The sequence below is a fragment of the Apium graveolens genome, chromosome 7 (genome assembly GCF_009905375.1).
Source record: "Apium graveolens cultivar Ventura chromosome 7, ASM990537v1, whole genome shotgun sequence".
Taxonomy (NCBI): domain Eukaryota; kingdom Viridiplantae; phylum Streptophyta; class Magnoliopsida; order Apiales; family Apiaceae; genus Apium; species Apium graveolens.
Window position 1 is genome coordinate 271,796,007 of NC_133653.1, and position 72,089 is coordinate 271,868,095.

General features: G+C 36.6%; 4 protein-coding genes across 5 annotated transcripts; 2 read left to right on the top strand and 2 right to left on the bottom strand.

Moving 5' to 3' along the window:
• The first annotated feature begins 10,381 nt into the window (after positions 1-10,381).
• On the top strand, positions 10,382-12,438 carry LOC141674979 (uncharacterized). The gene is made up of 4 exons (XM_074481683.1): positions 10,382-10,491; positions 11,020-11,137; positions 11,209-11,364; positions 12,076-12,438. Exons 1-4 carry the CDS (start codon positions 10,382-10,384, stop codon positions 12,436-12,438), a joined length of 747 nt encoding a protein of 248 aa, XP_074337784.1.
• A 6,634-nt stretch (positions 12,439-19,072) lies between these two features.
• Positions 19,073-21,377, bottom strand: LOC141674980 (uncharacterized). Its single transcript, XM_074481684.1, has 3 exons — positions 20,524-21,377; positions 19,987-20,427; positions 19,073-19,517 (listed from the first exon to the last, which is right to left on the bottom strand). The coding sequence occupies exons 1-3, from the start codon at positions 21,375-21,377 to the stop codon at positions 19,073-19,075; spliced, it is 1,740 nt and encodes a 579-aa protein (XP_074337785.1).
• A 13,754-nt stretch (positions 21,378-35,131) lies between these two features.
• Positions 35,132-42,392, top strand: LOC141671109 (protein argonaute 1-like). The gene is made up of 22 exons (XM_074477230.1): positions 35,132-35,289; positions 35,917-36,701; positions 36,936-37,144; positions 37,236-37,385; positions 37,506-37,639; positions 37,768-37,877; positions 38,401-38,507; positions 38,606-38,744; positions 38,819-38,935; positions 39,231-39,338; positions 39,414-39,485; positions 39,744-39,866; positions 39,957-40,110; positions 40,240-40,499; positions 40,639-40,787; positions 40,898-40,960; positions 41,058-41,121; positions 41,240-41,375; positions 41,469-41,542; positions 41,642-41,736; positions 41,841-41,872; positions 41,985-42,392. The coding sequence occupies exons 2-22, from the start codon at positions 35,925-35,927 to the stop codon at positions 42,182-42,184; spliced, it is 3,273 nt and encodes a 1,090-aa protein (XP_074333331.1). The 5' UTR covers positions 35,132-35,289; positions 35,917-35,924; the 3' UTR covers positions 42,185-42,392.
• A 697-nt stretch (positions 42,393-43,089) lies between these two features.
• LOC141671110 (protein REVEILLE 1-like) lies at positions 43,090-46,477 on the bottom strand. 2 transcript variants are annotated; one of them, XM_074477231.1, is made up of 5 exons: positions 46,305-46,477; positions 45,218-45,331; positions 44,998-45,109; positions 44,794-44,855; positions 43,090-44,673 (listed from the first exon to the last, which is right to left on the bottom strand). In XM_074477231.1, the coding sequence occupies exons 1-5, from the start codon at positions 46,323-46,325 to the stop codon at positions 43,654-43,656; spliced, it is 1,329 nt and encodes a 442-aa protein (XP_074333332.1). In that variant the 5' UTR covers positions 46,326-46,477; the 3' UTR covers positions 43,090-43,653. The 2 variants fall into 2 exon arrangements, with proteins under 2 accessions (XP_074333332.1, XP_074333333.1); XM_074477232.1 differs by having other exon boundaries at positions 45,218-45,311; positions 46,305-46,470.
• Positions 46,478-72,089: the final 25,612 nt, after the last annotated feature.

A 72,089-nucleotide genomic window follows, 5' to 3' on the forward strand; every position in this document is an offset into this window, starting at 1 on the left:
GATGTACCCGAAACCATAGCTTTCAACAGTGACTGAAATAAAGGTTTACAGATACAAAATGCCAAGAAAATAATCACAGCTGAGTCACCAGGCCTTGCTCGAAGTCCTGGCTGCTCTTGAAGAGATTATTGCCCCCTACCTGCTGCGTTTGGGATGTGCGCAATATCTCCACCAGGATAAAACAGCTCAGAGTTTATGTTAACAGCAGCAACAAAACCTCCACCTCGACCAGCACCTCAGTCGCCGGAAAATATCAGCACTTCAGGACTTATGGGAGAGAAATGCAGAGAGGTTGAAGAGAAGAGATGAGAATGTAGTGTGTAGTATATTATTCATTCAATTTAGCCTCTATTTATAGGAGAGGAAAAATGAAACTGTCCACACACTTAATGTCTGAATTAAACTGCTCCATTAATGAAAAAATCAAAACTGATCAGATTTTGAATTCATAAATGAAAAAATCAAAACTGAACAGCTTTTGAATTTAAATTATTTGTAACAGCTTTTCACATTAACACCCACATTATTATCAGAACTTAAGTTAAGTTCTGATTCGAGTCATCAGTACTTAAGTTCTGATTCGACTCATCAGTACTTAAGTTCTGATTCTGATATCAGAACTTGTTAAGTTCTGATTTTATTCATCAGTTCTTAAGTTCTGATTCTTATATCAGAACTTGTTACAGATCAGATTATTTGCAGGTTCAATATATTTAGACTACTTAGCCTATTTCAGAACCCAGCCCAATAATCCAATCACCGATAAATAAATTCGAATTAAAATAATTCTCAAATAAATAAAATCCTCGCCCAGGTCGCCTCGCGTACGCGAGACGCCGAGACATTCGCCCAAATCGCCCTTCGACCCGACCCGACCCGGTGCGGTGCGTGGCGGGGCGGGGCGCGCGTGTGTGTGTGCGCGCGTGAAGCACACAACAACACAATGGACCATCACACACCTTAGTAGTTGTATACTACTCATGTGGGTAATACCATATAAAGCACACAACCCCCTTTATTTATTTCAATGTGGGACAAACATTCTCAAATTTTCCAAGCTTTTCCAAGCTACTTTCATCTCTCATTTCATATGGATTTCATTAAGAAAATTCTTAAAACCATACATGAAAATTTAAGTTCAAATATCATTGAACAATTTCCAATCATTAGATTTTAGGATTAACATCAAGAACATAATTAAATTAAGCTCTAAAATCCTAATTTTCTAACATTTCCTTCTCGAAAAACTTGAATCCAATATTTTAGAGGTCTTCAACTTGATTAATCTTTTATTTATGAATTTATCGCAGCAAACAAACAATGAAGAAATTGCTCCAGAAAAGATCGAGTTAGAAAAGATCGAGTTGTCCTTGAAAAAGCTTGCTTTTGTGGGTAATTTTTCTTTTACATTTAAAAAAGTTAAATGTTCAATGTGTTTTTTTCTTTTTAAGTCTAGTTAATTTTTGGTTTAGCGGTTTCGTCATAAATTATTTTATACATGTTCTCTTGTTTAATGAAGATATTTGGATACATTAAAAAATAAAAAGATGCTCGGAAGTTTTGGGTAGTGACTTTGATTTTACTTTAGAGCGGGTTGTGCTTTTCCTAGACGTTTTTGTAAAACTTGGCTTCAAATCTTTCTAGTCACCTTTTGTCTATTGAAAAATATACTAGTTACCATAAACAAAAAAAAATTAAACTTAAATAATTTTTTTTAAAGGCAAACTCACATAACCCCAGATAAATTTTTTAATCATTGTTGCTGTTGTTAATCCCAATTTTTAGAGCAAGCGGCCTTCCAAATTCATGTGTAGTCTATTCATTAATTCTCCGGTCTGACATTAAAGAATAATTAATATTTTTTGATTTTGGACTTTCCTGAAAAACTCTTCAAAGAAATTCTCAATAGACTACTAGTAAAATCTAACTTCAATTTCATGTTTATTCAAAAATCATGGTGTTTTAAAACTTTTTCACCCTTGCAATAAAACCGAGTTGTTTAATGCTCAAATTAAAATATTAGACTTTTATGATTTTTTGAAGTATTCTTTTATAGATATTTCGTGGGGTCTTAATAAATTTATAAAAAAGAATTGCCAAACATTCAATCAGACAATTATATTTGTTAGCCTGCACCATATATATTACACTACTACTATGACAACATATTTTACTTGCTCTTGATTTGTTTAGTGGATACATATTCATGGAGGATACCAGGGAAGTGGGCGGTAGCTCGGGCGGAGATGGCTTTGAAAGTCCCGGGAGAAGGCGTCATTGTCAACATCACACAACTCAACAAATTGAAAGACTTGAAGGCACTACACCGTAAATGATCTTCAACAACATCCAAAACAAATGTTAAAAATGCTTAAAAATGTAGCCATAAGGCCTAAAACAATATTTTTTTATCAATTTGAGTGTCTTGAAAATTTGACTGAAATGAATTAGCTTCTCTGCATTCAAGTTCTCTTTTAAGCAAATTTTTTCGGAACGTACGATTTTTATCAATTTCATTTAAAAATATTGAATTGATGTTGAGAATTCCTTAAGTTGGTACCATACGAATCTCCTGGGGAAGACACCTGAATTACAGTTGTCTTAATAGCAACCCCTGCTAAGAAACATAAGGTTTCGAGTTTATTTTTTCTGTATGTTTTTATTTTTTTAGTTGGTCTCTGAATATATTTATATTGGGTATATAGTTGTATTTTATTTTTAACTTTTGGTTTTTTGTTATGATTCTGTATTTCATGGGTTTTTGTAAAAATATACATTTAATTAATTTTGACTTATATTGGAAATTATTGTTTAACCTTGGTTAAAATATAGGAGACTAAATTATATTAGGAATCATAATTAGATTTAATTTGGTTGGTGTATAATTTATCAATGATATCGGATTGTTCTAAAATAATTCATAATTTTCTTATTGGTTAAGTGGGTATTATAATATAATGGGATTGGTCTAGAATACTCTCTGATTGGGATAAAATAATATAAAAGTATGTCATTCATTAACTGCTTATTATTATACATATAACTAACTTTACTAATAACTAAATTATTGTATAAAAAGTATTTAGAATAATATAGATAGACTAAGAAAAATATAATTTTTCAGAAAAATCAATATAACTTGCATTTAAGATTTGAATTTCTTGTTGATTATCGATATAATGAATATATAAAATATATGTGTTATATTATAGTAGACAAAACATTGAAATTTTGGTACGATACCTTTTTTTGGTACACGCTAATTTTATCGAATTCCTCGTACTTTACTTAAAGGTTTTATTACCTTACTAATAAAATAATAATAGGAAAATGAATCAAAATATTTTTCAACTAAAACACTTTATCTTCTTTTTTTATCCTTATATAGATAAGGGAGGCAAGAGACAAGGAGCCACACAAGGGAGAAGGAGAAAGGAGAAGAAGCCATCAACGGAGAAGAATTCAACCATTGAAGACATTCGATTTGGCTTTGTTTTTTCTTATCTTTCATATATCTCTTCTAATGAATATGTGTTGGTTATCTTGGGATTATTTTGATACGTTGATTATGAACTGAACATATATGAGTTGGGATATTTATGGAACACTAGTATGGGATTGTTGGTATTTTGATAAGAAGTACTATATGCAGTTGTAATTTATTCATTCAAGTGGATATCATGATATATATTTGCTATTGTGTGATCAGCTCTAGTAAATTAATGAGTTAATTATAATACTGACATGGTTATAGTTAATTGACATAAAGCTTGAATGGTGCATGTTTATATCTTCTGATTATAATATTGTTACGGTATAGACATATATTGTGACCATGCATAACTTTGTGAATCGGTGATTAAATAAATTCTGAAGAGTAATTTGGCATAGACATATGTTAGTTTATTTTACAGAAAGTATATCGTAGTGATTCCGAGAGGAACCTGTGACAATTGAATTCTAACAAGTGAACTGTGATCTTGTTGTAGTATTACACTGCTTTATCAGTGACATGAACATATTAGGGAAAATAATATCCTGACTCAGCTTTTCGAATCTGAAATCATCCGCTCTCTTTGCTAGTATAGTATAAGTTAGTTATTTAGTTATTTAGTTTGTAAATATCTTCAATCAATTCTTGTGATCTACAACCCAATTGTTGAATATTATTTGTGATTTACTTAAACATACAGTCCTTGAGAAATGATATCTGATATTTACTACTGTCTTGTTTGCGATTGTGTACACTTGCATATCAATATTTTACGCAATAAAAGCTCACAACCTAGTAGCCTCGGTTCTTATAAAGAAACAATCACATTCAACTATATTGGCGGAAAAAATAATAAACAATAATGCCTTTTTGATGATGAATTAATATTCTTTTTGCAATTAATGTTTACTTGTGATTGTTAAATTCTAAAACCATTTTTCCTTTCTGCTTGGAAAAACACTAAAGTCCTGAAAGCCGAGAGCATCTTAGAATACCAAGTTGTCGTCGTGTTCTTGACTTTTTTTTAATAAATAAAATGGATCACTAGTGTATTATTAATATAATTCTCATAACCAAAAAATATAATGTATGATTAAAAAAATTGTTTAATTATGTAACATTACTTTTTAGCTAAATAATGAAATTTCTTAAAAGTCGCTTTAAAATTATCATCCAACTAAATACATGAATAGGAGAACACTAGTCGGGTTTGAGGTAAAAAACAATATAACCTAATTTAATTAGTTTACAAAAAATATAACACGTTAACCCAACAATATTCATCACACCCGTCCTTTTCTATTTATATGTCAGGTAGGGTTGAATTAGTTGATTTTCATTTTTATGTTAAAATTTCAACTAAAATAAACAAAAATTTTAAATACATTACAAATCAAACAAATAGTTTGAGTATTTATTATCCTGCTTTTGATTAAATTATATTATTTTTATTCAAATATTGATATATACGCACTAGTTGAATATATGAACATAATTTAAATAAATAGATATATATTAGTTTAAATCCTAAAACATAAAAAAAAATTAGTAAAAATAAATAAATTGGATTAAATAAATTGGAAAATTTATTTGTAATAAATATATAGAGAATTATTCATTAACTTCTATGTTATAAGTGTGTATTTATAACATGTTTATGAACATATATAACTACTAATTTATATACTCATTCACGAAATATATCAACAAATATATTCACGTATAATACTCATGGACCTGTTCACGAACTTGTACTTCATTAACAGTATAATCGAACTTGTTCACGAATTTTAGGCCGAACTATATCATGTTCAAGTTCGGCTGATTTACAAACTGAACCTTAAAAGTGGGTTCATGTTCGACTCGTTTATAATTTGAACCAATCTCGAGTCGAACTTTTTTCAATTCCAGCACCGAACTGTTTGTGAGCGTATCGACTCATTTACGAGCCTACTTCTAGGATTCCAAAAAAGCTTGGGTGAATTTTTTTATGCCAAATTGAAATAATTATTCAGTAGTAATGATTTTTTTTATATGTACTTAGATATCATATATAAATGATTTTGGATAGGATTTTATGTTAGAACTATTTTACATAAAAATTGAAAAAATAATGGTATAATTTGTTTCCCTACAAACAATTTTTACAATTTTTTTAGTCAAAAGTTCTCTTGACAAATACCATTTCCAAAATTTCCAAAATACTTTTAATATACTTTTCAAAAAAAAGTTGTTTTTATAAAAAATTTCAAAAAAAAAAACTTAATTCACTCATAAAATTTAAAATTGGTGTATAATTTTTTATCCTTGTCAAAAAAAATTGAAGGAACTCTTTTCATAAATTCTAAAATATATTTGTCTTAAAATAAATACTACTAGCTACACTAAAAAAATAATAATGAAGAAGGCTAAAGGCGTGTGTGTATAGTTGTGAGTTGTGACTATACATGTTGTATTATATATGTACTAACTTCAAATTCGTGCATTTATTTATCCAGTTATAATATATATATATATATATCTGTATATATATATAACAAAAAAGTTATACGCAAACATGTTCACGGACATCTCACAAACTATGATTCAACGAACAACACACATATATATTGTTCACGAACTCTAGATCACAACAACTCAGTTTACAAACTTGTTCTCACAATTGTCGAATTCTTGCATGAGTTTTACTTGTTTTTATAAAAAACATATATCAAACAAAGTTTTTTTAATACATTACAAATCAAAAAATAATTTGAGTGTATTTATTCTGATTTTCATTAAATTGTGTTATTTCTATTCAAATAATGATATATACGCACTAGTTAAATACATGAACATAATTTAAATAAATAGACACACTCACACACACACATATATATATATATATTAGTTTAATTCCTAAAATATAAAAAATAATAAATTCAATAAATATAAATAAAGTTAAATAAATTGGTAAAATTATTTGTAAAAAATCTTTTTTATATATAATAGGAGAACAGGGTGATAATATTCATGAGATTAAAAAATCTCATTGAAAAGACTAAACTATCTCTGTATATAATAGGAGAACAAGGTGATAATATTCATGAGATTAAAAAGTCTCATTGAAAAGACACTAAACTACCTCTGCATATAATATGTATATAATAGGAGAACAAAGTGATAATATTCATGAGATTAAAAAGTCTCATTGAAAAGAATAAACTACCTCTGTTTTTAATAATTATATGAAAGATGTGGTTTATGAAAATCAAACTCGAAATATTTCATTCACCTATACAACCACATACCACTACACCATATTGTCACATGTGCTTTTTATCATACACATAATACGTAAGTGTGCTAAATGAATATTTTATTTAACTTTAAAGATAGTAACTTGAATTTCGTAGAAAAAAAAAGATAATTACTTAAATATTTGTAAAGTTAATTTTAAAGAATTGAATTTCAGATATAAAGTTAGGCATAATACAAAAATAGATTATTATCTTATTTATTAATCATTTTTTAGTTTGAAAATATATCTCATATATTTTTAACATATTTTTTATTATAAAAAGTATTTTAAATGTATATATATATATATTTTTTAAAAAAATATTGAAAATAGAATAGCTTATATATAAATAATCTATATTGGTAATACATATTTAGATAAATTCGAATTATAATGATTTAATGTATTTTAGTTTATTTCGAATTTGAAATCAGAACTTGGCCCATTGTTCAAAAAATACTCGAAATTTGACTACATGACCCGGGCGAAAAATATTATCACATTCTACGATCAGTAAATTTAAATTACAAGTTCGGCGAGAATATTTTACCAATAATGTGAATTTTTTAATATCTTATGTTAATATAAATTAATGGGTTTAAGGATTTTATTGGATCAAGTCGATTGATTATTTATATTAAAATTACTAACTTCACTAGTAACACATTAATATTTTTGGGATTTGTCCCGATTTTAAGAATATTCGAAATTTGATATGAGATCTCACGAGATTTATTATAACAACGATGATACATTAAAGGGAATTTGTCAAATATACCAAATTTTGGAAATTTATTTGCAACTCTACTACCTTACTTAAAATATTGCAAATTTACTATCTTTTTAAACATAAAAACAATTAAATTACAAAAATATTATCTTCATCTTCCCACTCCTTTTTTTAACTTCTCTACCCTCTCTCACTGCATCTCTCTCCTCCTCATTACACAACCTCATCCTCCACAATTTCATCAATAACTGTCTCGTCCACTCATCCGCCACCACTCACCTCCGATAACCACCTCCTCCACTCATCCGCCTCCGTAACCACCATCACCTCCCTCTCTTCTTCCACCATAACCACCACCACCGCCTCCATATCCACCGCCACCGCCTTCGCGACGACCTCCATATCCACCTCCACCGCTTTCATGACGGGCTCCTCCGTATCCACCGTCACCTCCATAACCTCCGCCGCCTTCACGACGTCCACCGCCGCCTAGCTCCGTTGATGGTGATGTTACGGCCGTCTAGCTCCTGGTCGTTCATTCCTTCAATCGCATCACGCATCGACTTCTCGTCCTTAAATATAAGGAATCCAAAGCCTCTTGATCTCCCTGTTTCACGATCGTTGATGATCTGCACATTCAGAATGAATATTTGTTAGAAAATTGTGGGTATTATACTTTTTAGGTGGGGTTGTTTTCAGTTGATTTCATGGTTTGCTTTTGTGGTATTAGTATTGACCCCGCAGTGGCATTCATTTTTCGCCATTTGCAACCACCTGAACAACTTATTTTGCAACTAAATGTAATTTTCAACATATTTTTTCAAATTTGCATTTGTGGTTGCATATATGGTTGCTAGCAGTTGCAGATATGGTTGCAAATGCAACCTCCGTATTTTTGCAAATATTTTTTGAAAGGTAGTATTTTTTGCAATTTATTTTAAAAACTGAAAATATTTTTACAAAAAACTTATAAAATTTAGGTATTTATGAGAAAAGCCCTATATTAAATCGATTTATTTTTTATTTTTTTACTTAAAAAAAACTAGCTTTTTAAAAAGAATTCTTTTAGATAAGCAATATTCATTGATCAAGATATTATTATACAAGTATTTTGAATTATTTTAATATTTTGAATTATTCAAATAAAAGTTATATCTATACTATATTGTAGCATTTGATTCAATGCATTTTATATTATTTAAAGAAAAATAAATTATTGTTCAATAATTTAAGGAATTAACCAGTTCAACTGATATTTATAAAATTTTATCGAATTAAAAAATATTTAATATTAGGAGAATAGTATATAATGTTATCAAATTATTATAAATATAAGAGTCGTAATGAAAGAAACTTAAAAACGGTTTAAATAACGATATAATTACAATATTTCCTTCGAATTCTTGAAAAAAATCATGAATATCAATAATAAGTCTTAAAAATATATAATTTATTTTTATGTTACAACCATGATTGATACTCGGTTGCGTTAAAAATAGATATGGATTGTTTGTTAGTGATAATGTGAATACCATATCTAAATTATAGCAATTTATTTATTACATAATTTTAATTTTTGAATAATTATAAATGCATGTTATTTAAGTAATCAATTATCTCATTAGATGTTAATAATGCTCAGATATTTAGAATATAAATAATTGAAACCATCATAATTTACTAAGAAATGTAATATACAATAATTTACATATATGCTAACACACAAATACATATCACATACATATAACTTAATCTTACTTTGTTAACAATAGTGTATATAAAAAACTAATATTTTCCCATACATACATGTGTTGAATTTCAAAAACTAATATTTTTTATTAAAATCAACTTTAATATTAACAGTAATTTTTACATTATTGTATATTATGATTGCAAGTCATTCTGACTTCAGTTATTCATTTTTTATCTTTTTAAATTGAGTAATTTAATTGTAAGTTAGTAGTGAACTCACTAATAATATGGAACAGTACATATAGTTTATTTAAATAAAATTTAAAATTTTTGGTCAACTCGGTATTCAACATATATGTTAATTTTTAGCTTTTAATTTGTAAACATACTAACGACATTCTACAGATTAAATTTAATCGTTTCGTTTTAAACGTACACTCACTACACTGTTTATATTCATTTATTAAATAAAAATTATACAGCACAAACAAGAATATATATATATATATATATATTTTATCCTAGTCAATAAAAATGGAAGAAATTTTTTCATAAATTCTAAAATATATTTACCTTAAAATAAATACTAAAAAACAATAATATAAATAGCTACACTAAAAAAATAATAAAGAAGACAAAAGCCATGTATGCATAGTTGTGATTTATTAGTATATGTGTTGTATCTTATAATTGTATTCGCGTCTAACCACATAATTGCCTTATGGATATATAAAATGATGACATTTTAGTTGTAATATAATCTTTAGATAATGGATGTTATAACAAAATCTTCGCGATTATTGCTCAATTTAATTTGTAATATGATATATTAGATTTTTAATGGATTTCTTTTTAAAAAGGTTCTCTTTTTATCAATAATTTATGGGATATTAAGAAATTATATGAGCCGGTCATATTTGAATAATTGGATATTATAATAAAATCTGGATGTTATAATAAAATCTGGATGTTGATGATCCGTTTGTTGCTCAATTTAATTGCTCAATTTAATTTCATACTAATGTAATTTAATTTACTAATAATTTGTGGGACCTTAATAAATTATATATTTCAAGTATTGTCAAAAGATTCTTCTAGACAATTACTTTTACTAGTCCTGAGTACTATATATTTTACACTCTACAACAACTACATGTATTCTGATATATTTTGGCATAACATATCTATGGCTGATACTGGTGACAGGGGTGGTGGTTCTGCTGGAGATGGCTCTCAAAATGACCAGAGAAGGAGAGGTTTACGGTATACTGCTCAACAAATACAAAGGCTTGAAGGGTATGATTTATCACTAGTATTTCATTCATTTTAATGTTTCCAGAATTTAAATTTTATGGAATAATTTTTTGATGAGAAATTTATGTGAATCTAACTTATGTTAGGAAGATTTGAGGAAATGTTAAGTTTTAGCATTCAATGTTTGTTTTTTCTTGAAATAAAATGTGTGTTCATAGTTACCTCTTATAATTTACATTTTTTTTTATATACAGACAAGTATAGTTACCTCTTATGTGCATATATTTTATGTTCCATTTAGAGGTAAAGCAGTGTTACATCTTATTTCATGTGTGCATCTAATGTGTGATCTAGATAGATATAAAGCATGGTTACATCTTATATTTTAATTTTTTTTTGTATTATGAGTGTATATACTTGATTATGTTTGGGTTGGTCGTAAGGTAACGAGTCTATATGATGTGCTAATACTTTTTTCATTTGTTTGATTGAATTGAAGAGCATTCAATGAATGTAACGAGTCTATATGTATGTGCTAATACTTTTTTCATTTGTTTGATTGAATTGAAGGGCATTCAATGAATGTCGTCATCCAGATGGAAACACGAGAATGGAGCTAAGTCGGGAGTTGGGATTGTCTCTTGAGCAAATAAAAATCTGGTATGAGAATAGGAGGGCAAAATTACAGGTTTGTTGACTTTCATCTATTAACTCTTTGTTCCTTCTTGTTTTTGTTTGATGCTGATTGAAATGTTTTAGGCACAACTAGAAAGAGCTGAAAACTTGGCTCTTCGCACCGAGAATGAGAAGATTCGATCTGAAAACATAGCCATCATAGAGACGCTTAAGAATGCTGTGTGCCAATCTTGTAGAGAACAAAAGTTGCGGGAAGAGAATGCTCAGTTGAGAGAACAGGTTTGTAACATTGGAACTGTAATCTTTACTTCAATTTATGAAATAAGATTCTGCATTTAAATTTGTAACATTCTCAATAATTAAGTAGTAATTTAGTTATATGCAGTAATGTTAAAATTCTTTATTCATCATATGGCGAGCTTTGATTGAGATTAATTGTGAACTGCAGCTTAAAAGATATGAGAGGATAGCTGCCAAGTACCCAAGGAGGCCTCTTTCACAACTACGTCTAGAGCAACCAGGCCCTAAGAATTTTCATAAAATTCTTTTTTCTTGATTAGTGGGATGTTCTATCTTATCATAATCCTGTGCAAGAGGTTGGCCATATCAGGTGTGGATATCATCCAGGAAATCGTATCTCTGTTCTAAGGGTATGGTCCTTAGCTTATGATCTCTACTTATATTAAAGACAAGAATTTTGTAGGGATGTCCTTATCTCGAACCCTGATCCTCACACGAAAGCTGTGACTACGTTTATTTAAGTAAATGTAATTTAGCCGCCTTAAAAATATTGTTTAGCCCTTCCTACCTTTTATGAACTCAGATCATTAAGAAAGTGACTCTCATTTTAATAGGAGTTGCACTAGTCGTTAAGTAGTTTACTAGCACTTCCTGCTTGAACAGGACTTCTGACAACGTCAACACTACTTCAATCATGTTCTTGATCTATATTTCTTAAAGCATCAGTAATTAATATCTCATAATGGACAGGCCATCAATAACAGCCAGAGCAACGTAATTCTTCAAGAAAGCTGCTTTGACTCATCAGGTGCCCTTGTTGTGTACTGTCCTTTAGACCTTCCTACCATTAACTCGGCTATGAGTAGGGAAGACCCCTCATTCATCCCTGTCTTATCCTCGGGATTTGCAATATCACCTGATGCTGGAGAAAATCCGGGTGCCCGAGAAATGTCAGCTGGATCACTTGTTACAATAGTGGTAAAATTAGTAGTGAGCAACATGACACCAGGTGATGAGATGAGCCAGGAGTCGGTGGATACAGTTAATAACCTGGTGGGAAACACTATAAAGCAAATCAAAGCTGCCTTGAGTTGCTCTACTTCGGAAGATTAGTGTCTGATCTTTACTACCAATGTGAATGGATCTTTTCTGAATATGTTTATTATCAATATTGCAGAACAAACTTATTTCTACATGATTCTTCTGCAACTCATTTTTGTTTTTCTCCTACCAAACTTCAGTACCAATTTCAAGTTTCAGCTACTTTTGTTTAGTTTTATCATTTCTCCTTTACTGCATTATTTTTAGAAGAAAATGTCAATAATCTTGTTTTGGTTTGTTTACGAGTCAAGAAAGCACCTTGTTTGTTAATCTAGCATAATTCACACAATTGAACTATCAATATAAAATATCAAGGTCATGTATATGAGGTCGGTTCCATAGTAATGTAATGTTTGGGTACGTGATAGCTGATAGCTGATTAGACTTTGGAAAAACAGTTGATATTAGGAAGGTCTAACTTAACTTAATCAACATTTACGGGCAAAACGGTAATGTGGCTAAAGATAAATTCGCCTTCTCAAATTTCGACCATTTATCCCATTGTTGATGGATGTTTAGTAGACAGTGCTATGTGTTTTACTCGATATTAAGTTTGTATAAGACTCTGGCGGGTAAACAATGGAAAATACTAGAGATACAAAATGAGTTACTAAAATAGTTACAAATACCACATTTCACATATTTGTTGGTTAAATATAAATAGATCCCCCTGTAGTTACATTAATAGCACCAATTGAATTATTTTATTCTGGCATATCAGTCATGCCATTTCATTTTATAACAATTTTTTGTAACTTTTTTTGTGCCTTTAGCATTACTCGTAAACAATTTCCTCCGCATAAAAGAGTTGAATAGTGAACATGTCTACTGTGTCTCCTAGCAAACATATTAACCTTTGGGGCTCGCTAGTCTGTTATGGCTTTGCTTTGTTTGCGAATAATGTAAGCCATCCCAGCTAGTGATGCTTTTGGTGTAACTTTTATTCTCTCATTCCAGTATAATTGTATACATTTTTTGTTTGGAATCCCTTTATATACCATTCCAAAAATAGTGAAGTTTTATAGTATAAAAAATAATTATACTCATTTATATTCACCACTTTTCCTACTGCACTCAATTTGATAATTCCGGTGAGCGGGCGGCTCCGTCCGATGCCGTTCTTGGACCTTCTGGGTAAAAGCGAGGTGTAGCTGCTGGTTGGGCGCCTGCAAAACAACACCGGAAGGGGGATTTGGCTCCCACGGCCCCTCCGGTGTAAGAATAAGAACAGGATTTTGGAGAAGATGAAGATGTATGTATGTGAATAGAGAGGCTGCTGTGTGTGTATGGATATGAGAGAGTGAGTATGAAAGAGTGTGAATATTTTTCTACCCCTAAACCCTTTAGCCTTGGGGGTATATATAGCCCCAAGGTAGGGTTTAGGGGTAGTTACCTCTAAATCTGGGCGTTGAATCTTGGGAGCGGAGGACGCCTGGCTTGGGTGGATTACTTACACGTGTCCAGCGGATGACCACCTCCAGAGTATCATAACGGTCTTCTGACATGCGTCATGCTTGTCTGGTGTGTTGGTTGTTGATAGCTGTCATAGTCACGTGCCCACGTACCCTTCCTTGGCGGGTTGTGGGATGTGCATGCGTTTGCTGGGTCCCCCCTCATGGTGGTCCTAGCCCTGATCCGGATCCGGGTATGCAGATGGATCCGGATCCGGGTAATAGGATAGACCCGGGCCTGGGCTCCTATGCTTGATTGGCCTGGGAGAGGGGGGTCTTAGTAGGCTAGTTGAGCCTGTATTCCTTTAGTCCAGGTCGACGCCTATCCGGGTCTCTTATACCCTATCATTTGCCCCCCACTCCCTTATGCAGATTCTCTGGATGAGGGAGTAGAGTAGGATTGCATATTTGCCTAAGGGGAAAAATTTATGCTCCTGGTTGCCCCCCAATCCGGATCTGGTGTAGTAGATGCCAATCCGGATTAAGGTAGAGTAGTTGCTTCAGAAAAATTTCTGCTCCTGGTTGCCCCCCAATCCGGATCTGGTGTAGTAGATGCCAATCCGGATTAAGGTTGAATAGTTGCTTCAGAAAAATTTCTGCTCCTGGTTGCCCCCCAATCCGGATCTGGTGTGGTAGATGTCAGTCCGGATTAAGGTAGAATAGTAGCTTCAGAAAAATTTCTGCTCCTGGTTGCCCCCCAATCCGGAACTGGTGTGGTAGATGCCAATCCGGATTAAGGTAGAATAATTGCTTCAGAAAAATTTCTGCTCCTGGTTGCCCCCCAATCCGGATCTGGTGTGGTAGATGCCCGGATTGACCTTGGGTAATTTTCTCTTCCAAATCTGTACCCGGGTTACAATAACCCGGATTAAAGCTCTTGATCCGGGCAGTGGGCCGTGGAATTTGAAGAGTCGTGGAGTTGTAACGTCTTTCAGTTTATTCCCTCCTACGAATTTGAATTTTTAGGCAGTTATTTCCTAAAAACTCGGCCCCTAATCATTATGGGTTTAATTTGCGTTTATATGTGTGTACTTTTTTTTGTAACTACTCCTGGAACCAGTAGGATCCTGCCACGTGGAAGGAGCGGTTTCTCTTTCCTGGGCCTATAAAAGGCTGCCTCCACTCTTCCATTTCATTTTTTATTCACACCCAAAAACAAAAAGTCTCTTCGCCTTCTTTTAATTCCCTCAGAGTTCTTCGAAGTCTTGGAATTTCTTCGGCTTTTCCACCACCGTTCTACTTGCACTCGTGTTCGACAAATCTGTAAGCCTTTTTCTTCTTGCTTTTACTTTTTTGGTTTCTCGTGATTTTTCTTTAGATTGTTGCATACTCGAGTTTCGTCTCCTATTCGCGAATTGAAAATTCAAATCGGACTTTGTAGTTTGTTTTGCTTTGTTTTGTGGTTTATTTTGCTTAGATCTGTATGTGTTTGGGTTTTTGGCGGTGTTTTTGCTCAAAAAGTTGGGTTTTGGGTTAGATTTTTCTGGGTTTAGTATATTTTTTCTCTGTGGTTGTTCTTCGTGTTCTTGAGAAGAATATATGTATGTATATGTTTGCTTTGCATTTTTGCTTTTTGATTCTCGAAGTTGCTGTTTGTGGGTTAGGGTTTTTGCTTTGGATCCGGGTAGGGGGTATGAGAGTCGGGTCCGGTTTAGTATATTTGGGTAGGATTGCATGCCTTAGGATTTGTAATTTGTTTTTGGTTGCTATGGATCCAGGTCTGGGTGTTTGCCATGAGGATCCGGGTGCATGGGGGTGTTTTTAAGCTTTTGGCTGCTATGGATCCAGATCTGGATATTTGTCATCAAGATCCGGGTCCATGGTTGTTTGGTTTTTTATTTATAGTTAACATGATCCGGATCGTTGATGTTTTTCCGGGTTGGACTGGCATTAGGGGTCCGGATCATTAGGTTATGGAAAGCTAACATAACGTACATGATCCGGACTGATTAGCAAAACAAATAAAATCTGTAGGGCCCAGGCTAACTGACCTTCATTTTAATAGGTATATGGTCCGGACCAAGGAGCGAGCTAGGAAAGTCTATAACTGCTACCCCAACTTTTCCGAAAAAGAGAGCGACCCGGATTCGTGTGGCAGGGAACAGATCCGGGGCGAGATGGTGAAGAAAGGGTCCGGATCTGTGGGAACAGTCACGAGTTTCCGGTTCAAGAGGCTTCCAGAGAATTCGGTTATCTTTACACCAGAGGGCCGATGGTCCGATATTAAGTATCATTTTGTCAGAAAGCCACTCGGGTTCGAAGATAGCATTTACTATGCCCAGATCAGATACGAGAGGCACGAGGACGGGCACCCGGGTGTGTACGACCAAGGTGCTTTGGAGGCAGCTTTTGCTTCGTTTGGGATCAGTCGGGATCATTACCAGTTGAAGGATTTCTATGCTAAAGCCAACCCGGATGACATGGACAAGGCAATCCGGGCTGCCTTTCAGTTAACTCCTGATATCACTTGGAGGTGGCCCGAGCCTCATGAGAGGATTTTCCATCGCCCTTCGGACGGTTTCGTTCCGGTCTGGATGGAGCACCTAAGGTCCGGGTAGGGTCCTCGTTGCCACATGTTTATCAAGCACTTGTGCAAGTACGTCTACAGGATATCCCCAATGCAAATAACCCCAAACGGGATTAAGTCTATGACCTGGTTCATAGCTTGCTGCAACAAGGCTGGGCTCCTGCCCACCTTCAAGTTGTTCCACCAGATTTTTTATCTCTCTAGATCTAGCCAGAAACCGTTTTATGAGCTCAGGTTCCGGGGCAGAGTGCGGTTTTGGTCCGGGTAGGTCCAAACCGGTTATGCATCAGACCTCTTTGAAATACTGGAACGGGGAGATTTTGATGTTGAAGGGCTTCGACCTGGAGTTTCTCCCATATTTTACAACCGGGGAAGTTAGGACAAAGTTCAACCCTGAGATCTTAGAGGGGGAGGCTGTAGATCAGATTAGGAAATTTTGTGGTAGTCTCGGGTTCCAGCCGACCCGGGATACCTTTATAAACCATAAACTGCTATTCCAACTCGGATGTAAGTTTTTCTTTAAAATATTCTGCTTGTGATCCGGGTCCTCATCCCTGCTTGGTGATCCGGATTACGGTTCCTTTTTCTTTTAACTTGTAATTATTATTGTGGAGTCTTTGTTTGGCCTTTGATCCAGGTCCTTCATTTTTCTGATGACCCGGATCAACGTCCATTCTGCTTTCTTATTTGTAGCTTTTTTGAATCGAATATTTTGCCATGGTCCGGATCACGGTACATTTAGCTTTGTTCTCCCTTGACCCGGGTTTACTGTAGTATTTTCTTTCCGGATTTGGTCGTCTTTGCATATATATTAATCCTGTGTTGATAGTTTTCTTTTCCAATCTTTCAGGTTTGCCGCATTACAACCCTGCATCCAGAGCGATAATGTCTTCTTCGGCTTATGCAGCAGCTTTCAACTCTCTTGGCCTGGCCTATAAGACAACTAAGGGGGCTCCTGGGACTGGGTCTGGATCTACGGATGCAGAGGGTGGAGCCGAGTCTTCTGCCCCCCGGAATGTGACTGATCCGGTCATGCGCCTTTGGCCGAGGATCCGGATGTCCAGGAAATCTCTGATGAGGTCCCTCCTTCGAAGAAGAGGAAGTCCGCCCCGGGAAAGCCTCCCCGCGGAAAGGCTGTTGTTGCTGACCGGGTCATTTGTGTTTCGGAAGGGAAGGGCCCGGACGGGGGTCTCATCAAGATAGGGACAAAGAGCCTGGTTGACTTAGCCGGGTTCATGTCTAGCATTCCCTCCGAGGAAGACTGGGAAGAAGTTGAAGGCTACAATATGGCCGCTTCCTTGAAGAGGGTAACCGGTCAGTGGGGGCAGGTATTAAACTTTTCATGGTTTTAGTTCCGGGTTGTGTCCCCCAACTTATTATGTACTTAAATTTTTTTTTGTCTTTTCTCAGCTCGGGAGTGCCATTTCTATCTGTTCGGATGTTGCTTTCACGGAGATCCGGAGGCAAATAATCGGACTAGGGCTGAGAAGTTGCGGGCTGATAATTTGAAGGATGAGCTGGATGAGGCCCGGGAGAGCTTCCAGGCGGTGGAATCCGGGTTGAATGAGAAGCTAAAGGATGCAGAGGACCGGGCTGAGGGACTTTCCAAGGAGGTAGAGAGGCTCAAGGCCGAAATCGCTGCCAAGGAGAACTTGAACAAGGAGGCTATAATTGCCGAATTCAAGGCCAGCGATGTTTATGATTTTGAGGTTGCTGAGGCCGGGGTTCTTGAAGCCCGCAGATCCTGGGTCGTTGCTGAGCGCCACATTAAGACCGACCCCTTGGCATCCTGGGAAAGCTTCATCTAGGAGTTCCTTGCTGCAAAGGCCGTAGTGGAGCAGGGTCAGGGGGAACCGGAACCCTATGATGGTCCGAGCCCCAGCTTCATCTAGATCCGGACCAGAACTGATAGGCTTCCCGGGGCCAGCCCTGTAATTTTATTTCTACTAGGATTTGCTATTCTCGTACTTTTGTTTGAACGATTTGTAATGAATAGATTTGTTCCGGGTTGGTGGAAATCCAGATTATGTTTTTAGTTTTGCTTTCATCCCCTTGACCTTCTCTTAAATTGCAAAAAGTTCTTGCTTTAGTTTCCATCTGCAGTTTTTGTTTTTATTAGCTTCCCGGATCCTTACGCAAATGCTCTTGATCCGGGCTGTAGCTGAGGCCTCCAATCCGGGTTGATTTTATTTTTGTTGTAATATATCAATCCGGTTTCGAATGCTTTATCATTTTATATATTTGCTTTTGAAGTTGCTTTCAATCCGGGTATGATACCTACCTGGGTTGATGTTTGCTTATTTGCTTTATGTACTTAGAAAATAATCTGAGTACATAATTATTATTTTCAACCCGGATTCGAATGCTTATCCGGATTGATTTTTGCTTTTGAATTTGCTCTCAATCCGGGCATGATGACCACCCGGGTTGATGATTGCTCTATTTACTTAGAAACTTTCCAAGCAAATAGTGGTTGCTTTTGTTTTTTGCTTTGAATCCGGATATTAGGCTATATCCGGATTGTTTTTTGCTTTGTTTTGAAATAATAACTTTTCAGGAAAGGAAAATTCTTTTCATTGAATTCGAAATTTTCTTAATACAAAATATAGGACCATAAATTGGTTGCTTGCCATAGGCTACAAGTTTTGGCTGCTTTTGGTTGCTTCTTTTACTGGTAAAATTTTCTGAGCCTGAGTCCATGCCATGTGTTTGGTATCTCAGATTCATCCATGTTCATGAGCTTGTATGTTCCTGGCCTTAGAACTTCCTTGACTTTATATGGGCCTTCCCACCTTGGCATTAGCTTCCCAGTGTTGGTGGGATCTGAAGCTTCCTTGTCTCGAAGGACCAAGTCTCCAACTTGAAAGTTTTTGACCCGGGACTTCTTGTTGAAGTGCTCTTTGGTTTTCTCTTTGTACTTTTCCATTCTTGCCACTGCCTGGTCTCTGACTTCATCAATTAGCTCAATGTTTGTCCTGAGCCCCTCTTCATTTGTTATCTCATCAAAGTTGATTGCTCGATGGGAGGGGGATCCCACTTCAATTGGTAGCATAGCTTCAGTTCCATAAGCCAGTTTGAAGGGGGTTTCTCCCGTGCTTGTCCGGGGGCTTGTTCTGTATGCCCAGAGTACGTTAGGCAATTCTTCTGGCCATTTGGTTTTGCTTTCCCTGAGCCTCTTCTCTATCCCCCTGAGAAGTATTCGATTTGTTACTTCAACTTGGCCATTCTCTTGAGGGTAGGCTACAGATGACTTCTTGTGCCGGATACCCCTTTCTTGAAGGTAGGATTCGAATTCTGAGCCAACAAACTGCGGACCATTATCTGAGACCAGTACTCTCGGGATCCCGAACCTCATCAGAATGTTATCCATGAACTTGATGCAATCTTGCTGGTTTATTATTCTCATTGCCTTTGCTTCTACCCACTTTGTCATATAATCAATTGAGACTAGTAAGTACCTGAGGTCTCCTCTGGCCCTGGGTATCAATGCCCCATACAGCAAATGGGATTGGTGACAAGACTGAGGAGGGTAGGACTGGGCTCATCCTGGTGACATTGCTGAATAACTGACATTCCTTGCACTTTTTCACAAATTTTATTGCATCTTGGTGTATAGTAGGCCAGTAGTATCCTTGTCTTATGATTTTGTGAGCTAAGGCCTTTGCGGACATATGATCCCCGCATATTCCTTCATGAACTTCCATAAGATAGTACTGTGCCTCTCCTGGGCCTATGCACTTCATGGTCGGGGAGGAGAAGGTTCGGCGATAGAGTATACCCTCTTCGATGAAGAATTTTGAAGCTTTTGCTTTTAACCTTTGAGCTTTCCCTTTATCCTCCGGGAGCTCTCCCTTCTCCAGGTAGTTAATAAATAGAGTCATCCAATTCAGACTGTTGCCTATTTCCATGACCACTTCAGCTTCTATGCTTGGTTTCTGCAATTCTTCGAAGTAGACGGAGCAATCCAGATCTGATGAATTTTGAACAAGTTTAGACAATGTATCAGCTTCTGAATTCTCCTCTCTGCAGATTTTGATGATTTGGGTTTTTGGTATCAAGACGAGGTAGCTTTGGACCAGAGCCTGGTACTTGGCTAGAACTGGATCCTTGGCTATGTACTCGCCATTTGTTTGCTTTACCACGATCTGGGAGTCACTGTAGATTTTGAGATCCTGGATCTTGAGTGTTTTTGCTAGCTTCAACCCTGCAATCAAGGCCTCGTACTCTGCCTGGTTGTTTGTTGCTGAGAAGCCAAAGGAGATTGCTGTTTGGATTGTGAATCCTTCTGGGCTTTTTAGGATGAGTCCGGCTCCTGATCTTTCATTTGTTGAAGAACCATCAACTTTGAGAGCCCAGGCTCCTATGTCTTGATCATTGTTTCTTCCAGGCTCAATGCTCATGGGAATAGGTTCTTCTTCCGGGAAATTGCACTCTATGATGAAATCAGCTAGAGCCTGGGCTTTGATTGCGGTTCTTGGAATGAAACTCAAGTTGAACTGACTCAGCTCAACTGCCCAATTTACCAGTCTTCCTGAGATATCTGGCTTGTGTATTATCTTCCTTAAGGGTTGGTTGGTTACAACCCATATCTCCCTTCCCTGGAAGTAGTGTCTGGGCTTTCTGGATGTTGTGACCAAGGCAAAAGCAAACTTTTCGAGCCTCGGGTATCGGGTCTCCGCATCTTTTAGCACTTGGCTCACATAATAAACTGGTTGTTGTTTGCCGTTTTCTTCCCTGATTAAGGCTGCTCCAACTGCCAGGGCCCCTGCTGATAGGTAAAAGGATAGGGGCTCCCCGGGCTTGGCTTTGGTGAGCAAGGAGGGTTGAGAAAGGTACCTTTTGATTTCTTCAAATGCGTTTTGGCATTCTGGGCTCCAATTAACTTCTCTCTTATTAGTTGCTCCTTTTAACAGGTCAAAGAAGGGTAGGAATCTTTCAGCTAACTTTGAGATGAATCTTCTGGGAGGCTTCATCTCTTGGATTGCCTTTATCTTTTCTGGGTTAGCTTCAATTCCCCGGTTGCTTATCATGAATCCAAGAAATTTTCCTGCCCCTACTCTGAATGTGCACTTTTCTGGATTGAGCCTGAGTGAGTATTTTCTCAAGTTGTCGAAACATTCTCTTAGGTCTCCTATGTGACCGGGGATGCTTGTGGACTTTGTGTTGGATTTTAATCGCAGCGGAGGCATGGAAAAACACTTTTTACACATATAAAATCCAAATAAAAGCATATAAATCGTGATTAAAACGTAGGGATCGATTACTAACCTTTAATATGCGATCCAAGAGCAACGATCGGAGATCCTTAGCAGCTGCTCCTCAAACGTGAGGCACTCCACCGGTATCCACCAAGAAAACGACGTTAAGGAGGAGGAGGAGGTGGAGAGAATTAGGTTTTCTAAAACTTTTGGGTTTTTGGGTTAGAATAAAAATAGGGTTAATAATAGTATATTTATAGGCAAAATTTTCAGCTGAAATTTTCCCATAAATATTATTATTATTATTATCCCATTTATTATTCTCATTAATAATTAAAACACCTTTTAATTATTAATTCTTTTTCTAAACACTTTAGAAATAATTCTCTCTCTTGATTTAATTTCCAAAAATTAAATCCTTTAATTAATAATATTAAGAACTTTTCTTAATTAATTTATAATCAATTAAATCTCATTTAATCAATTATTAAATTTTCCAATTAATTATTTATTTCATAAATAAATAATTATTAGTCATTATTAATTAATTCCTCCACCATTAAATCATTCTCTTTTTATGGTGTGACCCTGTAGGTTCAATATTAAGCCGGTAGTAGAAATAAATAATAATAAAACTATTTTATTATTATTTATATAAATTCTCTAATTTATTAAATATGATTAATTAATTTAATCATATTTATTCTACATCGTGAGGGATACTTCTCAGCATATCGCGATTATCCGGATAATACGAATTCACTGTTTAGAATACCAAGAACCTATTCAGTGAATAGTTACCGTACAATAAACTCATTCTACCCTACAATGTCCCGATTAAATACAAGGCATGGATCTCGTGTCAAGCCTATCTAATTTAATCAATTGCTTACCATTTACTATGCGTAGTTCTATGCAAATTAGAAACTCCTTTCTAATTTCATTCACTCTGGCCAGAGATTCCTGAACTAGCATAAGTGGATCAGCCTTGAACATTCGCTTCCTTCACTGGAAGGGGTAGATCCTTTATTGATCATACACTATCTTCGTGTATAAATTCCTATACCCAGTAGAGCCCTAATAATTGTCCCTGGAGACTAAGAACTAAACCAAAGCATAGTTCAGAGTACACAAGATGACTATGATGACCTCAAGTCTAAGGATACTTGTACAACTATCACTATGTGAACAACTGCTGATACGTGAGTGAACTCCATCAGTTGTTCAGCTGGGCGAGTCATGTTCAGTGAACTTATTCTATAATAAGCACCTACATACTAGCTATAGTGTCACCACACAAATGTCTATGAGAACAGACATCCTTCATTATGAAGCAAGCATAGTATGTACCGATCTCTGCGGATTATTAATTACCAGTTAGTAATCCTACGACCAGGAACTATTTAAGTTTAGAGTTATTATCTTTTAGGTCTCACTATTATGATCTCATCATAATCCATAAAAAGCTTTACTCTAAACTATGGTATATCTTATTTAAACACTTAAATTGATAGAGCCCGTAATAAAAACAAAACAAGTCTTTTATTAATATCAATGAAATCAAAACAGATTACATAAAAGAGTTATTCCTAAATCCTAATACATGATTGGACTTAGGACATATTCCTTTCAATCTCCCACTTGTACTAAAGCCAATCACTCTGGTATCTAATACCCATCTTGTCTTTATGACGATCAAAGTGACTTTCAGAAAGTAGCTTTGTGAGTGGGTCTGCTATGTTTTTATGTGTGTCAACTTTATTTCAATACAACACAGGAAATGTTATCACGCTCACACTAACCCTTTTGTAGACACATGGTTCATCTACGTTTTTCATAAAACCAAACTCTTTGATTGTCTCATCAAAACGGATGTTCCATCTACGAGAAGCTTGCTTTAAACCACATATGGTTCGCAGCAGCTTACACACTAGGTTTTCATTCCCTTGGAAAGAAAACCATCTGGCTATTTGCCAGATCTCATAGTCGTAGTAAGCGGCAATCGCAAGCAAAATCCGAACTGATTTTAACAGGGCTACAGGTAAAAGGTTTCATCAAAGTCAATCCATTGCCTTTGTTTGAATCCTTTTGCCACAAGCCTGGCCTTATAGGTCTCCACCTGGCCATCTTCTATAATCTATCTTTTGTATACCGTATACATAGATTCCATTCTGGATTTCATGGCACTATGGCATTTCTCTGAGTCAACACTACTCATAGCCTCATTATAGGTCACAGAGTCGTCATCATCAATGATCGACAACTCAATGTCATTCTCAATGACAAGGCCATATTACCTCTCAGGTTGGCGAGACACTCTCCCTGACCTATGAATGGGCTGTTCCATAAAAGGTTGTTCAGTCAGAACAGGTGTTTCCACTTGATCCGTAGCAGTTTGTGCTTCTTGAACTTCATCAAGTTCAATTTTGCTCCCACTGTTTCCTTCAAGGATAAACTCCTTTTCCAAGAAGGTAGCATGTCTGGACACAAACACCCGATGATTGGTGTAAAAATAATACCCTAAAGTCTCTTTAGGATATCCCACAAAACTACATTTTACAGATCGAGATTCCAGCTTATCTGGGTCAACTTTCTTGACATAAGCTGGACATCACCAAATCTTAACGTGTTTAAGACTCGGTTTCCTTTCTTTCCATATCTCATATGGAGTTTGAGGAACAGATTTGGAAGGTACTTTATTCAGTAAATATGTTGAGGTTTTCGATGCGTAACCCCATAGGAATACTGGAAGATTTGCATAGCTCATCATGGACCGAACCATGTCTAACAGAGTTCGATTTCTCCTTTCAAATACCCCATTCAACTGTGGAGTATATGGAGGAGTCCACTGGGAGACTATACCATTTTCTTTGAGATAATCTAGAAACTCTCCATTCAAGTATTCACCACCTCGATCTGATCGAAGAGTTATAATACTGTGTTTGGTTTGTTTCTCCACTTCATGTTTATATTCCTTGAACTTTTCAAAGGCTTTAGACTTGTGTTTCATCAAGTACACATATCCGAATCTAGATCTATCAGCTATGAAAGTAATGAAGTACGAAAATCCTCCCATGGCTTGCGTAGACATTGGTCCACATACATCTGTGTGTACCAATCCTAGCAAATCTGCAGCCCTCTCTCCATGTCCACTAAATGGAGATTTGGTCATTTTACCCAATAGACAAGACTCGCGCGTAGGATATGATTCAAAATCAAAGGGGTCTAGTAACCCTTCCTTATGCAATGTCCGAAGTCTATTTTCACTAATATGACCTAGCCTACAGTGCCATAAATAGGTCAGATTTTCATCATCTCATTTTCTTTTATTAGTTTGTTCAATCTGAAGTAAATCATGCTTTACGTCACATACATACAAACCATTATTTAAAATTCCACATCCATAAAAAACATCATCTCTAAGGATAGAACATTCATTATTCTTAATAATAAATGAAAAACCATCCAAACCCAACATAGGGATAGAAACAATATTCCTCACAATAGAGGGAATGTAATAACAATTATTCAAAATATTAGTCTTGCCCGTAGGCATATGTAAACTAAATGATCCTACAGCTATGGCCGCAACCCTTGCTCCATTGCCCATACGTAGAATCACCTCATCTTTTTCAAGATTCCTACTTCCCTTTAGTCCTCGCAACGAATTGCAAATATGAGAACCACAGGCGGTATCTAATACCCAAGTAGAAATTTGATTTAATGACATATTCACTTCTATCATGAACATACCTGAATCAGAAGCGATAGTCTCACTACCCTTCTTCTTCTTCAATTCTGCAAGGTAAACCTTGCAGTTCCTCTTCCAGTGCCCCACCTTGTTACAGTGAAAGCAAACAACTTTGCTCTTGGGGTCTTCAGCTTTTGGTGGAACCGGCATTTTCTCACCTACTTTCTTCTTCTTGGAAGGGTTCCTCTTCCTTTTCTTAGGATTGGAACCTTCACCAATTAGAAGAACAGAACTCTTCTTAGGGGGGAAATTCGATTCCGCAGTCTTCAACATATTGTGGAGTTCAGGCAGGATGACATCCAACTTATTCATGTGAAAGTTCACAACAAACTGCGAGAACGAACTCGGAAGCGATTGCAAGACCAAGTCTTGGCTCAGCTCCCCATCCATGGCAAAACCAAGTTGTCCAAGACATTCAATCAAATTGATCATCTTAAGTACATGGTCATTCACAGATGATTCCTCAGACATCCTACAACCGAACAGCTCCTTCGATATCTCATATCGAGTTGTCCTCTCTGCCACATCATACAACTCTTGTAGATGCATGAGGATAGTGTGAGCATCCATATGCTCATGTTGCTTCTGTAGCTCAATGTTCATGGAAGCTAGCATGATGCATTGAGCAACATTTGCATCATCTATCCACCTACGATACACAACATGTTCATCATTATGTTCATCACTAGCAGGTTCAGTAGGCTTAGGTGAGTCAATCACGTATTCCAGCTTCTCAATCCTGAGAACAATTCTCAAGTTTCGAAGCCAGTCAGCATAATTAGGACCAGTCAATTTGTGAGCATCCAGTATGCTCCTGAGTGATAGTGCAGAAGGCATAATGTATATTGTAAATCTGTAAATAATAAACACATAACAACACTTAGCAAATATTCAATTTCATTTTAAAACACTATATGAATCGAGTCTTTATTCATAAGTGGCTCCCACTAGTTTATCTAATTTATTCAACCCCCTACGTGAAAAAATTAAGCATTCATAATGCTAGTGGGAATAGGGATCCTACATTCCATTACACAACCCCGGCTGTAGCACGAACCGCCATGTAATGTTCAATAGGCAGACAACTCTTGTCAATTACATCTAATGTTATTCCCTAATCAAACTTTAGCCTCTTGAATAATTGAGTCACGGCTGTGGCACGACAAACTCAATATTCTAAGTCAAGTCTAACCCAACATTCCGTACAATTGAATCAGTCCCCAAAGGCCCACAGCTGTGGCACGTAACGACCTTTAGATTCTTATTCAATGTACACATCTCTATGTAATAGACAAGTATTTCTTATTTCGAAATCAAAGCCCTCGGCTGTAGCACGAAACGACAATGATTCAAAAATAAGAACTACTTTTCTATCATGTTGGAAGGCTATGACCGACACAAGCCCGTTGTGTCATTGGCCAATTTCTACTTTATATTATTTAATTTTAGAGGGATTATATTACGTTACAATCATAATCATATTATAAAGAGATTATTCCTTTTAAATTAAATATTTCAAATCAATAATCAGATGATTCCCAGATCGGGTGGAGCATTGTCAAGAGGCGTCACTTAATAACATTTTCTTACAGATAGAAATCTGTTGTTGACAGAATCATCCTTTCTCTCATATCGAAAATTCATATTCAATTACGTGTTTCATAAACACAAGAATCTCATATTGGTATTCATAATATTATTATTAAGGTTATGAAACAATTTCACTATACTAGGTTGTCTAACAAACGCCTTATGTTCATTTAAGTTCACCTAAATCTATCATCGCATGATAAACTAAGCATATATCACATATATAAACATGAATAAACATCAAGGTAGGCATGTTATATCATCTAGCACATTAGTCTAAGCATTATACATCTCTATGTATCACATGAAGCATTTAAAATCAATTCAAACGATCAAAAACAGCTTTAAAACACTTCTATTAGCTATAAACAGTTCAAAACAATTTCATAAAATATCATATAATATACCATTAGAAGCGTCTCGAAAAGACGAATCCAACGGCACCAAAATCGCCCAATTCTGAGCTGCCACGCGCCCGCACGCGCCTAAACAAGTTCCCTCAAGCGCGGCCACGCGCACACGCCTCTGACAGCGCGTGTCTGACAACCAACCACGCGCTTCACGCGCCCTAACACCTATGATGACGTCATCAGCGCGTGTCTACCACGCGCCGCGCGTGGCACGCCAGCGCGTGAGCCCCACACGCGCGTGGTCGACGCGCGGTCCTCCCTCCTTTTTCAGTCAGTCGCCGTTTTTTCTCTCCTCGATTGTTGTGCCGTCGTACTGTGCTCTGTCTTCTTTCTCCGTGCATTCAACACAGCACGCAGACAATACAAACATATATGTATACTATATATACATATATTTATACTTATTAAATTACGAATTTAATTATAAAAACTTCAAAAAATTCATAATAAAAAATCTATACATCATAAAATTATAAAAAAAATATCCAGACGATCTACAACACTTGTAGAACCCAGATCAACATTCAAAATTATTCTGAAAAACGATTTCTCATCAGACAAAATTAATCCATGATATAACTTGTAAAAATCATAATTAATTCATACAAGCACATAAAATTCTGAAATTTTTACCACAGATCTATATGCATACAACCTATGTTCTGATACCATTATTGGATTTTAATCGCAGCGGAGGCATGGTAAAACACTTTTACACATATAAAATTCAAATAAAAGCATATAAATCGTGATTAAAATGTAGGGATCGATTACTAACCTTTAATATGCGATCCAAGAGCAACGATCGGAGATCCTTAGCAGCTGCTCCTCAAACGTGAGGCACTACACCGGTATCCACGAAGAAAACGACGTTAAGGTGGAGGTGGAGAGAATTAGGTTTTCTAAAACTTTTGGGTTTTTGGGTTAGAATAAAAATAGAGTTTATAATAGTATATTTATAGGCAAAATTTTCAGATGAAATTTTCCCATAAATATTATTATTATTATCCCATTTATTATTCTCATTAATAATTAAAACACCTTTTAATTATTAATTCTTTTTCTAAACACTTTAGAAATAATTCTCTCTCTTGATTTAATTTCCAAAAATTAAATCCTTTAATTAATAATATTAAGAACTTTTCTTAATTAATTTATAATCAATTAAATCTCATTTAATCAATTATTAAATTTGCCAATTAATTATTTATTTCATAAATTAATAATTATTAGCCATTATTAATTAATTCCTCCACCATTAAATCATTCTCTTTTTATGGTGTGACCCTGTAGGTTCAATATTAAGCCGGTAGTAGAAATAAATAATAATATAACTATTTTATCATTATTTACATAAATTCTCTAATTTATTAAATATGATTAATTAATTAATCATATTTATTCTACATCGTGAGGGATACTTCTCAGCATATCGCGACTATCCGGATAATACGAATTCACTGCTTAGAATACCAAGAACCTATTCAGTGAATAGTTACCGTACAATAAACTCCTTCTACCCTACAATGTCCCGATTAAATACAAGGCATGGATCTCGTGTCAAGCCTATCTAATTTAATCACTTGCTTACCATTTACTATGTGTAGTTCTATGCAAATTAGAAACTCCTTTCTAATTTCATTCACTCTGGCCAGAGATTCCTGAACTAGCATAAGTGGATCAGCCTTGAACATTCGCTTCCTTCACTGGAAGGGGTAGATCCTTTATTGATCATACACTATCTTCGTGTACAAATTCCTATACCCAGTAGAGCCCTAATAATTATCCCCGGAGACTAAGAACTAAACCAAAGCATAGTTCAGTGTACAGAAGATGACTATGATGACCTCAAGTCTAAGGATACTTGTACAACTATCACTATGTGAACAACTGCTGACACGTGAGTGAACTCCATCAGTTGTTCAGCTGGGCGAGTCATGTTCAGTGAACTTATTATATAATAAGCACCTACATACTAGCTATAGTGTCACCACACAAATGTCTATGAGAACAGACATCCTTCATTATGAAGCAAGCATAGTATGTACCGATCTCTGCGGATTATTAATTACCAGTTAGTAATCCTACGACCAGGAACTATTTAAGTTTAGAGTTATCATCTTTTAGGTCTCACTATTATGATCTCATCATAATCCATAAAAAGCTTTACTCTAAATTATGGTATATCTTATTTAAACACTTAAATAGATAGAGCCCGCAATAAAAACAAAACAAGTCTTTTATTAATATCAATGAAATCAAAACAGATTACATAAAGAGTTATTCCTAAATCCTAATACATGATTGGACTTAGACATATTCCTTTCACTTTGCAATCATGTCGTCAACATAGGATTCCAGGTTCCTTCCAATCTGGTCTTTGAAGATTTTATTCATTGCTCATTGATATGTTGTTCCCGCATTAGTCAATCCGAAGGGCAGCATCACATAGACATAGACCGCCCTGTGGGTGATGAAGGCTGTCTTTAGGATATCATTGGGATTCATCTTAATCTGGTTGTACCCCGAGTAGGCGTCCATGAAACTTAGCATTACGTGCCCAGAAGTTGCGTCGATCAATTGATCAATATTTGGCAAGGGGTAGGGGTCTTTGGGGCATGCACTGTTCAAGTCTATGTAATCGATACACATTCTCCATTTTCCGTTTGCTTTTTTCACCATCATTACATTTGCCAGCCATTCCGGGTACTTGACTTCGCATATTATTCCAGCTTTGAGTAGTTTCTCAATTTCTTCATCGATTGCTTTCTGCCTTTCTGGGGCAAATTTTCTTCTCTTTTGCTTGACTGGCTTCCTCTCTGGGTTGACGTCCAAGCTATGCATCGATATGGATTCATCCAACCCGGGCATGTCTCTTGGGGTCCAAGCGAATATATCAGAGTACCCTTGGAGTAGTGATACCAGGTCTTTTCTGAAATTGGCCTCGAGCCCGGACCCTATCTTTATCCTCTTAGAAGGATCGCTTGTGCTGATCAGAATAGTTTCCGTTTCTACAACGGCCTCTATCTTGGATTGATCCATATTTGATACCAATTGCTGGATCCGGGCCTCTGTATTCTTCTTCATATAGATTTGACCCTGGGTTGTCATCTCTTTTTGGTTGCTTTCCCCTACTTCAATTGTTTCAGGGTTGGTTGCTTGCACAGTAGGGTTGGTTTGGCCAAGGCCTAGGCTCAATTCAATCTCTTCTGTGACTTGGTTGCTTTTTTGCTCTTCTGAGCTTGGTTTGGTTGCTTTTGGATCTGAGAGGGACTCTATGATATGAACCTCTTTTTTCGCATCATCCCTTGAGTGGGGGCGAGGTTTCTTAATACTTTGTTATTTCCGGAGTACCACAGCCTTTCTCTTGTTGTCTTGATGAGTTTCAGCCATTACCAGAGCCTGGCTATAGCATCTTTCAGCTACCTCATAGTCTCCCTTGATTTCTCCTACCCCGGTTGGAGTTGGGATTTTGATTTTCAAGTGTGATATGGAGGTGATTGCTTGGATCCTGGTCAGGGCTGAGCGCCCGATTATGCCGTTGTAGGATGAGGGAATATTGATTACGTAGAACTTTATCACATGGGTAACTTGGTTTGGGGCCGATCCAAATATGACTGGCAAGTATAAGGTTCCCTGGATCGGGACCAAGTTGTTTCCGAACCCATACAGAGGGTCCTCTTGGCATTCATTGGAGCGTACGCTCCCAAGCTTCATCCTATCCACAGTATGCTTGAAGAGTATGTTTACTGAAGATCCATTATCAATCAGCATCCTTCTTACTTCGTTGTCAAAGATATCAAGTGTTACAACCAAGGCTTCGTTATGATTCGGGTTGACTCCTTCATAATCCTTGCTGCTGAATGAGATCATCATCTCCGGGTAGGATTGGACGGAGAACACCTCATCTCCTGAGCCCGGGCTCCTAGGGGGAGAGTGTGACCCTCCTAGGACCACATTTACTACATTCTTACCCTTCATTTGCCTTTCTTCTCTCTGATTTGTCTCCCTTGAGATGTATTGATTCAGGTTGCCTTTCTTGATTTGATCTTCAATGAAGTATTTTAAAGAGAGACAATTTTCAGTCTTGTGCCCATGGGTTTCATGATAGTCGCACTGCCTGTTGTAAGGCCTGCTCTCTGGGGGAGTCTGCATTGGCTTTGGAGGATAATAGAATGGTTTTCCCTTGATCTCTTTCAGTATTTCTTCCCGGGTCCTGTTTAGTGGTGTCCACTCTGGCTCTTGCCTAGGCTCCCTCGCCTGCCTAGGTGGACCGGGATCGCTTTTGGATTCTGTCTTCGGACCCAATCTTTGAAATATTGGAGTGTTTTGTACAATATTTGTCTGCTGGGTTTGGTTGCTTTGTTTGAACTTTTTCTCCTGACGGTAACCCCCTTTCGGTCGGTCATCAGAAGATTTGTTCATGTTTCCTCCATTCCGAGTCATTCTCATCGCCTGGAGAACGTTTGTTTCTTTTATGAACCGGGCTGCCATAGAATAAGCAGCGGTCAGGCTTTGCGGCTCTTTGTTTATCAACTCCACAATATACCTCTCATTGTGTTCTGGATCCAGGTTCCTTCGAAATATGCTTAGAGCCTCCCTTTCATCGAGATTCGAAACCTTGTTGATGGCTTCCTGGAATCTCCGCATATAAGTTGAGAGTGCTTCGTTATCATACTGGCGGATTGTCTCCAGGTGGCACATATTCATTTCATGTGTTTTATTGGCTCTGAATCTTCTAAGGAAGGCTCCTCTGAATTCTTTCCAGGAGTGAATGCTTCTTGATGGGATCCTGCTGAACCATCTTTGAGCCCCCCTTTTAGTGTCGAGGCGAAGAATCTGGATTTGGTTAAGTCATTGTAATAGTATATCTGAGCTATCTGTTCGAAGTAGTTGAGGTGCTCTTCCGGATCCCCCAGTCCATCGAAAGAGTCGATGTTGTAGTGTTTGAGATTTTTCTAGTCGAGGGATGGCTTCTAGGGAGTGGCTGAAGGGCATGAGGGTCTCCCCAACTTCCAACCCGGAATCTTTCTCCATTTTCCTCTGGAGCTCATAAATCATGTCTTTAAGATCTTTCTGGCCCTCCTCTTCGTCGTCAGAAATGAGCTCGGGGGGTAGGGTCCCTCCGAGTTCTTTTGCCTCTTGTTTTAGCTAGGAGCCTCTCCTCCTCCAGCTGCATTCTTTTCTGAATTTTTTGCTCCAGTTTTGCCTCTTCTTCCTTTCTTATCTGTTCCCTGATTTCTTCTAACTTTTTCTTTCTGGTTGCTTCTGTCTCCTTCTTACTAGGCTCTTTTTGATTCTTTTTTTCCTTAGTTCCGATTCGGTCGAAGACAGATCTCTTGGATTGCTGGGAATCTCCGGACTCTTCTTGCTCATCATCTTGTTCAAATTCTATTTGAGTCCGGGCTTGTTCGTCTCTGTAGAGCTTGATTGCTTCAGCAAGTTCATGGCTTGTTAAGTTAGTCATATGCTCCTCTGCAACTGGAACATTGGTGTACTTGTACTGATTGAGCTCTATGACATTTCTGGCGTCCCTGACCGGGGTATGCTGCGTCAGTGGTTGCTACTGGAGGGTCTCTCGGTCTCCCCCAGGTTCATGAGCCTAAGAGTGGTCCTGATCCTGGACCTGGGTACTGGCGGAGGGCCTACCGGCCGTACTTTTTCCTGCTCTTACCATTACCACAATTGTACAAACAACTGACCAAGATTTGAGGCTACAAATGTGGATCTGAGGTTGTTTTTTTGAAGATTACATAAAAAATTCCAGAATAACAGCAAACAAACTTTATGGGTTTTGCTAACAATAATACTTAACAAGAACAGCAGGCTCTTGAACACAAAAGAAAATATGCAAGGTAAAACAGTTCTGGGTTTTAAAATTATCAAGACTATTAAACCCCAGGCTTCAAGACTATCAAGATTATCAAACCCTAAATAACCAAAATTTAACAAACAAGAGCGGGCTCACACAAACGTGGCCTAAAGCAATGAGCTCACACAAACGTGGCTAAAATGAACATTCATATTCAAGAAGGGTTATGGTTGCTTGTGTTCTTACAGGCTTAAAAGTGGACTCTTTTAAGAGTTTGCTGATGAAGATGAATCCAGGGGAACCGAGACCCAAGGATGGAGCCCCCTCCTTCTAGCGCCAAATGATAACTCCGGTGAGCGGGCGGCTCCGTCCGACGCCGTTCCTGGACCTTCTGGGTAAAAGCGAGGTGTAGCTGCTGGTTGGGCGCCTGCAAAACAACACCGGAAGGCGGGTTTGGCTCACACGGCGCCTCCGGTGTAAGAATAAGAACAGGGTTTTGGAGAAGATGAAGATGTATGTATGTGAATAGAGAGGCTGTTGTGTGTGTGTGTATGGATATGAGAGAGTGAGTATGAAAGAGTGTGAATATTTTTCTACCCCTAAACCCTTTAGCCTTGGGGGTATATATAGCCTCAAGGTAGGGTTTAGGGGTAGTTACCTCTAAATCTGGGTCGTTGGATCTTGGGAGTGGAGGACGCCTGACTTGGGTGGATTGCTTACACGTGTTCAGGGGAGGACCACCTCCAGAGTGTCCTAACGGCCCTCTGACACGCGTCGTGCTTGTCTAGTGTGTTGGTTGTTGATAGCTATCATAGTCACGTGCCCACGTACCCTTCCTTGACGGGTTGTGGGATGTGCATGCGTTTGCTGGGTCCCCCTCATGGTGGTCCTAGCCCTGATCCGGATCCGGGTATGCAGGTGGATCCGGATCCGGGTAATAGGATAGACCCGGGTCTGAGCTCCTACGCTTGATTGGCCTGGGAGAGGGGTCTTAGTAGGCTAGTTGAGCCTGTATTCCTTTAGTTCAGGTCGACGCCTATCCGAGTCTCTTATACCCTATCACAATTTATATATTAAATATTAATCGACCCTTTGCCTGTTTTTCTTACTTTACTTTATAACTACTACTTTTACTAATCATATAAGAATTTTTGGAGGTTTTTTTAACCTTTTTTAAGTTTTTATTTACAAAATATGATTTTTCAAATTTTTTTAAAAAATATGATTTTACAAACCGATGTAATCTTAAATGCAACAAAAAAATTCACTCATTTTTCAGAAAATTTAAAAGAAGTTGCAGACTTGATTTTGGTAGCGATTTTGATTGTAAGTCATATTTTTCAAAAGTTTCAAAAAATTGTAAAATTATATATAATTTTATAAAATATAGTATTTTTAGTTGTATCATAAAATATCTAGAAATTTTTGAATAACTTTTTAATTTTTTTTTAATTTTCTATTTTGAATGCAAAATAGTTTGATAATGTATAATATATGTTAAAAAAAATAACTGCACCTCTCTCTCCTCTTTTTTTACACTACTATCCCCGAGAATAACATGTAAAAGAGAAATTTCCAAAATATAATAAAACATTTTCGAATAAACCAAGAAAAATTTGGAATTGTAATTATTACTTTTCTATGTAAATCTAAATAAAAACATGAGTTGCAATTTCAAACTGTCCATAAATATTTTAAAAAAAAACACCACCTTGCTTGCCACCTTCCTATCACTGGCTCTGCCACGTGGCACTTCCACGTCACCCACCAACATCCGGGCCCCCCACACCCACAATATTCTTGACACGTCTACGTCACCTCCGAGTCAACTCGGTCCCAAACTCGAGCGTCACAAACAATATGTAGGGGGCAAAACCGTCAACTCACCCCCAAACTGTAGCCGCACCCGCACTAACAATAGATAAGGGCAAAATCGTCATTTCCTTATATACAGTTTCCTCACAATACATAAACAACAAAAAGCTCTTCAAATAATTTCATATCACAGAGCAAACAACCAGTCTCATATATACACACAAGATACATACAGATATACAAAGAGGCGGTTTGATCGGTGAAAGGTGGTTTTCGATCAATTAGCGGTTTCACAGAGGCGGTTTTGAGGTAATTGTAAGCGGTATTGTGTTTATTTTACTGTTTTTAAGATTTTTTTTGGTTAATTTGGTGCTTTTTTGCGTATTTTGTGTTTATAATTGTTGAATCTAGCTTGTTTTAGGTTAATCATACTTGTTTTGTTTGGATCTGTGGTTGTTTTGTTGATTTTGGTTAATTTTTGTGTTATGTATGTTTATGTGTGTTTTTTGGCGTTTTAGTGTGTGTTTTTTCGCGTTTTAGTGTGTGTTTTTAACGTTTATGTGGGATTTTATGGGATTATGTTGATTAAATGAAGTGATTGGTGTCTATAGTGAGAGATGTTTGTTTATTGTTCGTGTGTGTGTGTGCGTGTGTTGCGGTGAAGTGTTTCTGTATGTGTTTGTTGTTATGATCAGGGAGAGAGAGAGAGAGAGTCACGCGCCTGCGCGTGTGTTTGTGTTGCTGTTAAGTGCTTATGTATATGCTTGACAGTAGATGAGAGTGAGAGAGAGAGAGAGATGCACGCGTTTTTGTGTGTGTGTGTGTTTGTGTTGCTGTTAAGTGCTTATGTATATGCTTGATATATGATGAGAGAGAGAGATGCACGCTTTTTTATCTAATTATTACATGCTGCTGGTTTGTATAATCTGGATATAGTTGTAAGCATGGTGAGAAAGAGGAGAACTGCACTTCCCGGTGGAGGTGAGAGCTCGGAGCCTCGGGATTCTAGTGCAGGACGGGGGGCACCCCAGCAGCCCCCACAGCAGCAGCAACAGCAAGGACAGGGTGCAACTCAACGCCCTTTTCAGCAGCAGCAGCAGCAGCAGCAGCAGCCGTTACAGCAGCAAGGAAGGGGTGCACCTCAACGGCCTCCACAGCAGCTGCAGCAGCAAGGAGGTAGAGGCCAGGCCCCACAGAGATTGGGAGGATATGATGGTGGACGCGGTGGCCCGCGGGGTGGAATGGCTCCTCAGCAGTATTCTGGTGGACCTCCTGAGTTTTATCAACAAACTCGTGGACCACTGCCCCAGAGCCATGGTGGTGGTGTAGCCAGTAGTGTGCGTGAAGGATTTGTACCATCTGTTGGTGGACCTTCTAGGCCTTCAATTCCCGAGTTGCACCAAGCTACCCTGGCTCCACATCAAGTAGGGGTAATGAGTCAGCCCATGTCTCATGCCATACCAGCAGAAGTCACTCACTCTGTAGCCAGTCCTTCAGTCAAAGCAGCTGAGTCGTCGTCTTTGCAATTGACACAGCAGTTTCAGCAAGTCTCTCTGAAGCCGGAATCCTCTTCCTCTGAAGCTGTTCAGCAAATTCCTGTCTCAAGCAAATCTCTTAAATTTCCACTTCGTCCAGGAAGAGGAAGCACCGGTGCCCGTGTTTTTGTTAAGGCTAACCATTTCTTTGCCGAACTGCCTGATAAGGATTTACACCAATATGATGTAAGTTCTCATGACTGCTATTGCAATTTGAAATCCGTCGATTAGATTAGGAGCATGTTATAGTCGATTAAGCACGCTTGTTTATCATTATTATAGATTTAATAATGCAAGTCAAATCCATTGATTAAAGTCATATCTACAAACACTGGCTCTTTTTTGTTCTATTTGTTCTCTAGGATGTAAATATGTTGTACTATGATCCTTTAATTTAATAGGTTTGTTCATGCTGCCTAGGTTTCAATCTCTCCAGAAGTTAGTTCTCGTGGTGTGAATCGTGCTGTGATGGAACAGCTAGTGAAATTGTACAAAGAAACTCATCTTGGGAAGCGCCTTCCGGCTTATGATGGCAGAAAGAGTTTATATACAGCAGGGCCTCTTCCTTTTATCTCCAAAGAGTTTAAAATTGTTCTCACTGATGAAGACGATGGCTCCGGTAGTGCAAGGTATATATTGGATATACTATATATAATTTATCTTTTTGAATATGCAAGTAGGTATTGTTGTGGCTATTTGATTTATCTTCCTTAAATGCAGGAGGGAGAGGGAATTCAAAGTTGTTATAAAATTAGCTTCAAGAGCAGATCTTCACCACCTAGAAATGTTTTTAACTGGAAGGCAAGCTGATGCACCACAAGAAGCTCTGCAGGTTTTAGATATTGTTTTAAGGGAACTGCCTACTGCTAGGTAAATGTTATATGTACTTAACATTGCTACTTTCTGTTTTTATGGAAAACTAGACATGTTTAAGTAGGTACATGAAATATAAGCAATTGGGGTTGATTTGACATGTCCGTTATGCCATAGGTTTTCTCCTGTGGGACGCTCATTCTATTCGCCTGATCTTGGACGAAGGCAGCCATTGGGTGAGGGTCTAGAAAGTTGGAGAGGTTTTTACCAGAGCATACGGCCAACGCAAATGGGATTATCGTTAAACATCGGTCTGTAGATTGTTTGTGGTTATACTGATGTTATAGGATTGGTGGCATGATTAGTTGTATATAGTTTTAAGATTCTTTTTGCATCACGTCTTTCTGTGTTATTGACACAGCTATCTTTAATAATGCAGATATGTCTTCCACAGCCTTTATTGAGCCTCTTCCCGTTATTGACTTTGTCTCGCAACTCTTGAACCGGGATGTTTTGGGCAGACCATTGTCAGATGCTGACCGCGTGAAGGTTTGAAATTTTGAATTCGATTATTATTAACTACTTAGATTTAGTTTTGGTGCGCATCAAGATAATATGTAGATTTCTTTTGGATTTAGTAATTTTAGCTACGTGCAATCCATTTTTAATACATCTTTCATGTTGAATGATGCTATGATGTATTTTTTAATTTGGTAATAAATGCTTAGTGCTGTATAAGACTATAACTTTTCTTGTTAGAACCCCGGGGTCATGATGTCTACTAGGTTTAAAATTTCCATTCCACTTGTGTTGAAACCGTAATTTAATTGATAATGGAAGTAGAAAATATTTACTTCTGTTTTTAATTCTAGTTATGTTATTTAATTGATAATTGAAGTAGAAAACTGATGTTGTACATTTTCTTTTAAAATTGCGCCTGCAATTGATATCTCATTCTCTTCAAGTATCTCATTTATCAAGCAATGTAGCTTACTCTATCAGATATTCAGTCTGTTTGGCATTTAGGTTTGTAATAGTATCAGTATTAAACCTTGCTTAAATTGCGTGGCAGATCAAAAAGGCATTGAGGGGTGTAAAAGTTGAGGTTTTACACCGTGGAACAATGCGCAGAAAGTATCGCATTTGTGGTTTAACATCACAGGCAACAAGGGAGCTTACGTATGAATCAATGACCATACTTCAATTGTAGTAATATTTTCTGGTGTTGTGTCTTTTCTGACATGGTACACTTTGTGTGTGTGTATATATATATTCAGTTTCCCAGTTGATGAAAGAGGTACCATGAAGTCTGTCGTTGAGTATTTTCAGGAGACATATGATTTTACACTGAAACAGAATCAATGGCCTTGCTTGCAAGTTGGTAATCAACAAAGACCTAATTATCTGCCCATGGAGGTTTGTGCTTCGATCTTTGCTCTTTGCTTTCAGTGTTTCCAGGATGGAGATTTATTTGTTTAAAATCCTTTTAGGTTTGCAAGATTGTAGAGGGACAAAGATACTCGAAAAGGTTAAATGAGCGTCAAATTACTGCATTGCTGAAAGTTACTTGTCAGCGCCCTAGCGATAGGGAGTTGGACATTCTCCGGGTTTGTTTTTTCGACAGCAGTTCTTTTGCTCTTTGTTTATAAGTTTTTGTTTCTTATCTGGTGATGTCTTGTTATTGCTTGTTGGTTGTATTATTTGAGGTGTGTATTTTATGTGGGCAAAAAATATGCATTCAAGTGGGTACAATTTTAAACATCAGAATTTTTTTAATGTGACTGGATTTTAACCTGGTTTACTGTATGAGAGCGGTTGGGTTCTCTTCTCTCTCTCTCTCTCTACATGTTTTACCTTAGAATAAGATCAACATAATAATTTCCTTTCTGTCTCTATTCTCAGACTGTTCAGCATAATGCATATGCTAATGATCCTTATGCAAAGGAGTTCGGAATTAAAATTAGTGACAAGCTAGCCACTGTAGAAGCTAGAGTTCTCTCTCCTCCCTGGGTAATGCTAAATTGTAGTTCCTGACACATATCCCCGCTGGTTGCTTTGGTAATTGACTCCTGTTCTTCTGTGCAGCTAAAATACCATGATGCTGGGCGTGAGAAGGAATGTCTTCCCCAAGTTGGCCAGTGGAATATGATGAATAAGGCGAGTTTGTTGCAATTAAACTTCGCACTCTATTGAGATACATATTTTTCTTCTCGACGAATGTTGTTATGATTTGTTTCTGACAGTCAGAAGCTGTTTGGTTAAATTCTGATTGCAATTTTCTTTGAAATAATTTTTTGAGTTGGACTTCGCATCTGTATACATGAGTCATCAATAGAATCATTATATATTATCCCCGCCAAACACATTCCCATGTCCATTTAGCATATTGTTTTGATCCGTTGATTTCTTTTTCAGAAAATGGTGAACGGGGGAATTGTTAATAATTGGATCTGCTTGAACTTTGCACGTAATGTTCAAGATAGTGTGGCTAGTGGGTTTTGCTCTGAACTTGCACAAATGTGTACAATTTCAGGAATGGTACTTACTACAAGTCCACTTTTTTCTTTAATAATGTCTACATATCCTCTGCTCTGTAAACTAAATATAAACATTGTGTTCCATGTGTAGCGGTTTAATCCTGATCCTGTGCTCCCCCCCACCAGTTCACGTCCTGATCAGGTTGAGAGAGTGTTAAAAACACGATATCAGGATGTTATGAAACTCAAGAGGGAGCTTGACTTATTGATTGTCATTCTACCAGATAATAACGGCTCTCTTTATGGTATGGAATCTGTTGATCATTGATGATTATAATAGTTGCTTTTGGCGGATATTTTATATAATTGTTTTCTGTGCACACTCTCCATTTGTTGATATTTGTTTCATTGAGCTTACTTTTAATGATTTGAAGGTGATTTGAAGAGAATTTGTGAGACAGAACTTGGAATAGTTTCTCAGTGTTGCTTGACAAAACATGTCTTTAAGATGAGCAAGCAGTATATGGCAAATGTGGCCCTAAAGATCAATGTCAAGGTTGGAGGAAGAAATACTGTTCTTCGTGATGCAGTTTCAAGGAGGATTCCACTTGTGAGCGACCGGCCTACTATTATTTTTGGTGCTGATGTCACACATCCTCATCCTGGAGAAGATTCTAGTCCGTCAATAGCAGCAGTATGATATAAATTGAATTACTGTTGACTTTATTTGTGTTGGGATGTGTTTATATACTGTTGCCTATTAGACCAGTTCAATTATTCTTTGTCTATTGTTGTTGCTTTCGTTTAATACCAGGTTTGTTGCTTGAATATAGGTTGTTGCATCTCAGGATTGGCCTGAGATCACGAAGTATGCCGGATTGGTTTGTGCCCAAACCCATAGACAAGAGCTCATCCAGGATCTGTACAAGAGCTGGCCTGATCCAAACAAGGGAGGGACTGAAGTACACGGTGGCATGATAAGGTAAGATCTTTGTACTTATCTTTATATAATTGAATAACAAAGTATCAAAACCGGGGGTGTGTATTTCTGTGATTTTGTTAAAAGTTATCAATTGTTTTTGTGTTCTCTAGGGAGCTCCTCATGTCCTTCCGCAGATCAACTGGGAAAAAACCTGAGCGCATTATCTTTTACAGGTTATTAATTTTTTTCAGCTCCACTATCTCGGGACATTATTTTGGTGTTTGTCTATTTAATTTACTTTTCTGTGTCCCAACTATGCTCAACATGCAGGGATGGCGTTAGCGAGGGACAATTCTATCAAGTACTTCTTTATGAGCTTGATGCAATTCGCAAGGTGTTTTTTTCGGATGTTCACACATTATATTTTCTGTATTTTTAATTGCTTGTGAAATATAAGTTTGAACCTAATGTACTTGTTGCTGCATCTTTCATGTGTATAACTCCAATAAAAGGCATGCGCTTCATTGGAGCCCACTTATCAGCCTCCTGTAACATTTGTTGTGGTTCAGAAACGCCATCACACTAGGTTGTTTGCCAACAACCACCGTGACCGTAATCAAGTTGATAAGAGTGGAAATATTTTGCCTGGTACCCCTTTTGTTCATTTGTTTCATCTTTAGATTTTGTTTATACATTTGAGGATATTAATTAAGTTTTATATTCTCTTGTACTAAATCACAGGGACTGTTGTTGATTCCAAAATATGTCATCCCACTGAATTCGACTTCTATCTCTGCAGCCATGCGGGCATTCAAGTAAATCAAAATTTTTAAGTGTTTTAGGATCAAGTTCATTATAATAGCAGATTGAAGGAATTTGTCTGATTAATTTGTTTTGCTCCTGTGTATTAACAGGGAACCAGCCGGCCAGCACATTATCATGTTCTATGGGATGAGAACCAGTTTTCTGCAGATTGCTTGCAATCCCTCACTAATAATTTATGTTACACGTAAGTTGATTTTTGTCACCTTGGTTTAAATTGTTTAAATTATTGGCATGCTATTTATTGCATCTTGCTGGACCAAATTTATCTCCTTTTTCTGTTTTTGGCAGATATGCCAGGTGTACGCGATCAGTTTCAATTGGTGAGCTTCTTCCTCTAGTTCACTAGTTCCTTCATTATTTTCAAAAGTTTTATGTTAATTACCTACTTTCTGGTCAAGTTTTTTTACATGAATTACTTCTTTCCTATGACAGTACCTCCGGCATATTATGCTCACCTGGCAGCCTTCCGAGCTCGTTTCTATATGGAACCTGAGACTTCTGATGGTGAGTCAATGGCGAGTGGTGCTGCTGCAGGTCGTGGTGTTGGAAGGAACACTAGGGCAGCTAATGCGGCTGTTAGGCCCTTGCCTGCTCTGAAAGAGAATGTGAAAAGGGTGATGTTTTACTGCTAGAAGAAATGATGGAAACTAGTTTTTCTTTTGTGTGGAACATCTCATTTGCTTTTGGCTACTTTGTTTTTGCTTTATCTTTTGCAACATTGAATTCTGCTTTTGGCTACTTTGTTTTTTATTATCTTGTAATATCGTGAAGTACTGAGTTTTTCTGTTTGCAAGTATTGTCGTGGTCATGATTGGTATAATTCCTAAGTATCATTATATCTGTGGTTGCTTGACTTTATAGTTTAAACGCTTATGACTCCTTTATTTTGAACTTCACACAATCTATTCTTTCTACTATCTATGCAAAACAAGATAAATGGAATAAGGTAAACCCGAGTTCAATATTGTTATAACTTGCACAGGACAAATCTTTAATACAACACAACAGTCGATCTGTGAAGTTGTACCTTCTAAAAAGTGGTAAAATAAGATTGGAGTCTTCCCTGTAAATCTCCTATATCTTGTTTACAGCCAACAATAAACAAGATATAAGAGAAATTTTGAATGCACTTGTGTTTTGATATGATGAATGTAGATGACGAAATACTTTTTGATAATTTATGTATGAGAAAAAATATGCAGGATTAGCCTCTGGCCTGCAATTTGAAGCACGGGTTTAATTAAACCAAAACTAGAGTTATCTATTACAAATATGGACTAAATGACATTATAAGATCTTACAAAGGCGGCCTTATGGGGCAATTTGCTGCTTCTTTAAGGAGCGGAGTTGGGTTTTATAGATGTCCACCGGCGTTTCTCACCCACACGTTTTCACCGGAACCCTTAAATTGTGGCAGAGGGAGAGAATAAGATACAGCTAGAGCATTGCTATTTCTAATTTATAGCTTTGTGTAATGACAAGTTTTGAATTTTACATAAATTATGAGATATATGCAGACAATAAGCCACAGAAATGGTTTCCGTTTCAAATGAAGAGAATTACATTCAAGGTGTTACAGATTTTGGAAATCAGAATTATTCGGTTGAGATAACGATTTGTGGTCTATTGGGCATCGGTTAAACCAGACAAATATTTTTGACCGACTTTTGAGCGAGGTGATTTTGAAAAATCAGCCGATTTCCATAACAAAGATTCAAGACTCTAAGCAGTAGACGGCTGTAATTGAGGTATCAATTTGCGATTAATCGAAAATCGGTTAAATCGAATAAATATTTTTACCGATTTTTGAGCGATTTATCGGCGACTTTGAAAAATCGACCAATTTTTATCACAGAGATTCAAAGACTCTAATCAGCAGACGGCTGTAATCAGGACCCTTCTTCGGGTAATTAGGCCTCTGGCCATCAGCACATCTTAACAATAGTGACTGAAAAGTGAAATTCTAGTATCTTTTTGTTTCATTTGTGTTTTCGTTGTTCTCTGATCTTCAGCTTGCCCGACTTTCTGATGTAACATGATCTGTAATAGACTGCGACAGACATTCAACTCGAAGAAGCGTTAAATGCTGTACAAGGGAGAGCTAAGAACAAGCACGGATTTTTTTCGCCTCACTTTCTTCAAAAACATTTACTAGTGACATTGAGTCTATTTCTTCTGCACATCTTTTGTATGGGACAAATCCCCTGGTGTTCCTCCTCGGCTGAACGTTAGTTCGATATTGAGACCCATGAGCACCAGGATGCATTTGTATACCGTATACTTCATTAACTGATCCGCTGCTTGAACATAAGGAGCCTAAACCTCCATTTTCTTCATCTACTAACCTCGGTTCCAAAGACAAATTTACAGCAGCTCGAAGTGGTGATCTTTGGCATGACGACCACCAAGACGGAGTTCTTGAAACTGCATTTGCATAGCTCCTGTCTTCATTTAATCTCCCTTCGGTTTCAAATAGGTTTTCAGAAGTCTGTGTACTACTGCAAAGCATCTCATAGGAAACCTGAGATTCCAAATTTCCTGGTTGAGTTTCAAGTAGCTTGTTGGTTTGATCAACAAACTTTTCTTCACGGGATCTATTTGAGAAGAAGTCGTTACACTCTTCTGTTAATGTAAATGGCTTTCTCGAATCTGTTATCAGAACCATCTTTCCGAATAGCTTGATGCTTGAAGAAGCTGATAAATTGTCTGGCATACAGCCAGGAATCTTTTCGATGGATGATGGTATCATTTCTCCTGTTGCACGTGAATTGGATGTCATGCACTCGTGGTCTTTTTCCACTGTAGAAGTAGTGGTGGAAGGTGGGTTGGAAGTGCATGATAGTGGTGACGGGCAATGGCTATTCAGTTCTGGGACTGCAGGACTAAGCGGCTCTGAACCAATTGTAGGCAGGATCGAAGTTGGAGACAGGTTCTCCAAGTCATTAAGAGATGCATCCGTCGACAAAGATCTCTCTACCTGATCCAGAACAACTGCTCGGTTCAAAAGCAAATCAGCCACTTTACGAGGATATGGATGAAGTGGTTTCTTCTTAGGTCGAGGGGGAGGAATTTCAATTGAAATGTGGGAACCAGCACTCACAGAATTGGGATCTCTTGCAACCTGATGAGTAAATAGGGAAAGAGTTACGTAACAGCATTATAAACAACTTACTGTCATTTGAAGATAATTCGTAACCAAGGTAAACATGCAAAGATAGAAATTGATCACACCAGAAATTACCTTAGAGAAAAACTTCTGAGCATGGCTTCGAATCTGAACTGCTGTCTTTGTGCCTATATGTTCTGTGTAGGTAAATAAAATTAGGAGTTAAAAATTAAATTAAAAATATTACGGTACTAGAGTCTATACTAAAACAAAAAATTAAAAGATTACATAAACCAGACAAGAGTGTGATAATTTCTCTTAACGTCATACGAAGCTCACCTTCTACATGTCGCCAAGCACGACCATACAACTTCAAAGCTTCAAGAAATTTCTGATGCTCTTCCTCTGTCCATCTTTCTCTCTGCTTTGTTATTGTATAAGGTTTCCTGACCTGTTCTAGAAGGCAAGGTAAAACATGGAGGAGCGGAATAATATTAACAATTTGAACTTAATTAACACCTAAAAATACTACTAGAATGCAGCCATAAAGAGATGAGACCTTTGGCATATAATCATTGTCAATGGTACTGAGATTCTTTGGTTTGGGGTCTATTGTCTCGGACTGCATTCTGGCCCCAGTAGGAATCACATGTCTGCATATATCCGAGGTATTCTGGCATATAAATATGCATATAAATATGAAATTAATAAACGTCGAAGAAGAAAAATAATCTGAAGTATTACTTCTCATCAGAGCACCGTAGGGTCAGATACAAATAAAGGAGTTGAGAAAAGGGTGAATCTCACAAGTCATAAGATTCGATTAAAAAGTAAAAATATCATAATCTAAGAACATCACAATTTACACAAACACAAGTACTCTTCATCATATGCAAGTATAAATATACAATTATATATTTAGTAACAACGTATTTCTGTAAAATTATTGGCTTTCGTAAAACTTTAAGGTGTTGAAAGGAGACCCTAATTGGAGCATATTGTAAACTTATGGCATAAGGAAGTGCTTTAAAAGTAATCAAGTTTCATTTTATAAAAATACTTTTCACCAAAAGCTATTATCTCTTCTAAAGATCAGTGATATGCATCACTAAACCTTGGTCCAATTTTTCAATTGCTCATACATTTAGGCCTCTAGGGACAATCCTGTTTACACAATGCTACCCTCTTAAGACAATAGTTTCGAGAACCAGTCATCTAGCTTTTAATTAAGTACGTATTTCCAACCAATTCGCCAAGCACGACCTTCTAAAAATACCATTAGAAAAACCCTAAGACCTTGTCTCCAAGGAATCACATTCGACCAATACGCTAAGCACGACCTTCTAAAAATACCACTAATAAAACACTAATACCTTATCTTCAAGGAATCACATCCAACCAATACGCTAAGCAAGACCTTTTAAAAAATATAAATAGTAAAACACTAAAACCCCAGTCTCCCAAGAAATCACATCCAACCAATGCGCTAAGCACCACCTTCTAAAATAAATCAATAGTAAAAGAGACATTGTCTCCAAAAATCACATATTATGGTATAGTGCATTATCATTTCAAAATGCATGTTTACAATCAATGCAAACCAACATCATGCTTAATGAATACACATAACATAATCACAAACTCACCTTCATTTCTTGAACAACCATTGCCAGCTCCCTACACAACTCCTAGCTAGCCTCAAAAAAGAAAGATTCAAAAGTAGAAATGTCAAAGATACCAATCAAAATGCAAATGATTGTAATAGTACTAGTACTAGTAAGAAAGAAGTGAAACAAACATTCATATCGAGTCATTAAATACAATATTTTCTTGAAAAACTAAAAGAAGCCTATAGAATTTTCAAGAAGTGAAGTGGGGTAGGAGCATTTGTGGCCAAAAAAGAATAGACAAGATTGTTTGGTACACATGGCCTCATGGGCCTCTCTCTAGATTTATAAATATGTGTGTGTAGTGTACATATTTGATATCTTAACTTGTGGTTGTCAGAAATACTAGGGATAAGAACAAAGTACCAATAAACTGAAAAATGGGCCACTAAAATATATCTTCACTGTTACATATCTTATATAGGACAGATGTATACCACTAATTTGCACTTGGGATATTATAGATATTGGGATACTTCAATTTAAGGGGGTATGGGTGACCCATTTTTGTTAACTTTTATGTTAAGAATTGTCCAGATCATTGATTAATAACATCATAAAACCAAAAAAAACAAAAATAAGTTACAAGACAACCCAAATCTAATTATTTATGTTATTTTTAAATCTTTGTAAGTCCTTTTAAATGAAAAGAAAAAGTTCTTTCAAATTAAAGGTGTATGATAATTCAAAAAACAATATTGATAAGAGTAAGTCCAATGTTATATGCAAAATGATTATAATTATTGCAATAATTTAACATTAAAAAGTGTTTTTTGGTAATATAATAGAACTTGAACTTCAATTCTAGTTGCATTTTAAAATCAAATAATTCCAAATTTAACTCAGTTTTGTCTTTATCTCCTAAATCTTAATTAAAGTTTACCAATATACATGTCATTTTGAAATTTTTAGCATTTAATTTCAAATTATGTAAATGGCACAACTTATATCATAATTGGACTTGCTGTAACACCATCAAAACAACATTGAATTCGAACACCAGTAAGGACATGGTTCTGTCGATTTTGTACACCTATCTCCTAAACCATTGGAGTATTGAGTAACAACATATTTCTAGTAAAATAATTGGCTTTCCGAAACTTTAAGGTGTTGGGAAGACACCCTAATTATAGTATATTGTATATTTCAGGCACAAGTGCTTTAAAAGTAGTCAAATACCATTTTATACAATAATTTTCACCCAAAGGTAATCTTATCTTTTAAAGATCTGTGAAACTTGATTACATGGAGGAAGCAAAGAACTACTTGTGATCAAAACTATAACAAACTAGTTAATACAATCATCAAATATTGATAATATCTCAAAATTCTCACAAAACAGCTTTTGGTACAAATAATGGGCATTATGGATCCAGTGGGTTACTTTACTTGGGGCAAACTTTTCTGATAGTTGTCATTATGGGTTTATTTTTCCTCATTCAAGTAGGCACTATACATCTGACATAATTCGAAATAGAAGTCAAACTCAATTCAATATATAAGGTCGGATTTTTTATGACCATATCTGAACAAACACCGCATATATAACCCAATTGTTGTTGGAGGAATTTCGTAACAACACGAAATCGGAGGTTACTGAAATAGTAGAGCATAATTCGTATGAATGTGGCTGATTTTAGGGGTTAGGGATTATAAAAAATAGGGTGACTGGACTTGGGAGGTGTCTCGATTTGTCTCGTTGTATCGGATACCTTTGCCAAGATGCATGCGTACCAATTTATATTGGATCAAGTCTACGCAGTTCTATGAAATTGGGCTTATCCCTAAGAGACTTTACCCTAAAAGTTTCGTTAATGTGCTTGATTACCAATTTTATTTGATTTAATCTTGGCGTTGTGATATCTTTCTTGATTTCAAAAATATCGTTTCGAGATATTTTTCGTAATTAATTGATTGTGATTGATTATTCCTCGTTTCAGGGAGAGGATATTTTTGGGCAATAAGTAATCAAATATTAATCAGAATTAATAATTAATAAATATTAGAAATTTGGACTATGCCAAATTATGGCATAACAACTAGCCTCCAGTTCTTCAGTGTAGCTTGCTGCATTGGAGAACTAAACATTCTTCAAGCTTTCAAATTTCTTGAGTCGCTGAAAAAAACTGAAATTAATAGATCAGTAAATCATATGGAGCACTACAGTGCTCATAATCCGTATGCGAGTGAGAGTATGACATCATGCGAGAACCAATGTAGGATATAATTTTTGCCAAGGTTTTCAAAAGTGCGAATATAATAATATCTTTTTGAAATCCATTACGGTCTTTATTGTCAAGTTAGGACCTTGGCGTTTGTATATAGCCCGATTTGGCATACACATTGTTCAAGTATCATTGACTCCTCAAAAGGATGTATCTTCGTTCAAGCCCCCAATTTGGTTGGTGGGGCCTTCAATTAAATGAAATATCCTAAACTCCCATTTCGAGAGTAGGACCTTTGAATAATGTAAATTTTACCCTTGTTCTCATCAAGGAGTAGGGCCTTGTATAATTGAGAGGGTCACTGATTTCTTTACTTAAGTGTGTAGTATTGAGGGACTTATAGCTTGCCCGACTACCCTACTTGACAATTTCATTTCGCAAGTTTGAAATATTTTTGGACATATACGCATTATCGCGATGTTATATGAAAAATATTTTGAACGCAATTCAAATGCAAGAATAAATATGTCATTTTATAAATGTCGCGATATTTATTTTTTCTCTAAAATAATGTTTTTTTATAAAACACTTTTATTTAAAATTATGCGTCTCGCATATATAAATATTTTTCGAAAGATGCATTTCGTACGGTATTCTAAATATTCGCAATTATTCAAAATAAATATCTCGTACGATATTTTCGAAATATATGCGTCATCCAAAATTAGAATCGCGCAATAATTTTACAAGCACAAAAATATATTTACTCGCACAGTTTAAATATTTTATATAAAAAATATTTAAAAATATAAGTCCCATGCATGTATGACATGAATAAATAATCCAAATAATTTTGCAAAAAATTAAAAAATAATTTGAAAACTTATCTTTTATTTAATCCGGGTCGGACTAATTTACGGAGTCAATTGTCGGTTGCTCCGGTTGCTCCTGCTGCATCCATGTGCGCAACTCTGTGTTCTTCTTATTCTTTTTTCCCTGGTCTCGCACAAGCTTTGAACATGAGGCTATGATTGCTGCCTTGAAAATAAATCACAAGTCCTTGATTTGTATTTTTTTTATTTAATTATCATGAACATCGCAGGTTCCACAACAATAAGTGTTGCCAACATTGTGTTGGCTTCGTTTCCCTTAATTCTTCGTGCTTCTGACTTTATTTTGATCCCGCTTTTTCCGTAACATCACAAAAGTCCAAGTTAACTTCGTCACCTATTTTCTTGGTGACTTTTCACACTCTATGATTACTGGAGAAATACTCTGAAAATAGCATAAATTCTGATAAACAGTCGTGACTCACTTAAACTGAGAAGCCACTGTAAAATAGAATTACAAAAGATACATAAAATTAGCACAAAACAGTTGAGATGGACTCAAGCATGAACTCATTCATCAGTAGGTTTCAGGACAATGACAGATCTTTAGCAAAATTTTAGTTATGCCTTATTTCTCAGATGTACTGAAGTGAATCAGACTTTACTCTTTGTCTGTTTTTAGATTAATGCACACACTAATCACTCCATCTGAATGATGAAAATTTCTGTGGTGGTCTATGTTATTTTAGACAAACAGTCAGTGTGTCATTATTGCACAAATTCTGAGGACAAGTTCTAAGTTACACGTTCTGATGATTAAGTTCTGACGTCCATAACTCAGAACTTGTATGAGGATTTACTACGATGGGCATTCCTTTTTCGAGTTAAGAAATTATGTTATGATGACTGTTAAGTTTTGGTATAGGTCTAAGTTCTGATTTTTCAGTCTAATCCTTTACTTGGCTTATCTGTGAATAAAACTTGGTAACAGTCTCAGTTTAATCTAGAATATGTTGAAGTGGAAGATTAATAGTCTATGGTTAGGATTAATGGTACTAGTACTTGAACAGCTCACTCTTACTTATTACTTGTGCACATTAAACCATATGGTATTCTCCCTTTCCAATGACTGTTCTTCTTTTTCAAAGTCTAGGGAGACGAGGTAGAATTAATTCTACCTGTCAGCATTAAATATCTCTGCGTCTCCTGGCATTCTCTTGCCTATATAAACAGCCACTTCACATCAGTCTTTCCACCACATTCTTCTCACACACTTATCGTCCTACTTTTTCTTTCAAAAACACAATGGTCAGATACAACATAATTTTGAACTACCAAACATTCAATATGGAGCTAAGTTGTGCCGCGTGGTAGCAGGAATGGCATGTCACAGCCATTCCTGAGGAGATATGGGACTCTGTCCCACAGGAGGTACTAACACGCCTCCTGTTCTTCTATATGGACTACCATCGCCATCTGGGACGATTGGAGGAAGAAAGGCTGGAAGCTATCCGTCAGCAAGAGCGAATCATACGACTCGCCATCTTGTTTGTCGAAGATAGGAAGAGGAAGATGACTTGATCTTGTCTTCTTCTTGTTCTTCTTCATCCTCAGCTTTGTCAGGCTTCTTAGCTAGGACTAAAGCTGTTGATGTTAGGATTAGGAGCTTAGGGAAAATCTTGTATAAGTATTGATGTAATTCCTATTTCATAAATGTATTGTCTTGATATATTAATGAAAGTTGTTTTTACTTCAAGATTTTATCTCTGAGTTATTTCATCTTGTGTTGATAACTCCTGATTGATGTTCTGATGACCATATATATTTTGTTTTATATTAAGTTCTGATTCATTTTCAGCACTTACTCATCTAATTTATCTTGGTCATTTTCATGTGATGTATTTTCAGAATATCAATGATGCAGTGAAAAATAATTCAATCAGTACTAATGGTTTAAATTTTGAATTAAAACTGTTTCTCTTGATTAATGGAACAGTTTTTCCTTGAAACTAGGCAACTGGGTAAGTAATGATTCCTGTTTTCTCGAGCCCAGTAACTGACCGTTATTACTGCATGTCTGACAGGTGTCCAACGGTAACATTTTTTTCAGAGTATAAGTACAACAGAGAGAAGATTTCTTTAATCTTTTATTATTTTCTTTATACTTTATCTCTCTCCTTACTTTTACTCTCTTTCTCTTTCTTTCTCACGTTGTTTTTTCATACAGACATTATCTCAAACACCTATCAGGCATCCTTGAATCTCAATATTTTTTTTCACATGGCACCAAAGGATTTAATCATTGATGGAGCAAAGTTTGTTCCAAACAACTATGCTGCAATTCTTGATCATGCTGAAGCTCCATCTGAATTGCACTTTGTGCAAGATCTTCTTGCACATAGTGAGGTTGGGTACGCCCTAACTCAGCCTGAATTATTTTCAAGTCAACAAGTTCTGAGGTTCTGGAGGACTGGAGTTTTTGATGATGGTGGTAAACGAGGAACTCCCAGTATTATCTTCCACGTGGGTGATTCATCCTATGTAGTCACTCCTGGTACAGTACGCAGAGCATTACATCTTCCAGAAGATTGTATTTTCTCTATACCAGAGGAATCAGAACTTCGGGAGTTAATGACTGATTTGGGATATGAAACGAGTCTGATGAAACTAGGACAACTGAAACGGGCTCATATCCGAAGAGAATGGAGTTTCTTCTTCGATTGCATCACCAAGGCTTTTGGCAACAAGTGTTCAAACTTTGATGCTATCCCAATCATGAGTCAGCACATCGGGTATTCACTTATCAATCAAACTCACTTTGATTTTGCACCTGCTTTAATTGGTTTTATTGGGGATAGGATGACAGAATATAGAACTGTTGTTTACTTTGCTCGATTCTGTCAACTTATTTATACGTATTGTACTGATGAACCCCAGTTAGTCAGCACTCAAACCCCACCTTTTAAGGTTGCAAAAAGGTACTTTAACGACTTGATAAATGCTGACACAAAGAAATCAATGGTGAGATCATTACAGATTCCTCAGTCTGTGAAACAGATTCTGGTAAATGCTGATCCTGCTACTTACCAATCTGTTTACTCCAATGTTCAACCAACTCACCATAACCAAAATTCATCATTTTCAGTCCCTACCACTCAGGGTATATCTCAGCCTACCCTCAGAACTTATATCAAATCCTATCTCTCCACTTCACAGACTGCTCAACCTTCTTCTTCGGCACCTACTGTGAAGCCTACATCCTCTAAGCCAAAGAGAACAAAGACTGTTCCTCAAACACCTCAAAAGAGGAGGAGGATTACTTTGAGAGATGAATCAGATTCTGAGGAACAGATTCCTTCTTCAGAACCTGTGGTAGATGAAGCTGAGAAAGCAACTTCTCAGAAGGATTCTGAAATTGGGGGTTCTAGGCTTCTCAAGAGGCTTAGACGAATGATAGTTCCTGAAACTCCCAAGGAATCCAAATCAACAAGGAAGTACAAGAAACAGAGGGCACAAAGGCCAGTTTCAGATGATGAGGAGGAAGCAGCTAAGGAAGGGGATCAGGAATCTCTGATCTCACAAGACAAGGAATTTGCTCCAGTCACTTCTTCTCCATCAACTCCATCTCAGGAAGCTGTATCTGACAAGGCTAACTCACCATCTGTGTCTCTTGTTGATCCAGGCACAAGTGCTGAAATTGATATTCAGAACCTGGTTGTGCCTGAAATACTTTTCTTCGAAGCTTCAACAGCAAATAATACTTCCACAACACCTGTTACTGATGCTGTTCAAACTCCAGAGTTATCACCAACACCTTCTCTGCATCAAGATACTAATGATCAGATTTTCGGTGAGCATCAGGATATGGCTGTTGATCAGAACTTAGTCTCGGATCAGCAATTAGAGGATGCTGAAGTCTCCATTGCTACTCACACTGTTGTCTTATCAGAAGATACTGATTCTTTAAGTTCTGATGCTGCAAATGTTGGAGATACTGGTGAAGCTGCTCCAACTGTAGATGCTGATGAAGCAGGTCCTTCAGGACATACTCCTCCACCGACTCTTCCTAAGTCTGAACTGGTAAAGGAGTTTGTTATCAGGGATGCACCAGTGCCTTGGAGTGAAACTCCTGCAGGTCAGGAGTGGACTAAGGAATGGAACTCAGTTTCATGTGTTCCAAATGCTTTACATCTTGCTGAGCACTTGACTAAAGCTGATGACATGTTAAATTCTGATGATTTTAAAACCCAGCTTAGAGTCACTGCATTGCGTACTAAACATCTACAAGGTCTTCATTCAACTACTCATGCAGAGCTACACAAGATTCAGGAGAACTTTATCAAACAGGAACAAGTTTGGAAAATTGATAAGAAAAAGTTCTTTCAACCTACCATTAACAGGATTGCTTATATTGAGAAAACTCAAGAGAAACAACAAGCTCAGATTGATCAAATTCTGACAAATCAAGCTTCTCAGCAATCGCAACTTACTGAAATCCAGACCTCAGTGGAACTACTTATCTCTCTTTTACTACCTGCTGATGCCAAAAAGGGGGAGAAGGTAATTAAGTCCAAATGCAAAACCAACAAGACACGACAAGGAAAGGATGATGGAAAAGATGACCAAGGAAACTCTGGAATGGGTAGCGGTCATAGTCAAGGTAGAAGGTTTACATCAAGACAAGCTAGTCACAGAACAAGTTCTGATACTGGGAAAAGAATAAGTTCTGCTGCTGGTAAAAGGATAAGTTCTGATAAACTTCTAGATCTTGATGAGGAAATGTCAAGACAGTTATTTCTTCAAGAAAATCCAGGAATGGACTTGGAAAGTTTAAAGGAAGAAGAAGCCAGACTTATATCAGAGAAAGTCACATCTAAATCTGAAGCTTCTGGTAAAAAGTCACTTCAAAAACTTAAAGGCATTGTGATCAAAGAAAGGACACATACTGAAGCAACATTGGCTAGATCACAACCACAGATAGATCCAAGATCCAAGGGTAAAGAAAAGGTTGGTGAACCTATCAAGGTTTATGTACCTCCTGAGGAAGAAGAAATTGCTGATGAAAAAGATGATCTTGCTCTGACTTTAAGAAAAGTTCTTAAAACAACCTCTGACATGGCTCAAGTTGTTCAGAGTCAAGAAATTGTAAGTTCTGATATTCAGAAGAAGCAAGTAACCTCTGACAGAGCTCAAGTTAACTTGATATCAGAAAATAGATCAAAGACACTCCTACCAGGATTTACTAAAGCAAAACAGACTCAATCTTTGAAGACTACTGCAAGTGATTTTGAAGCAAGAGTAGTTACTGGAAAGGAAGCTAGAGATAAAACTGGATTGGGAAGTGCTGATGAAAGAAGAGTACACAACACTACCAATGATCCAACTTCCTTGAGTGAACCAGGTATTGGAGCAACTCCTGAGAGATTGAATCAACTGAAATCTGTACAGATGGTTTACCATACCTACTTGAAAGAATACATCATGTTGTATTTCATGACAGATGGTAGGGTTTATCATATAAGACAAAATGCCATTCCATTGAAGAATTTTGAAGAATTGGAGCATGTACTTTTCTTACTTCAAGTGGATGACAGAATAACAGAGACTGCTGCAAACTACTTAAAAGAACAAATTCAGAAACAGAAAAGGCTTTATTCTGTTAAGTCTGACAGCATATATGTTCCAAAGTACAGAGATCACAATGGTGATATTGTTGATATGAAGCCTAATACTACACAGATCAGAACGTATCTTGGTATTAAGGGACTTGAATTCAATCTTGAGTCTGACAAAGCTTATGTCATAAGACTAGATCAGGAGTTGAGAAAAGCAAAGATTAATGATCTCAGAGCTGCAATCTTTCAAACTGGTGAAGATACTGCAGAGCTTAAAGATGTTAAAAGGAGAATGATTGATGAACTAAGATATGCTGAGAAATGTTTGTTGAAGAACTATCTCAGAACAACTCCTGACATCAGAGAGATCAGAAAATGAAGAAGCCAAGTCGAAGATCTACAACTGCTTAAATTCTGATATTTATACAGGTTGAAGTTGTTATCAGAAGTTGAAATTGGTAAAAACTTTAAGGACTGTAAGTTGTAGTTATCTAGTCTATTTCTCATGTATTTGTACTTAATGTTTTTGACATCATCAAATATCTGTTAAACTTGTATATTTTGTTAATTTACAAGTTGGGGGAGATTGTTAGATATTTTTGATAATGTCATGGCTAATATGTTTTATATTTAGCTTTCAGAATCTTATGTGAACAGGATAAATCAGTACTTAACTGTTGATCAGTACTTATACTGGAAGTCAGGACTTAAGGATATCAGTACTTATATTATCAGGAGATAATCATCAGAAGATAGATATCAGAACTTAAGTGCTGAAGGACAATCAGATAAGGACAGTAGCTGATTAAAGGAAAGAAGATCGAGATAAACATAAGAAGAGATATGCATGAAGAAGGAATTCTGTGAAGAATGGAATACTTGGATGAAAAGATATCTGATTGATATATTTTAGGAAACAGAATTATATTCCATATCAATTAGCGATCATCTTGTAACTGTGTAGTATATAAACACAGACATAGGGTTTACACTATAAGTGTTATCATTATTAGAAAAGATTATTCATTGTAACCCTTGTAGCTCTCGTGATTTTTGTTCATCACTGAGAGATAACAGTTCCATACTGTAACAGAGTTTATTGTTTCAATAAAGTTTGTTTTCTGTTACTTAAGTTCTTAAAGTTCGATTTGAGTATACTATACACTGTATTCACCCCCTCTACAGTGTGTGTGTGTGACCTAACATGGCGTGACTCCCAAGGATTTTACTGATGTGGTGGCCACTCCTGATATTGAGAGGATAAAGCTTATGGGAGCTCAGTCTCTGGCTTCGGTATGCCTTTTTTTTTGAACTTATCTTTCTTACTTGTAGCATCTTCTTGCCTTACACTTTGTTAATTGTTTTATTTCAGTCTAACGCCTATTTTCAAGGCGCTGTGAGGCAAGCCGAGTTATGGAAGCGGGCATCTGACAAGGCCGATAACGCCCTCAGGAGGCAGCAGAAGATTCACCTCAACAACACCGAGGAGAAGCCCTCTTCACGCCCCCAATTTCCCAGACCCAACAGAGAAAGCCCTCCTGGAATAATTGACGTGTGCACAATTTGTTTCCGATTCCGTTTTTAATTTTTTCCTGATTTTTTTTAATCTTATTTTTGGTATATATATTATTATCGTAAAAATCTATTATCTTTATAATACTACAACATCAAAAATATTTTATTCGAAATTACTATTTTACATTGATAGGAATCGAACTTATGCCAACTATAGATCAACCACTTGAGCTAGAAACACTTGTGGTTAGACATTTATAACATTATTGACTTAGAACTTATACATCAAGTTTTTGGGGAAACATTTTATTCGAAATTACTGTTTTGCCCATATATTTTAATAAATATCCAAAATAGTTATTGTTGATAAGAATCGAACATATGCCAACTATTTACAAATTAAGCACGTCAACTGCTTGAGTAGATGCATAAGTTGAGTGGGGAGGAATCTCCACGGTTGACGAAATCACCTGGGTTGTCCCCGATGGTGTTCCTTCCTCTAGAGCTCTAATTGTTCTCCGTGTTCTCGCCATGGTTGTTGTTGTGCTTCCCACAGACGGCGCCAAATGTTATGGATTAAAAACTAATATATATAATTGTTGTATTTAGTACTAAGGAACGTGAGCTTCAAGGCTCGATTTGACTGCTCTTGTGTTTCGTGACTCAATCTGCCTTAACAAGATGCCTACGTACCTTCCTGATTGCCAAGGATCAAGTCAAAAAACGTAGTTCTGATTTGTGGGGTGAGGCCCCTTATATAGATGTGGGAGTCCTTGAATTGGACTTGGTATAGGAGACTTGGTGGTCAAGTCTCTGAATTAGGATGAACTTAGGAGTCCTAGGAAGTAGGAAGCTGATTCCTTATCCTATGAGGTTCCTTGGAGGCCAATCTACAAGGATTTATATCCCCACTAGGACTTATCTTAATAGCTGTTTTTCTCCCTTATTAATTAATTATGAAATTAATTAATAATCAGGGTTTTGGGCCTTCTTTGTTCCATCAGGCCTGATCTGGTCCATCAGGCCTGATCAATGTTGTAACCTTTCTGGTCTGAATATCATACATCTTCTTATTGGGCCTAGCAGCCCACACCTTGTACAATCAATGCAATATTTAATTATACAATCAGGATTTATTTATCCCTATCATTTGCCCCCCAACTTTTGGGAAACATTGATTAGGTTTCGCAGAAGTTAAGTCTATTCATTCCCTTATAGGGTTTCGTTTTTGCGTAAAGTGTGGAGCGACCTACACGTTTACAACGATTTATCCTTTTATTCAGGAATTATCTTAATTTCCAGGAATTTTTCCCTTAATTCCGGGATTTATCCTTAATTTCTGGATTTTTCCCTTAATTTCTGGGATTTATCCTTATTTTCTGGATTTTTCCCTTAATTTCTGGGATGTATCCTTAATTTCTAGATTTTTCCCTTAATTTCTGGGATTTATCCTTATTTTCTGGATTTTTCCCTTAATTTCCTGGGATTTATCCTTAATTTCTGGATTTTTCCCTTAATTTCTGGGATTTATCCTTATTTTTCTGTAATTTTTCAGAAATTTTTCTTCTTTTTCCTTTTCTTTTCTCTCTTTTTTTCTTTTATTTTTTTTTCTTCTTTTTTTTATACAGATTTCGACCAGGAATCCTATTCGACCAGGATCCTGGTCGAATTAACCTTCATTCAGCCCTGGTCGAAGGTTTTTCGAGGAGGATGTGTTCGAGCAAGAATCCTGGTCGAAATTCGGCCAGGATTTTTTTTTCCTTTTTTTTTAGAGCAGGATTTTATTTCGATCGGGATTTTCGGTCAGGATCTCCACTTTTGACCGAATTATCTCCTTTTTAGTTGCCCAGGTCAACGCCAATTCGGGCTCGAGGATTTCGATCAGGAATCCTTCACAATTTCTGGTCGAATTGGTCCTGGTCCTGGTCGATTTAAGGCCATTTTTTTACCCTTGATCGACAGGGTTTCGACCTCAGGCCATTCGACCAGGATCTCTTCGTGTTTTCTGGTCGAACAGGTCAGGAGTACATACATTTTGTATACACTTGGATTTGGGCCCTTAAACCTGAGCTGAATTTGTTGGGCTGATTTTTGGGCCTATTTTTTCAACAGGGCTTTGGCTTCATGGGTCTGATTTAACCCCTTCTTTTTTCTTTTTCTTTTTTTTTAATATAGTGGGCCTTATCCCTGGGCCCCCAACTTTAATCATATAGGCCCTTTTCTGGGCTCGTTTCTTATTGGGCATCTTTTCCACAGGCCTTTTTAACTGGGCCCCTAGTTCTGGGCTTTTCAATTTAATTTGAGCTAACATTTTGGGCTCAAACTCAGGCCCATTGCTTTTAGCTGGGTTTTGGCTCAAATTTCTGACTTTCCAGAACTTCTATGGCTCTCTCTGGATTCTTCCAGAAATTTCCATAAATATCTATTTAATTTAAATTTCGTTTATGGATCCTTCCAGAACATTCTTTTCTTGGGCCCAAATGGGCTTTTCTAGGCCCAACTAGCCTTCTTTGTGCCTATATAAGAGTGGGATGGGAGAGTGGAATCCTCACACTCTTCACTCTTTATTTCATTCATTTCTAAAATTCTCCAACTTCCTCCTATCTCAACTTTCCTCCCTTAGTTTCCAGCCTTCTTCCTTTCAAAGTTTCCAGGCTTTTTCCAACTTTACTAATGGCTGACAAGAGTTCCGAGAGGGCGGCCAAGATAGCCTCGGCTTCAAAACGAGGTAAGGATATCGAGATCCGCTCTTCATACATGTCTTTAATCGATATAATTAACACCAGGGGGGATGAATATCCCTCTACTGCACATCTCGATTCTTTTAATCATTGTAACACTTGGCACAACATCGATTTTGATAAATTAAATGCACGTTATAACGTTCTTCCTCCTCTTAGATTAGTTCCAGTTTCTGGTGGTGACCGTACTTGCCACTGGAAACCCGACACTCTTTTTATCTATACAGATGCCCTTGATGCTGGGCTTAGGTTCCCTTTTCATCCCTTCATTCCTCATCTTTTAGCCGACTTACAAATCAACCCATGCCAGCTTCCTCCAAATGCTTGGAGGAACATTTTATGTTTTATGTTCTGCTGCCTTAGGGAAGGTTTTCCCCTTTCTGTAGCTGTTTTTAGGAAGGTTTTTCAATGTTACAATAGCGCTTCTGGTAACTGTGGTTGGGTCTATGTCAAACAAAGACCTAAATGTAAGCATATCTTTAACAGCGCCTCCATTCCTGATAATAACCCAAACTGGAGGAATAGTTTCGTCGGGTTACGTTGGGCGAATGGCGACTGGGGCACACTATTCAAATCTTCCTTCGGGAAGGTTAGTGATGGTAGCCTCAAATCCATCCACTTAACTCCCGAGGAAACTAATATTTATAACGAGCTAACTCGGGATGACGGCTCTACTACCAGCTGGACTCTCTTAGAGGAGTTTTCCCTCATTCATGTGGGACTATCCTGTTGGATTTTTAACGCAGCGGGGCATGGCAAAACACTTTTACATATACAAAATCCAAATAAAAGCATATAAATCGTGAATAAAAAATTCGAGGGATCGAATCTAACCTTTTAAAAAAATTCGGAGACAACGATCAGAGATCCTTAGCAGTTGCTCCTCAAGTGTGAAGCACTCCACCGGTATCCACCAAGAAAACGATGTTAAGGAGGAGGAAGAAGGTGGAGAGAATTGGGTTTTCTAAACTTTTTGGGTTTTCGGGTTCGATGTGGGTTAGAATAAAATAAGGTCTATAATAGTGTATTTATAGGCAAAATTTTCAGCTGAAATTTTTCCATAAATATTATTATTAGTATCCCATTTATTATTCTCATTAATAATTAAAACACCTTTTAATCATTAATCCTTTTTCTAAACACTTTAGAAATAATTCTCTCTCTTGATTTAATTTCCAAAAATTAAATCCTTTAATTAATAATATTAAGAACTTTTCTTAATTAATTTATAATCAATTAAATCTCATTTAATCAATTATTAAATTTGCCAATTAATTATTTATTTCATAAATAAATAATTATTAGCCATTATTAATTAATTCCTCTACCATTAAATCATTCTCTTTTTATGATGTGACCCTGTAGGTTCAATATTAAGCCGGTAGTAGAAATAAATAATAATAAAACTATTTTATCATTATTTATATAAATTCTCTAATTTATTAAATATGATTAATTAATTAATCACATTTATTCTACATCGTGAGGGATACTTCTCAGCATATCGCGACTATCCGGATAATATGAATTCACTGCTTAGAATACCAAGAACCTATTAAGTGAATAGTTACCGTACAATAAACTCCTTCTACCCTACAATGTCCCGATTAAATACAAGGCATGGATCTCGTGTCAAGCCTATCTAATTCAATCACTTGCTTACCATTTACTATGCGTAGTTCTATGCAAATTAGAAACTCCTTTCTAATTTCATTCACTCTGGCCAGAGATTCCTGAACTAGCATAAGTGGATCAGCCTTGAACATTCGCTTCCTTCACTGGAAGGGGTAGATCCTTTATTGATCATACACTATCTTCGTGTACAAATTCCTATACCCAGTAGAGCCCTAATAATTGTCCCTGGAGACTAAGAACTAAACCAAAGCATAGTTCAGTGTACACAAGATGACTATGAAGACCTCAAGTCTAAGGATACTTGTACAACTATCACTAGGTGAACAACTGCTGACACGTGAGTGAACTCCATCAGTTGTTCAGCTGTGCGAGTCATGTTCAGTGAACTTATTCTATAATAAGCACCTACATACTAGCTATAGTGTCACCACACAAATGTCTATGAGAACAGATATCCTTCATAATGAAGCAAGCATAGTATGTACCGATCTTTGCAGATTATTAATTACCAGTTAGTAATCCTACGACCAGGAACTATTTAAGTTTAGAGTTATCATTTTTTTAGGTCTCACTATTATGATCTCATCATAATCCATAAAAAGCTTTACTCTAAACTATGGTATATCTTATTTAAACACTTAAATAGATAAAGCCTGTAATAAAAACAAAACAAGTCTTTTATTAATATCAATGAAATCAAAACAGATTACATAAAAGTTATTCCTAAATCCTCATACATGATTGGACTTAGGACATATTCCTTTCAATCTCCCACTTGTACTAAAGCCAATCACTCTGGTATCTAATACCCATCTTGTCTTTATGACGATCAAAGTGACTTTCATAAAGTAGCTTTGTGAGTGGGTCTGCTATGTTGTTATGTGTGTCAACTCTAATTCAATACAATACAAGAAATGTTACCGCGCTCCCACTAACCCTTTTGTAGACGCATGGTTCATCTACGTTTTTTGATAAAATCAAACTCTTTGATTGTCTCATCAAAACGAATGTTCCATCTTTCGAGAAGCTTGCTTTAAACCACATATGGTTCGCAGCAGCTTACACACTAGGTTTTCATTTCCCTTGGAAAGAAAACCATCAGGCTATTTGCCAGATCACATAGTCGTAGTAAGCAGCATTCGCAAGCAAAATCCGAACTGATTTTAACAGGGCTACAGGTAAAAGGTTTCATCAAAGTCAATCCATTGCCTTTGTTTGAATCCTTTTCCCAAAAGCCTGGCCTTAAAGGTCTCTACCTGGCCATCTGCTATAATCTATCTTTTGTATACCGTATACATAGATTCCATTCTGGATTTCATGGCACTATGCCATTTCTCTGAGTCAACACTACTCATAGCCTCATTATAGGTCACAGGGTCGTCATCATTAATGATCGACAACTCATTGTCATTCTCAATGACAAGGCCATATTACCTCTCAGGTTGGCGAGACACTCTCCCTGATCTATGAATGGGCTGTTCCACAAAAGGTTGTTCAGTCAGAACAGGTATTTCCACTTGATCCGTAGTAGTTTGTGCTTCTTGAACTTCATCAAGTTCAATTTTGCTCCCACTATTTCCTTCAAGGATAAACTCCTTTTCCAAGAAGGTAGCATGTCTGGAAACAAACACCCGATGATCGGTGTAAAAGTAGACCCTAAAGTCTCTTTAGGATATCCCACAAAACTACATTTTACGGATCGATATTCCAGCTTATCTGGGTCAACTTTCTTGACATAAGCTGGACATCCCCAAATCTTAAAGTGTTTAAGACTCGGTTTCCTTTCTTTCCATATCTCATACGAAGTTTGAGGAACAGATTTTGGAAGGCACCTTATTCAGTAAATATGTTGAGGTTTCTAATGCATAACCCCATAGGAATACTGGAAGATTTGCATAGCTCATCATGGACCGAACTATGTCTAACAAAGTTCGATTTCTCCTTTCAGATACCAATCTGGAGGAGTCCACTGGGAGACTATACCATTTACTTTGAGATAATCTAGAAACACTCCATTAAAGTATTCACCACCTCGATCTGATCGAAGAGTTATAATACTATGTTTGGTTGTTTCTCCACTTCATACTTATATTCTTTGAACTTTTCAAAGGCCTCAGACTTGTGTTTTATCAAACACATATCCGAATCCAGATCTATCATCTATGAAAGTAATGAAGTATGAAAATCCACCCATGGCTTGCGTAGACATTGGTCCACATACATCTGTGTGTACCATTCCTAGCAAATTTGCAGTCCTCTCTCCATGTCTACTAAATGGAGATTGCAGTGCCACTATAAAGTGAGATTTTCATCATCCCTTTTCTTTTATTAGTTTGTTCAATCTGAAGTAAATTATGTCACATATATACAGACCATTATTTAAAGCACCACGTCCATAAAGAATATTATCTCTAAGAATAGAACATTCATTATTCTCAATAATAAATGAAAATTTAGCCAAGTCTAACATGAGAATAATATTCCTCACAATCGAGGGAACAAAATAACAATTATTTAAAATAATAGTCTTGCCCGTAGGCATATGTAAATGAAATGATTCTACATCTTCAGCAGCAACTCTTGCTCCATTTCCCATCAGTAGAATCACCTCCTCTTCCTCAAGAGTCCAACTTTTCCTTGGTCCCTGCAACAAATTGCAGATATGAGAACCACATGCGGTATCTAATACCCAAGTAGAAATTTAATTTAATGACATATTCACTTCTATCATGAACATACCTGAATCAGAAGCGGTAGTCTCACTACCCTTCTTCTTCTTTAATTCTGCAAGGTAAACCTTGCAGTTCCTCTTCCAGTGCCCCACCTTGTTACAGTGAAAGCAAACAACTTTGCTCTTGGGGTCTTCAGCTTTTGGTGGAACCGGCTTTTCTTCACCTACTTTCTTCTTCTTGGAAGAGTTCCTCTTCCTTTTCTTAGGATTGGAACCTTCACCAATTAGAAGAACAGAACTCTTCTTAGGGGGAAAATTCGATTCCGCGGTCTTCAACATGTTGTGGAGTTCAGGCAGCCTGACATCCAACTTATTCATGTGAAAGTTCAGAACAAACTGCGAGAACGAACTCGGAAGCGATTGCAAGACCAAGTCTTGGTTCAGCTCCCCATCCATGGCAAAACCAAGTTGTCCAAGACGTTCCATCAAATTGATCATCTTAAGTACATGGTCATTCACAGATGATCCCTCAGATATCCTACAACCGAACAGCTCCTTCGATATCTCATATCGAGCTGTCCTCCCCGCCACATCATACAACTCTTGTAGATGCATGAGGATAGTGTGAGCATCCATATGCTCATGTTGCTTCTGTAGCTCAATGTTCATGGAAGCTAGCATGATGCATTGAGCAACATTTGCATCATCTATCCACTTACGATACACAACATGTTCATCATTATGTGCATCACTAGCAGGTTCAATAGGCTTAGGTGAGTCAATCATGTATTCCAGCTTTTCAATCCTGAGAACAATTCTCAAGTTTCGAAGCCAGTCAGCATAATTAGGACCAGTCAATTTGTGAGCATCTAGTATGCTCCTGAGTGATAGTGCAGAAGACATAACGTACAAAGTAAATCTGTAAATGATAAACACATAACAACACTTGGCAAATATTCGATTTCATTTTAAAACACTATATGAATCGGGTCTTTATTCATAAGTGGCTCCCACTAGTTTTCCTAATTTATTCAACCCCCTACATGAAAAATTAAGCATTCATAATGCTAGTGGGAATAGGGATCCTACATTCCATTACACAACCCCGGCTGTGGCACGAAACGCCATGTAATATTCAATAGGCAGACAACTCTTGTCAATTACATCTAATGTTATTCCCTAATCAAACTTTAGCCTCTTGAATAATTCAGTCACGGCTGTGGCACGACAAACTCAATATTCTAAGTCAAGTCTAACCCAACATTCCGTACAATTGAATCAGTCCCCAAAGGCCCACGGCTGTGGCACGTAACGACCTTTAGATTCTTATTCAATGTACACATCTCTATGTAATAGACAAATATTTCTTATTTCGAAATCAAAGCCCTCGGCTGTGGCACGAAACGACAATGATTCAAAAACAAGAACTACTTTCTACCATGTTGGAAGGCTATGACCGACACAAGCCCGTTGTATCATTGGCCAATTACTACTTGATATTATTTAATTTTAGAGGGATTATATTATGTTACAATCATAATCATATTATAAAGAAATTCTTCCTTTTAAATTAAATATTTCAAATCAATAATCAATAATCAGATGATTCCCGGATCGGGTGGAGCATTGTCAAGAGGCGTCACTTAATAACCCTTTCTTACAGATAGAAATCTGTTGTTGACAGAATCATCCTTTCTCTCATATTGAAAATTCATATTCAATTATGTGTTTCATAAACATAATAATCTCATGATTGTATTCATAATATTATTATTAAGGTTATGAAACAATTTCACTATACTAGGTTGTCTAAAAAACGCCTTATGTTCATTTAAGTTCACCTAAATCTATCATCGCATGATAAACTAAGCATATATCATATATATCAACATGAATAAACATCAAGGTAGGCATGTTACATCATCTAGCACATTAGTCTAAGCATTATACATCTCTATGTATCACATGAAACATTTAAAAGCAGTTAAAACAGTTAAAAATAGCTTTAAAACACTTCATGGAAATATAAACAGTTCAAAACTTTTATATAAACTAAAATTGATCACACCATTAGATCCGTCTCGAAAAAATGAATCCAACGGTATATTGCACGCCTAAAACGGAGTTACGAAACTCCAAGAAAATCAATTTTAATATGGACAGTCGGGTTGTAACGCATTACAGGAACGCGTTACAAGCCCTGTAACGCATTCCGGTGATGCGTTACACACCTTTTAAGCCATTTAAGGGTGTAACGCATTCCGTGAATGCGTCACAGGTAGGGCTGCACATGGGTTGGGTTGGGCCGGTTTACAAATTTTTACGACCCAACCCAATTAGCTCGGCCTATAAAATTATCAACCCATTAACCCCTGAAAAATTATACAACCCAACCCTACTAATATTATGACGGGTTGGGTCGGTTTGGGTTGCTTTAATCGGGTTGAACAAAAATATAAAATAAGTTCATAAAACTTAAAAACATGAAATATAGTCTTAACTTAAATATTACAGTCATCCATGTTCCATAAGTTGAATTCCATAAATCTTAACAGAAGCAATTGAGAAAATTGTTTAAATAATAGTCATTTCTCGCTTCGAATAAAAATATTAAACTGGTGGAAAATCAATCATCATTAACATTGATGATCTTGTTCATTGTCTTCTCAGTTGATGGAGCAATGTCCTTCATTTTGCCCTCTTTATCTACAATATTCAAAACAAAATCGGTATTAACATGAGAATGTAAAAAAATTTACTAAAGCAGGAGAATACTAGATAAAATAAAAGTTTGCAAAATATTTTACCTTCTTCAAGCTCAAGCAACTCATAAGAATGACTTTCATCCAGAAATTTGTTGAATTTTGTCTTCTCATGGTTGTCCTTTAACCAGCTTTGAGTGCATACCAGTGCCTCTACCATTTTCGGGCTCAAAGAACTCCTAAATGGATCCAATATACGCCCACTCGTACTAAACGCAGATTCTGAAGCAACACTTGATACTGGAATAGCAAGTATATCTTTGGCAATTAAAGATAAGGTCTTATACTTGCTAGCGTTGTCCTTCCACCAAAGCAGTATATCAAATTTATTCATCAGTGGGTTGAAAGGTTCTTCAGCCAGGTAGACATCAATATCACTCTTGTTTTCTGTGATCCCCATATGCTGCTGCTCCATATAATTTTGCAATAGCCTTCTATTTTGTTTTTCTTTGCCAAGGGTGGGTTTTGATGGAGGATCACCTATGGACTCCTGTAAATATTTGCAGGATAAAAGACAATGAGCTAATAAAATAGATGTATCTAAATACTATATAAAACCTAATACCGTTGAAATGCATGTATACTAATTATGATCACTATCTAACATTTGGCGCCAAACACATCTTTATGCAAGCACATCAGTATCCCTCAGTCCCTCTCCCTTTAGCTTGCAAGAAAAAATTAACAGGAATTATTGACTTGACTGAGACATCTTGTATTGACCTTAATCATTACTTCAAATTGTAGAAAATACATATGCAGTAAAATGGCAGATGACCTCAAAATAGTATTATTGTGGTCAGTGGTGAACAAGTAGCAGATATATGTTTCTACCTATTTCAAAACTCTACCCTGTTTCGGAACATTCTACTTCTTGCCAACCCCTTGCAGGCTTCGTAACTATCTGCACTTAAGGGGTTAACTAGTTCTTGTGCAAGTCTTAGATGCACATGCATTCTTACAACAATCTGCATTCTTACAACAATAATGATAAATTATGACTACTATATAAAATAGATACAATATCTCATGGTCACCTAATTCCTTGCTAATATTAAATAAGTGTGTCCAAAAACAATACTAAAAAGGTACAAATGTTATCACATATAATTTCTAAAAAAGTACGAAGGCTAAAGTAGCTCATTATCACAAAGTTGAGTACTACAGAAATGTCACAGGTGCCATCTGTGACTTGTAGTGTTTATGTGCAACCGCATATAGATAGTGTATACATTCACAATAAGAATTAACTTCAAGTTGGAGTGTACCTTACTCGATATGACACCTTCAACTTCAACATTGTAAGCGGCATACAAGCGTTGCAAAATGGATTCTACCTTGACAGTAATCATAGCAACTGTCTCAGCATCGTACAAAGATTCAAAACAATACTTCAAGTACCTCATTTTGTACCTGGGATCAAGTAACACAGCCAAAAACAACATGGGATTTATATTATCAGCATTTCCCCAATATTTATTATATTTCTCCTTCATGCTAGCAGTCATGGCAGATAACAGGGGATCATCAGCATTCGCTAATTCAGTCAACACATTATGGATCTCACATACTTCATGATAAAAGTTATTTGAAGTTACGTGTAAAGTACCACTGAACTTCAAGGTAACTTCATAAAAAGTTGATAGAAACTGCACAAACACAGATGCTGAGCGCCAGTCAATAGACGTTGGCGGTCCAATTCTCTTTTTACCATTTTCTTTTTCCAGGAAGTAGCTTAGAAATTTGTCATCTTCTTCTTCATACCTGATAAAAGCCTTTTCGAATTTTAGTGCCACATCCAGCATCATATAAGTGTTGTTCCACCTTGTAGCCACATCTAAAATCAGCCCCCCCTTGTAATCAATCATTTCCTTCTCTACACAAGCTCTAAATTTTGTTAGCCTTGCAGGAGATGCTCGAATATACCTCACAGAATTGCGAATAGCAGCTATTGAGTCATGCAATTTTGTTAGCCCGTCGTTGACAATTAAGTTCAGCACATGAGCACCACATCTAATATGGAGATGTTCAGCGTTAAGAACAGAACCTCGCCAAGCATTGACCCTCCTCTTAACAAAACCAATAGCAATATCATTAGCTGATGCGTTGTCAAGTGTGACAGAGAACACTTTCTCAATTCCCCAATCAAGCAAACAAGCCTCAATTATCTTACCAATCGTTTCGCCTTTATGGTTTGAAATCTGACAAAAGTTTATAATCTTTTTCCGTAATTTCCAATCAGCATCTATGTAGTGTGCTGTCAAACACATATAAGACATTTGGGTCCTGCTTGTCCAGCAATCAGTTGTTAAGCAGACTTTTTGACCAATGGTTGTCAATTCCTTCATCAATTTTGATCTCTCTTTACAGAAAAGTGAATATACATCCCTAGTGACAGTCATTCGACTAGGGACAGTAAACTTAGGCTGCAACTCATTGATTAAATCTTTAAAACCTTCACCCTCTACAACATTGAAAGCTTGTTCGTCCTTCACCACGAATTTTGCCAATATATTTCGACACCTCACTTTGTTAAATGTAGTGGCCAGTAAATTCTCCCCTCCATCAGGTCCGCGTTTAAAGCTAAGCACTCTCTGCTTCTTATCAGCCATATTTTTCGGATACTTCTTGCATTTCTTCAAATGACCCCACAAACTACTGGTTCCAACTCTTGTCGTATGGCAAGCATAGTTCGCTCCACAGTAGTTACAGATACATCTAGGATTATTTTTATGTCCACCATTCACTTTAGTAAAGTGATCCCATACATCAGAAATTCTAGTAGGCTTTTTGTTTTCTGTAAGTAGCTCATCATCTTCCTCTTTTTTAGGAGACTTGAGTTCAGCCGGAATATTTTCTACGATCATTGGATCATCATTATTGCCAGTGGTTGGAACATTAGGAATGGGAGCATTTGGGGCAGCAGTTGATGCGGTTTTTTGTGAAGTATTTTCAGGGAAGGTTAGCGCGGGATTAGGGACAAAACTAGCAGGAATGAAGTAATTCTCCATTTATTTGATTCTGAAGAAACAAACATAGATAATACACATGATATATACCAAAGTACACTACCCATGATATATACATATATATAAATCACATATAAAATATAAATCATATACAAATTGCATATAATAGAGCAGTTTCATATTTGTGTGTGCTTGAGCAATGTACAAAATACAAATCACATACAATTGAGCTAAATCATATGCAAATCGCATAAAATAAAACATAAATCAGATAAAAAATCACATATAATAGAGCCAAATCATATACAAATCGCATAAAATAGAGCAGATTCATGTATATATTATACAAGAAACAAAGAGAATAAGAGACTAAACTTACAATTAAGCGGAAAATATGAAAATACAGATAACTCTCAGTCGAACTTGCAAATAGCAGTGTGGAAGAAGATAAGAAGTAAGAACAGAACATGCGGCTGCTATAAAATTAGGGTGAAATACATCGTTTACTTGTGTGTAAAAGGGTAGTGAGGTGTATTGTAAATGGGCTGGGCCTAGATATGTCATCGGGTTGGGTTGGTTTAGAGTTGTAAATAATTAAACTTTAACCCAACCCATAGTATTCGGCCCAATTAAAATTCAACCCATCACAGATTCGGTTTGGGACGGTCCGGTTCTTTCGGCCCAATATAGGGTTGGGTTGGGTCGGGTCATTCGGTTTTAACAAACCATGTGCAGCCCTAGTCACAGGTGTGTAACGCATTCCCAGAATGCGTTACACCCCTATTTTTATTTTTTTTTGTTTCTTTTTCAGCAGCCGCCGGACAGATTCCTCGATTCCCGTGCCTGACTATCACAACAATACAGCCGTACCTTTGCTTTCGTGCAACAGAGTTTGTACAGATAGATAACAGATATATACATACAAACAATTCATATATATATATAATTATTTAATTACGAATTTAATTACAAGAACTTCAAAAATTCATAATAAAAAATCTATACATCATAAAATTATGAAAAAAATACCCAGACGATCTACAACACTTGTAGAATCCAGATCAACATTCAAAATTATTATGAGAAACGATTTCTCATCAGACAAAATTAATCCATGATATAACTTGTAAAAATCATAATTAATTCATACAAGCACATAAAATTCTGAAATTTTTACCACAGATCTATATGCATACAACCTATGCTCTGATACCATTGTTGGATTTTTAACGCATCGGGGAATGGCAAAACACTTTTACACATACAAAATCCAAATAAAAGCATATAAATCGTGAATAAAAAATTCGAGGGATCGAATCTAACCTTTTAAAATAATTCAGAGACAACGATCAGAGATCCTTAGCAGTTGCTCCTCAAGTGTGAAGCACTCCACCGGTATCCACCAAGAAAACGATGTTAAGGGGGAGGAAGAAGGTGGAGAGAATTGGGTTTTCCAAACTTTTTGGGTTTTCGGGTTCGATGTGGGTTAGAATAAAATAGGGTCTATAATAGTGTATTTATAGGCAAAATTTTCAGCTGAAATTTTCCCATAAATATTATTATTATTATCCCATTTATTATTCTCATTAATAATTAAAACAACTTTTAATCATTAATCATTTTTCTAACCACTTTAGAAATAATTCTCTCTCTTGATTTAATTTCCAAAAATTAAATCCTTTAATTAATAATATTAAGAACTTTTCTTAATTAATTTATAATCAATTAAATCTCATTTAATCAATTATTAAATTTGCCAATTATTATTTATTTCATAAATAAATAATTATTAGCCATTATTAATTAATTCCTCCACCATTAAATCATTCTCTTTTTATGGTGTGACCCTGTAGGTTCAATATTAAGCCGGTAGTAGAAATAAATAATAATAAAACTATTTTATCATTATTTATATAAATTCTCTAATTTATTAAATATGATTAATTAATTAATCACATTTATTTTACATCGTGAGGGATACTTCTCAGCATATCGCGACTATCCGGATAATATGAATTCACTGCTTAAAATACCAAGAACCTATTCAGTGAATAGTTACCGTACAATAAACTCCTTCTACCCTACAATGTCCCGATTAAATACCAGGCATGGATCTCGTGTCAAGCCTATCTAATTCAATCACTTGCTTACCATTTACTATGCGTAGTTCTATGCAAATTAGAAACTCCTTTCTAATTTCATTCACTCTGGCCAGAGATTCCTGAACTAGCATAAGTGGATCAGCCTTGAACATTCGCTTCCTTCACTGGAAGGGGTAGATCCTTTATTGATCATACACTATCTTCGTGTACAAATTCATATACCCAATAGAGCCCTAATAATTGTCCCTGTAGACTAAGAACTAAACCAAAGCATAGTTCAGTGTACACAAGATGACTATGAAGACCTCAAGTCTAAGGATACTTGTACAACTATCACTAGGTGAACAACTGCTGACACGTGAGTGAACTCCATCAGTTGTTCAGCTGTGCGAGTCATGTTCAGTGAACTTATTCTATAATAAGCACCTACATACTAGCTATAGTGTCACCACACAAATGTCTATGAGAACAGACATCCTTCATAATGAAGCAAGCATAGTATGTACCGATCTTTGCGGATTATTAATTACCAGTTAGTAATCCTACGACCAGGAACTATTTAAGTTTAGAGTTATCATCTTTTTAGGTCTCACTATTATGATCTCATCATAATCCATAAAAAGCTTTACTCTAAACTATGGTATATCTTATTTAAACACTTAAATAGATAAAGCCCGTAATAAAAATAAAACAAGTCTTTTATTAATATCAATGAAATCAAAACAGATTACATAAAAGTTATTCCTAAATCCTCATACA

Coding starts and splice junctions, on each gene's coding strand:
- LOC141674979 (XM_074481683.1), top strand. CDS start 10,382: ATGGCTGATACTGGTGACAGGGGTGGTGGTTCTGCTGGAGATGGCTCT. Junction 11,138..11,208: donor ATAGGAGGGCAAAATTACAG/GTTTGTTGACTT, acceptor GAAATGTTTTAG/GCACAACTAGAAAGAGCTGA. Junction 11,365..12,075: donor ATGCTCAGTTGAGAGAACAG/GTTTGTAACATT, acceptor CATAATGGACAG/GCCATCAATAACAGCCAGAG.
- LOC141674980 (XM_074481684.1), bottom strand. CDS start 21,377: ATGAAGCCTCCCAGAAGATTCATCTCAAAGTTAGCTGAAAGATTCCTA. Junction 20,428..20,523: donor GTAAAGCAAACAAATGGCGA/GTACATAGCCAA, acceptor CAAAATCTGCAG/AGAGGAGAATTCAGAAGCTG. Junction 19,518..19,986: donor GCAATAAAATTTGTGAAAAA/GTGCAAGGAATG, acceptor CTGGGCATACAG/AACAAGCCCCCGGACAAGCA.
- LOC141671109 (XM_074477230.1), top strand. CDS start 35,925: ATGGTGAGAAAGAGGAGAACTGCACTTCCCGGTGGAGGTGAGAGCTCG. Junction 37,386..37,505: donor AGGGAACTGCCTACTGCTAG/GTAAATGTTATA, acceptor GTTATGCCATAG/GTTTTCTCCTGTGGGACGCT. Junction 38,936..39,230: donor GGGAGTTGGACATTCTCCGG/GTTTGTTTTTTC, acceptor CTCTATTCTCAG/ACTGTTCAGCATAATGCATA.
- LOC141671110 (XM_074477231.1), bottom strand. CDS start 46,325: ATGGTTGTTCAAGAAATGAAG. Junction 45,332..46,304: donor TGGTTGTTCAAGAAATGAAG/GTGAGTTTGTGA, acceptor TTTATATGCCAG/AATACCTCGGATATATGCAG. Junction 45,110..45,217: donor ACAATGATTATATGCCAAAG/GTCTCATCTCTT, acceptor CTTCTAGAACAG/GTCAGGAAACCTTATACAAT.